We start from the raw sequence: 72,089 nt of genomic DNA, 5'->3' as shown, positions 1-72,089 counted from the left end.
CCCTCCCCTTGCCTCCAACCCCCCAACAGGCCCAGGTGTATGGTGGTTACCTTCCTTGTGTCCATGTGTTCTCATTGTTCAACATCCATTTATGAGTGAGAACATGCAGTGTTTGGTTTTCTGTTCCTCTGTTAGTTAGCTTCATCCATGACCCTGCAAATGACATGAACTCATTCTTTTTTATGTCTGCATAGTATTCCACAGTATATATGTGCCAATTTACTTTATTCAGTCTATCCTTGATAGGCATTTGGGTTGGTTCCAAGCCTTTGCTATTGTAGGTAGTGCTGCAATAAACACACATGTGCATGTGTCTTTATAGTAGAATGATTTATAATCTTTTTGGTATATACCCCATAATGGGATTGCTGGGTCAAATGGTATTTCTGGTTCTGGATCCTTGAGGAATCACCACACTGTCATCACACAATTTACACTCCCACCAACAGTGCAAAAGCATTCATATTTCTACACAGACTCACCAGCATCTGTTGTTTCCTGAATTTTTAATAATCACCATTCTAACTGGTGTGAGATGGTATCACATTGTAATTTTGATTTGCATTTCTCTAATGACCAGTGATGGTGAGCTTTTTTTCATATCTGTTGACCGCATAAATGTCTTCTTGTTGCGTTGATCCCTTTACTGTTATGTAATGCCCTTCTTTGTCATTTTTTTTTTTTTATCTTTGTTGGTTTAAAGTCTTTTTTGTCAGAGACTAGGATTGCAACCCCTGCTTTTTTTTTTTTTTCTTTCAATTTACTTGGTAAATATTCTTCCATCCCTTTATTTTGAGTCTATGTGTGTCTTTGCATGTGAGATGGGTCTCCTGCATATAGCACACTGATGGTTCTTGATTCTTTATCCAATTTGCCAGTCCATGTCTTTTGATTGGGGCATTTAGGCCTTTTACATTTAACGTTAATATTGTTATGTTTGAATTTGATCCTGCCATTTTGTTACTGGTTGGTTGTTTTGCTCATTAGTTGATGCAGTTTCTTCATTGTGTTATTGGTCTTTAGCATTTGGTCCATTTTTGCAGTGGCTGGTACCAGTTTTTTTGTTCCATATTTAGTGCTTCCTTCAGGAGCTCTTGAAAGGCAGGCCTGGTGGTGACAAAATCCCTCAGCATTTTCTTGTTGTAAAGGATTTTATTTCTCCTTTGTTTATAAAGCTTAGTTTGAGTGGATATGAAATTCTGGGTTGAAAATCCTTTTCTTTAAGAATGTTGCATATTGGTCTCCTGTCTCTTCTGGCTTATAGGGTTTCTGCAGAGAGATCCACTGTCAGTCTGATGAGCTTCCCTTGGTAGGTAACTTGACTTTTCTCTCTGGCTACCCTTAACATTTGTTCTTCATTTCGACCTTGGTGAATCTGATGATTACATGTCTTGAGGTTGCTCTTCTCAAGGAGTATTTTAGTGGTGTTCTCTATTTTCCCTGAGTTTGAATGTTGGCCTGTTGGCCCTTATTGTTAGGTTGGGGAAGTACTCCCAGATAATATCCTAAAGTGTGTTTTCCAACTTGGTTCCATTCTCCCCGTCACTTTCAGGGACTCCAATCAATTGTAGGTTTGGTCTTTTCACAGAGTCGCATATTTCTTGGAGGCTTTCTTCATTCCTTTTCATTCTTTTTTTCTCTAATCTTGTCTTCATGGGTTATTTCAGTAAGTTGATCTTCAGTCTCTGATATCCTTCTTCTGCTTGATCAATTTGGCTATTGATACTTTGTGTGCTTCATGAAGTTCTCGTGCTGTGTTTTTCAGCTCCACCAGTCATTTATGTTCCTCTTTAAACCGGTTATTCTAGTTAGCAGTTCCTGTAACCTTTTCTCAAGGTTCTTAGCTTCTTTTCATTGGGTTAGAACATACTTCTTTAGCTCAGAGGAATTTTTTATTACCCACCTTCTGAAGCCTACATCTGTCAATTGGTCAATCTCTTTCTCTGTTCAGTTTTGTGCACTTCCAGAGGAGTTGTGATCATTTGGATGAGAAGAGGGATTCTGGTTTTGGGAATTTTCGGCATTTTTGTGCTGGGTTTTCCTCATTTTCATGGATTTATCTACCTCTGATCTTTGAGGTTGATGACCTTTGGATGGTGTTTTTGTGTGTGTGGGTCCTTTATGTTGATTTTGAGGTTTTGCTTTCTGTTTGTTAGTTTTTCTTCTAATAGTCAGGCCCTTCTTCTGCAGGTCTGCTGCAGTTCGCTGGAGGTCCACTCCAGACCCAGTTGACCTTGGTATCACCAGTGGAGACTGCAGAACAGCAAAGATTGTACTGCCTGCTCCTTTCTCTGGAAAGTTCATCCCAGAGGGGCACTGGCCTGATGCCAGCTGGAGCTCTCCTGTATGAGGTGTCTGTTGACACCTGTTGGGAGATTTCTCCCAGTCAGGAAGCACGGGGATCAGGGACCCACTTGAGGTAGTCTGTCCCTTAGCATAGATGCTGCGCTGTGCTGGGAGAATCTCTCTTGTCAGGATCTCCTGCCCTCTTCATAGCTGGCAGGCAGGAATAATTAAATTCACAAAAGCTGCACCAGCAGCTGCCCCTTCCCCCAGGTGCTCTGTCCCAGGGAGGTGGGGGTTTTGCCTATAAGCCCCTGACTGGGGCTGTTACCTTTCCTTCAGAGATGCCCTGCCCAGTGAAGAGGAATCTAGAGAAGCAGTCTGGTCACAGCCACTTTGCTATGCCCAGCCCAGCCCTCCTATCCTCCATAGCACTGTCAGGGGAAAACTGCCTACTCTAGCCTCAGTAATGGTGGATGCCCCTCCCTCTACAAAGCTCGGTCATCCTGGGTTGATTTTAGACTGTTGTACTGGCAGCAAGAACTTCTAGCCAGTGTTTCTTAGCTTGGTGGGCTCCGTGGGAGAGGGAGTCACTGAGTGAGACCACTTGGTTCCCTGGCTTCAGCCCCCTTTCCAGGGGAGTGAATGGTTCTGTTTCACTTGGGTTCCAGCTGCCACTTGGGTATGAAAAAATACTCCTGCAGCTAGCTCAGTGTCTACCCAGACAGCATCCCAGTTTTGTTCTTGAAACCAAGGGCCCTTGTGGTGTAGGCACACAAGGAAATCTACTGATCTGTAGCTTCCAAAAACTGTGGGAAAAGCGTGGTAACCCAGTCAGGTAGCATAGTCCCTCATGGCTTCCCTTGGCTGGGGGATGAGGTCCCTGGCTCCTAGGACTTCCTGGGTGAAGTGACACCCCACTCTGCTTCTGTTCGCCCTCTATGGGTTGGACCCACTGCCTAACCAGTGCCAATGAGATGAACTGGGTACCTCAGTTGGAAATGCAGAAATCACCAGCCTTCTGTGTTAGTCTCGCTGGGAGCTCCAGAGCTGAGCTGTTCCTATTTGACCAGCTTGGTCCCTCCCCCTCAAAACTCTCATTTTTAAAACCATCAGATCTCTTGAAACTTATTCATTATCTCAAGAACAGCAGAGGAAAGACCTGCCCCCATGATTCAATTACCTCCCATCAGATCCCTCCCACAACACATGGGAATTGAAAATGAGATTTGAGTGGGGACACAGCCAAACCATATTATGTCCCTTGCTCATCATGTGTGTAAAAAGAAGGAAAGAAGAGCTGCGGCACTTCAGGGAACCCAGACCTGGGAGCTCCCCCAGCCAGGGCTGTGACTCCCTCTTCAGAGCACTGTGGTTCCTGGTGTCTCCAAGCTTCTGGATGCCACTGTGTTCCCTGGTGCCAGTTGTGGAAGCTGCTTGCAGTGTGACTGGTGCAGCTGCAGCCTCATGGAGAGCCAGCACCCATGCTGGCACCTGGAGTTGCCCACTCTAGCACAGAGTGGAGTGCACGGTGGCCAGACCCCGAGCTTGCTCACATACCCCTTACTGCTCTGTGCAGTCTCTCTTGTCAGGTATGGGATCCAGGCCAGTAGTATGAGTGAGCACGGCCTGCCACACCAAGTGGGTGGAATGAGGCCAGCAGGTCCAAGGAAACACTCAGGCAAGGGTGCCACCAACCGCAGAGGTTTCTGTCCAGAAAACAACACCCTGAATATCCTGTAACAGTATGAACATTATACACTGTACTTACACAAAACTAGATGGTATAGCCTACTATGCACCAAGTCTATATGCTATAGCCTATTCCTCCTAGGCTACAAACCTGTACAACATGTTACTGTGCTGAATACTTTAAGCAATGGTAACAAATCGGTAAGTATTTGTGTATCTAAACTTAGAAAAAGTACAATAAAATATGATATAAAAGATGAAAAAGTCATCTGTATAGGGCAGCTCCATTAAAATCTGAGAGAAGCACTGTCATATATGTGGTCCATCATTAACTGAAACATTGTGTGGAAAGAGAGAGGAGAGAGAGAGAGAGAGAGAGAGAGAGAGAGAGAGAGAGAGAGAGAGAAGAAAGCACTAATGCTTATTGTTAAAGAGAGAAGCAACACACGTAGGCTCATTGATTGTCTTCCCAGATAACAGAGCAGAAAAATAATGGTATTCTGTGTAATTATAGGTTTTGAGTTCCTGGACATTAATTTACATGTTTGTTTCTCCAGGGAAAGTTGCTTAACTTCTCATAACTCCAGTACACAGATCTGAATAATATCTACAAGGAATGCTAACTTGACTTATCAGCTGATAACTTGAGTTATCAGCCAGCTACCTGGGTGGTAGGTTGATTATATTGGACCTCTTCCATCATGGAAAGGGGAGAGGTTTGTCCTCACTGGAGTAGACACTTACTCTGGATATGGGTTTGCCTATCCTGCACACAATGCTTCTGCCAAGACTACCATCTGTGGACTCAAAGAATGCCTTATCCACTATCATGATATTCCACATAGCATTACCTCTGACAAAGGCACTCACTTTATGGCTAAAGAAGGGCAGCAGCAGGCTCATGCTCATGGAATTCACTGGTCTTACCATGCTCCCCATCATCTTGAAGCAGCTGGATTGACAGAACAGAGGAATGGCCCTTTGAATTCACAATTACAATGCCAACTAGGTGACAATAATTTGCAGGGCTGGGGAAAAGTTCTCCAGAAGATGGTACATGCTCTGAGTCAGCATCCAATATATGGTACTGTTTCTCCCATAGCCAAGATTCGTATGTCCAGGAATCAAGTGGTCGAAGTGGAAGTGGCACCACTCACTATCACCACTAGTGATCCACTAGCAAAGAACTAAAAGGTCTTGGTTCCAGATGGAGGAACACTGCCACCAGGAGACACAACGAATCCATTAAACTGAAAGTTAAGATTGCCACTTGGACACTTTGGGCTTCTTCAACTTTCAATTTAACAGGCTAAGAAGGGTGTAACAGTGTTGGCTGGGTGATTGACTAGGACTACCAAGATGAAATCAGTCTACTACTTCATAATGGAGGTCAGGAAGAGTATGCATGGAATACAGGGGATCCATTAGGTTGTCTCTTAGTATTATCATGCCCTATGATTAAGATCAATGGGAAACTACAACAGCCTGATCCAGGCAGGTCTACAGATGGTCCAGACCCTTCAGGAATGAAGGCTTGGGTCACTCCACCAGGTGAAAAAAAAAACAAAAAAAGAAACAACAACAACAACAACAACAACAACAACACGACCTGCTGAGATGCTTGCTGAAGGCAAAGGGAATACAGAATGGGTAGTAGAAGGTAGTTACCAATGCCAGCTATGACCACATGACCAGCTGCAGAAATGACTAACTGCCATGAGTATTTCCTTCTTTTTTCCTAAAAATATATTTGTGTATGTATACACATGTACTAGTATCTTCATTCAGCATTTAAGTATTGTTAACTTTATGTAATAGTATTTGGGTTGAAGATTGGTGCATTTCCATTTGTACAAAGGATAGTTATATTACAATAGGCATGATTATGACCTCATTACTGTCTTTATTTGAACATTGTGTATGAACCCAAGTGATGGGTATGGGTTCAAGTTGACAAGGAGTGGACTTGTGATGGTTAATACTGAGTGTCAACTTGATTGGATTCAAAGATAAAAAGTGTTAATCCTGGATGTGCCTGTGAGGGCATTGCCAAAAGAAATTACATTTGAGTCAGTGGGCTGGGCAGATTGGTAGGCACAATCTAATCAGATTCCAGCAAGTATAAAGCCAGTAGAAAAAGGTGAAAAGAGAGATGGTCCTAGCCTCCCAGCCTATATCTTTTTTCCTGTGCTGGATGCTTTCTACTCTTGAGCATCAGACTCCAGGTTCTTCTGTTTTGGGACTTAGACTGGCTCTCCTTGCTCTTCAGCTTTCAGACAGGCTATTGTGGAACCTTGTGATTGTTTAAGTTAATACTTTATATATATAATATCCCATTAGTTCTGTCTCTCTTAAAGAACCCTGACTAATACAGTTGGTTATGCTAACAGTAAAGTTGTCATGTGAACAGATTCAGAACCTCTGGTAAGCCAGGATGTTGCAGGAAGTAGAATTAGGTGTTGTTTTCTTTTTCCTAAGAGCAGGGTATTATGTCGTGAGTTGCTGTAATGGCCTGAGTTTGTTGGCCTCCAGCCAGAAGGTGTTGCTTTCTGGGCACGCGTTGCGGTAGTAAAGGGGGATATAAACTTGCTGTACTTATATCAGACAAAATAAGTTTTAAGACAAAAAGTACAAGGAGAGACAAAGAAGGTCACTATATAATGATAAAGGGGTCAATTCAGTAAGAAGACATAACAATTTTAAATATATATGCACCCAACACTAAAGCACCCAGATATATAAAGTAAATATTAGAGGTAAAGAAAAAGATAAGTTTCAATATGATAATAGCCAGAGAGTTCAATATTCCACTTTCAGCATTGGAAAGATCTTTAAGACAGATAGTCAACAAAGAAAGAGCAGACTTAAAATGCATTATAGATGAAATGGACTTAAGAGATATTTACTGAACTTTTAATCAAATGGCTGCAGAATCCTCAGCACATGGATCATTCTTAGGGATAGATGATATGTTAGGTCACAAAAAAACTCTTAAAACTTTGAAAAAAATAAAATAATATCAAGAATCTTCTCTGATCACATGGAATAAAACTAGAAATCAATAACAAGTGGAATTTTGGAAATTATACAAATACATGGAAATTAAACAATATACTCCTGAATAATCAGCGATTCAATGAAGAAATTAAGGATATTGAAAATTTTCTGAAAACAAATGATAATGCAAACATAACATGCCAAAGCTTATGGAATACAGCAAAAGCAGTACTCAGAGGGAAGTTTATAGCTTCATCATAAAAAGAGGAAAACTTCAAAAAAATAAAAGGGAAAAACTTCAAATAAACAATCTAGCGAAATGTCCTAAGGAACTAGAAAAGAAAGAGCCAAGAAAACCTCAAATCAGTGAAACAAAAGAAATAGTAAATATTAGAGCAAGAATAAATACAATTGAAATTAAAAATACAAAAATAAATGAGACAAAAGTGGGTGTTTTGAAAGTTAAACCAAATTGATACACCTTTAGCAAGGGTAACAAAAAGAGAGGGAAGATCCAAATATATAAAATCAGAAATGAAAAAGGAGACACTACAACTGACACTGGAGAACTTCGAAGGATCATTACTGGCTGCTATTGGCAACTATATGCTAATAAATTGGAAAATCTAGAAGAAATTGACAAACTTCATAGGCAGGTGTTGAACAATGAGAACACATGGATACAGGGAGGGGAGCATCACACACTGGAGTCTGTTGGCGGGGGACTAGAGGAGGGACAGTGGAGGTTGGGGAGGGATAATATGGGGAGAAATGTCAGATATAGGTGATGGGGGGTGGAAGCAGCAAACCACATTGCTATGTATGTACCCATGCAACAATGCTGCATGATCTGCACATGTACCCCAGAACTTAAAGTACAATTTAAAAAAAAGAAGAAATTGACAAATATCTAGACACAACCTACCAAGTTTGAGTCAGGAAGAAATAAAAAGCCTGAACAAAACAATGATAACAAATGATGAGATCAAAGCCGTAATAAGACATTTTCCAGTAAAGAAAAGCCTGAGACCTGATGGCTTTACTGTTGACTTCTACCAAACATTTAAGGAAGAATGAATACCAATCCTATGCAAGCTATTCTGAAAAATAAAGAAGGAAATACTTCCAAACTCATTCTATGAGGCCATATTACCCTGATACCAAACTCAGACAAAGACACAACAAGATAAAACTATAGGCCAATATCTCTGATGAATATTGATGCAAAACTCCTCAACAAAATACTAGAAAACTCAATTCAACAACACTTTAGATCATTCATAACGATCAAGTGGGATTTATCCCTGGGATGCAAAGATTTAACATATGCAAATCAATCAATGTGATAAATCATATTAATAGAATAAAGGATAGAAATCACATCATCATTTTAATTGATGCTGAAAAGCCATTTGATAAAATTCAACATCCCTTTATGATAAAAGCCTTGAAAATACTGGGTATAGAGGGAACATACCTCAACATAATAAAAGCCATATATGAAAGACCCACCACCAGTATCATATGAAAGACTTTTTCTCTAAGATGTAGAACACTGCAGGGTTTCCCAGTGTCAATGCTGTTAGTCAACATAGTACTGGAAGCCCTGGCTAGAGCAATCAGACAATATAAATATATAAAGGGCATCCAAAGTGGATAGGAAGAAGTCAAATTATCTTTGTTTTTGTGTGTGTGTTGGGGGGGATTATATCACTTATTTATTTATTTATATATTATGATTTTCTTTATTTCTTCTAAATACAAAATGGGATACATGTACAGAAATTGCAGGTTTGTTACATAGGTATACGTGTGCCATGGTGGTTTGCTGCTCCTATTGACCCATCTTCTAACTACCCTCCCCTCACCTCCCATCCCCCAAAAGACCCTGGAGTGCGTTATTCTCTTCTCCATGAGTTCATGGAGAGAGTCCATGAGTTCTCCATGTTCAGCTCCCACTTATGACTGAGAACATGCAGTGTTTGGTTTTCTGTTCCTGTATTAGTTTGCTGAGGATGATGGTTTCCAGCTTCATTCATGTCCCTGCAAAGGACATAATCTTATTCCTTTTTATGACTGCATAGAATTCCATGGTGTATATGTACCCCATTTTCTTTATGCAATCTATCATTGATGAACATTTGGGTTGGTTCCCTGTCTTTGCTATTGTAAACAGTGCTGCAATAAACATACACGTGCATGTGTCTTTATAATAGAATAATTTATATTCCTTTGGGTATATACCCAGTAATAGGATTTTGGGGCCAAATGGTATTTCTGGTTCTAGGTCCTTGAGGAATCGCCATACTGTCTTCCACAATGGTTGAACCAGTTTACACTCCCACTAATAGTGTAAAAGAATTCCTATTTCTCCACAGCCTTACCATCATCTATTGTTTCCTGACTTTTTAATAATTGTCATTCTGACTGGTGTGAGATGGTATCTCATTGTGGTTTTGATTTGCATTTATCTGATGGTCAGTGATGTTGAGCCTTTTGTCATACGTTTGTTGGTCACATAAATATCCTCTTTTTTTTTCTTTGTAGTTTCTTTTTTAATTGCATTTTAGATTTGGGGTACATGTGAAGAACATGTAAGATTGTTGCATAGGTACACATGTGGCAGTGTGGTTTACTGCCTTCCTCCCCGTCACCTATATCTGGCATTTCTCCTCATATTAGCCCTCCCCAACTCCCCACCTCCTGCTGTCCCTCTCCTATTTCTCCCCAACAGACCCCAGTGGTGTGATGCTTCCCTCTCTGTGTCCATGTGTTCTCATTGTTCAACACCTACCTATGAGTGAGAACATGTGGTGTTTGATTTTCTGTTCTTGTATCAGTTTGCTGACACTTCTTTTGTGAAGTGTCTGTTCATATCCTTTGCCCACTTTTTGATGTTTTTTTTCTTGTAAATTTGTTTAAGTTCCTTGTAAATTATGGATATTAGACCTTTGTCAGGTAGGTAAATTGCAAAAATTTTCTCCCATTCTGTAGGTGGCCTGTTCACTCCAGTTTCTTTTGCTGTGCAGAAGCTCTTTAGTTTAATTAGACTCAGTTTGTCATTTTTGGCTTTTATTACAATTGCTTTTGAAGTTTTGTCACAAAGTCTTTGCCCATGCCTTTTTCTTGAATGGTATTGCATAGGTTTTAGAAAGAAGTCAAATTATCTTTGTTTCCAGATGATATGGTTTTATATTTGGAAAAACTGAAAGATTCCACAAGACTATTAGAACTGATTAACAAATTTGGTAAAGTTGCAAGATACAAAATTAACATACAAAAATCAGTAGCATTTCTATATGCCAACAGTGAACAATCTGAAAAAGAAACTTAAAAAGTAATTTCATTTATGATAGCCACACATAAAATTAAATACTTGGAAGTTAATTTAACCAAAGAAGGAAAACATGTCTATAGTGAAAACTATAAAATGCTGATGGAAGACATTGAAGAGCACATCAAAAAATTAAAGAAAATTTCCATGTTCATGGATTGGAGGAATCAATATTGTAAAAATGTCTATACTACCCAAAGCAATCTACACATTGAAAGCAATCCCCATCCAAATACCAATAACATTCTTCACAAAAATAAAAAATCCTAAAATTCATGTGGATCCACAAAGTACATAGAGTACCTGGAGCTATCCTAAACAAAAAGAATACAACTAAAAGAATCATGTTACCTAACTTCAAATTATCCTACAGGGCGATAGTAACCAAAACAGCATAGTACTAGCATAAAACCAGATACAAGAACCAATGGAACAGAATAGAGAACCCATAAACAAATTCACACACCTATGGTGAACTCATTTTTGACAAAGGTGATGAGGACGTAACTCTGAGGATAAGACAGTCTCTTCAATAAATGGTGCTAAGAAAACTAGATATCCATATGCAGAAGAAACCCATATCCTTATGTTGCCATATACAAAAATCAAATCCAAATGGATTAAAGATGTAAATGTAAGACCTCAAACTCTGATACTACTACAAGAAAAAATTGGGGAAAATCTGCACTACATTGGTCTTGGCAAAAATTGCTTGAGCAATGTCCCACAAACATAGGCAACCAGAGAATAAATGGACAAATGATATATTATCAAGCTAAAAAGCTTCTACATAGCAAAGGAAACATTCAGCAAAGTGAAGAAACAATCCACAGAATGGGAGAAAATATTTTCAAACTACTCATCTGACAAGAGATTAATCACCAGAAGATACAAGGAGCTCAAACAACTGTATAGGAAAAAATTTAATAATCCAGTCAAAAATGGGCACAAGATTTGAATAGACATTTTCCAAAAGACATATAAATTGCAAATATGCATATGAAAGGGTGCTGAACATCATTGATCATCAGATGCTTCAAATCAAACTACAATGAGGTAACACCTTAACTCAGTTAAAATGGCTTATATCCAAAAGACATACAATAACAAATGCTAGTGAAGATGTGGAGAAAAGAAAAGCCTGTACAATGTTTGTGGGAATCTAAATTAGTACAGCCACTATGGGGAACAAATTAGAAGTTCCTCAAAAAATTGAAAATTGAGTTCCCATATGACCTAGCAATCTCACTGCTGGGTATGTACCCCAAAGAAAGGAATTTAGTTTATCGAAGAGATATTCCTGTTTGTTGCAGCACTGATTACAATAGCTAAGATTTGGAAGCAACCTAATTGTCTATCAACAGATGAATGGATAAATAAAATGTGGTACATATACATAGTGGAATACTATTCAGCCATAAAAAATGAGATCCTGTCATTTAAAACAACAAGGATGGAACTGGAGATGTTTTGTTAAGTGAAATAAGCCAAACATCACATGCTCTCACTTATTTGTGGGATCTAAAAATAAAAGCAATTGAACTCATGAACATAGAGAGTAGAAGGATAGTTACCAGAGGCTGGGAAGGGTAATGGGAGGCTGAGGAGGAGCAGGAATTGTTAATGAGTAAAAAAAAAAGAAGTAGTTAGAAAAGATGAATAAGACTTAGCATTCAATAGCACAACAGGGTGATCATAGTAAATAATAACTTAATTGTACATTTGCAAATAAATTAGAGTACAATTTGATTGTTTATAACTCAAAGGATAAATGCTTGAGGGGATGGACTAACTAACTAACTAAATAAATAAATAAAGGGGTGTTGTAAAATGTACCTACTAAATATTGCAATAATATACCTAAGATTTATATCAATATATTCATAATAAACAGAAATGTAAATATAAATGGACAAAACCTTTAGTGAGTCTGTGCTAATGATTTTATTTACAGAATATCAGATCTGTGGAGAATTGTTTTTGACCATTCCAGAATATGATGTCATTCCTACTCCCAAACATTTGTTTTTCAAGTGGCTATCTTACTTTGAAGCTCAGAGTGAAACTTTATTGTCTCCAGGTTCTACGGGGCAATTATTACATACTTACAGGTTTTTTTTTTTTTTTTAAATCCTCTTTGGACTCAATTAAAAGATTCAGGAAACTTGGATTTGTAATGAAATTATTAGGTTTCTTTTCATCTGAAGACTATTCTTTAATGACATCATGTTCTTAGTTTGCCTTTCTTAATTTTGGACACCATGGAAATGACACATGGCTTTGCTTTCCCATGATCCTGCCTCGCAGTTTGAATTTTCCCAGGCATCTATGACCAAGCCAAGCATTTCAGAGTCTGGTCAAGAGAACTTCGTAGTCTCTCCCCTTCTGTCTGTTACTTCTAGTTCTCTGTGATATCCTCCTAGTCCCTAGTGTCACACTTGGATTCTAATACAGATTTTCTGCCCACCCTTCTAGCTTCCCACTATTTTATTTTGGTAGGGGGAGTGGTATGTCACACTTTTTGAACGAGCACATTACAGTCATTTAAGACTACCGGAGACAATTCAATACAACTTTCTCTCATTTTTTTCTGCTCATAAATCCTTAATGACTTCTCTCTTAGTCTGTTTGGTGCTGCTATAGCAGAATACCTTACACTCGGTAATTTATAAAGAGTAGAAATTGATTTCTCACAGTCTGGAATCTGGGAAGCCCAAGATTAAGGAACGGGAAGATTTGGTGTTTGGTAAGGGTTCAATCTCTGCTTTCAAGAGGGTGCCTTGAATGGTGCATCCTCCAGAGGGCATGAACAATATTCCTCTCCTGGCAGAAGAGCAGAACAGAGCAAACCCACTCACATAAGCCCTTTTTATTGTGAACATAATCAATTCCTGAGCCCTTATAACCTAAGCACCTCCTATTAGGCCCCACCTCCCAGCTCTATTGCATTGGGGATTAAGTTTCAACATGAGTTTTGGAAGGGAAAAAAAAAAATTCAAACCATAGCAACTCCTGTTTTCAAACAGGCTAAGACTATAACCCTTTTTGTCAAAGTCCTCCAGGTCGGACCCTACTCTCCCTTTGCTTATTCTGTTATACACTCTCAGATTCTCAGATGGGCTGCTTCCTCTATGGGAAGTCCATTTTTGCTCCCTGTTTCCAACACCCCTGAACACACACACACACACACACACACACACACACACACACACACACACACACAAATGGAGCCTCCTGGAAACCCCTATTGCTCTTACAGTTTGGCCACAAATTATATAATCTTTGAGCCCAATCACACCAAGCCTCTTCCTACCTTTTTTCTTCCCTTAGAATGGACATAGTCCTTCCCTTTTCCCTTATTATAATAGTACTTCTCAGGTCAGATTAAGTTGTGATTTGATCAGTTACTGGTTTCGTGGCCAGCAGGAGAGATGGGGGCAGAAGGTAGGGGAGGAAAGTTGTCTTGTAAGGTAGATAGCAAAATATTATCTTCATGCAAGAAGGGGATGCTAGTCCTTAATTGGGAGAAAAGGGTTGGGTTTCCAGTTTAGCAAAAAGAAAAATAAATACAAAGACACTCAGTTAAATTTAGATTTTAGGTAATGAATTTTTAAAGTGTAAGTTTGACTAAAGTATTACATGTAACACATTTATTACAATTAGCTCTTTATCTGACATGCACATTTAACTGAGCATTCTGTATTTTATTTGATAATCCTAGAGCTCAGAGCGTTCAGGAGGAAGTGGGATAAAATGAAGAGATCAAAGTCTCTTTATATGTTACCAAGGATACCTTCTGACTTTCATATTTTGCCCTCAATTGTTCATTCATTTTCTCAGGCTTTCATATTCTTTCTACAACGTATCAATGGCATCTAAAAAGTCAGCAAATTCCATATAATTGCTATTTCCCCTAATCTTCTCAATTACTTAAGATATTACATTTGCATTTACATTCATTTCTACTAGTATCATTTGAAAGTTTTAACAACCTTCAAGTTGAAAATGTTGTTAAACTTTTTCATAGCATGCCAGAGACTACCTACTATGAGTATTTTATCTGTTACCAATGACAGAATACTCACTGCCTTCTTTGAAAATCCCATTTTGGAGGTCTATTCTCTAGGATCACTTCTGTTATCATATCTTTTGGGTAAAGTTCTAGGGGAAATTGACTATGAGATAAAAATTTGATTGTAGACAATTTATAGGGGCATGCTCAAAAGAACCCTTGTGAATTGATGAGGGAGGAAAGAATAGCAGAGAAAGAATTGAACTAATACAGTCACAATGAAGGCCTCAGCTGATCCTATGGGGAGTTTGGGAACTGAGATGGCCTTTCAAATTTGCCCAAAATTGAAGCAGGAGGTCTGGCTTTTGTCTATCTACATCTTCCCATCATTGGATGTGTGCTGCACAGCCTTAGGAGAGTCAGTTGCCTTTAGATAAGGCCAATTCTCCTGAATTTGAAGAAGTGAGTGCCCCTGAGCGGAGAAGATATGGCAAGGGGTGGAGAGTCATTCTGGGCAGCATAATACAGCCTCCATTTCAATGAATTTAATTGTATCTCTATTGGCTATCTTTTATCTCTTAGTTTTATCAATCTTTAGTATAATTTAAAAAATTATTTATCTTCATTTTCATTTTCATTTGTCTCATTGCCACAGTTTCTATCATGTATTCTTTCCAAGTTAACCTTCATTTATCATTTTTTTTCTTGTTTTCATGATTATTTCCTTAGTCCTGTTTCTGTTTCATAACCTTCTGTTGTTTATTTCTTGGTTCTTTTCCTGAATTATACTGTTTCAAAGCTTTAAATGTTTTCTTTCAGCTCATTTAGAAATACTAGGCCAGAGTTTTTATCTGCTTTGTGTTTGCATGTTTCTGGTGTGTTCACATCCTATGGGACTTGTCTCTCAAGGTATTAGGCTCACCTTTAGAAGTTTATTTTGCTGTCATCATACTTTTTGGGATTTGATTTCTCTGGATTCTTCCTTCATTTGCTACTATCTGAACTTTACTTTTCCCTTCCCCACAATATTTCTTCCCTGTTCAATTTGATTTCTGAAATAATCAGTTTTCTTTCTGTATGCGGATTTTTTTCTTCTGGAAGAAAACATATGCCGGACAGTTGTGAAATCCTTAAGGGACTAGTTCACCATCGCTCTCTTTGATCTCTTGATGATTCTGTGCAGTTTTCTTTATTTGTCTGTTATTCAGAACCTGTGATCACTTATTCCAATGTTTCAACTGCTCTCAAACCTATCTTCCCAGTTTGGTCAAGAAATAATGATATTTCAGATTAGGATGATGACAGTGAAGATGAACTGAACGTTGAGAGATATTCTGGTGATATAATCAAGGGGAATCACTTATGGTCTAATGTAGGAGAGAAGAGATGCTGAAAAATGGTTTTTGGCTTAGGCAATTATATGAAGATCTTACAGAAATAAGGGAAACTAGATGAATAATTGGTAATGGCAGAAGAAGGCATTCTATTTGTCTATATTAAGCTTGCAGCACCTATTAGATAGCCATGTAGATATATCAAATAAATCAGTCTTTGAACTGAGAGAAAACAGTGTGCTTAGATGTCGTTTGGGAAGCCTTTTCTGAATGCCCTCTTCCCATCGCATTAATCTTATTACCTTTGCTGCCCATGGCATCCTTCATCATTTTGATGGAAGCCTTTATCAAATTTATTTTGTAATTGCCTATTTATTGGTCCATTTCCTCTGTTGGATTGTGAACTTTTTGAAACAGAATCTGTGTTCATTCTTTTTTCAGGTTCCTTCCTGGAACAATGCTGACAGTCAGCTCTTACTTGTTCAATGCATGCACACAAGAATGTCAATTCTATTTTTTCTACAGCTCCAATTTTTGAAAACTGTTTTCCAAATTTGGCCAATACTTGCCTCTCTCTATCTTCTATTAACTTCAGGATTTATCTCTGAAGTTAGATATTTTTAAATTGTTTCAAATATTCTCTTACATATTTGACTTAGGCCATATGTGTATTTTATGTCTGGGTGAGCATATTAGTCTTTGAAACCAAACACATAATAAAATCCTCAACACTGTTTTCACATATATCTTAAATTATGTCTCCTCAAATAGGTTTTTGTATTGAAATACTTAAATGTAGGATTTATTATTAATATCATTAAATTTCATCTTAGTGAATTAAACACTTAATTTCAGAAGTGGAGATCATTTGGGATCCTACACATAAACATCTTGACTTATATATATTCTTACCTCTAAGTGCTCAGAGGCAGAAATTGGAAGTATAACAAAAGTGCCAATGTTGGGCTCCAGACCCTTGTCCCACTCTCAACCAAAAAATTATGTTTTTAGGTTAATGTAAAATTTGTTTTATGGTGAGGCCAATGTAAAATTTATATTTGGCATAAAGTTGTCTTAAAATTTTTGAAAGCCATTTTTCTAGAGCAAGTCACTGGTGCATGTCCCTAGACTGTAATCAATACTACATCCTTTTCTCTCTGTCTACTCATCACCCAATTTAAATGGTTTTAATTTTGTAAGTTTGCATGATTTATCCACTATAGTTTAAAAATGGGTAATTTTTATAAATCATTGCATCTACTTATTTTAAAAAGATCAGAGTAATTTGGTATCTTAGTGAATATTCTTATGATATATAGTTTTGAGTCCTCCCCAACTTTAAACACAAAATAAGCTTCTGTGAAAGAATTTGTCAATTTAACAGATGCTGGCCATTCAATTGATCTCACCTTGCACTTTGTGAAAAAATGCTGCATTTCGTGGTATGCTCAAAAAAGGTAACTGGCCAGTTTGTGCTTGGTAATTCAGTCTATGCGATCTACCCTGGTTCTTCTTTCCCTTTTTCTTTCACAAATACACCAAATGTATTTAAAAGGGGGGATGATATTGTACCATAAAATAATCTTACAACAACAGTCTCATGGAAGAGGATTTGGGAACCATCTAACTCAATTTAGGACTATTTACTCAACTAGGTATAAACCCAGTCAATGATACTATGCTTCAGCTAACACTTACTATTTTATTTAAATTGCAAAGAACAAAAACAATGATTAAATCCCTTGTCTAAATGCAGATATGTCACCAACTAAATTTGTTATTTTTAAAAAATAGACACAGGATCTCACTATGCTGCCTAGGCTGTTCTTGAACTCCTGGGCTCAAGTGACCCTTCTGTCTCAGCCTCCCAAAGTGCTGGGATTACAGGCATGAGCCACTGTGTGGAGCATAAATTTATTTTTTGATAAAATTAACACATGAAGGGCATACTAAAGCCTATTTTTTCATATTACTGGTGACTCAAGTTGGATTCTAATGGTATTCTCACAAGTTCACACAGCAACTTGATGATACAACTGAGACCAGAATCCTGGAATTTGGATTCACAGGCCATTACACTTTCTACTATCCCAAATACTTACAAGAGGGACTGCTCATAAATAAAGAGAGCACCAATGTAAAAACAACAACAACAACAACAAAAAAAACTGACAAAATCAAACAATTCAAAGGTAACATCCTCTGGCCCTTTACCACTTACAAATTCTTCCTTCTTCGGTTTCAAGTATTTAATTCGTAACATTTTCCTAACCTAAAACTGAGTTTGAGACTGAGTATCAGCTTCTACGAGGCAAGATGTAGAAAAAATAAAATTATTACAACTTCACCGTGTGATCTCCCCAGAGGTATTAAGTGCAAACTGTTTAAGTATTGCCCCTCCAACTTCCAAAATAATCGTCTCTGGATCGGAAATGATCATTTGCATAAAACAATCTGTAGAAATTAAAACACTTTAATATAAACATTTCCAGAATATAGACTGACTTTTTATATCAGCACTTTTTGAGAGCTTTTTTAAAACTATATATCATCTAAGTTTATTATAGACTTTTTCATTTTCCATGTTCAGAACTAGAAAATGCAAAAAATACACTGCAAATTAGATTGAACAAAGAAAAAAACAATCAGTTTAAGTTACTTCATACATATTCCTTTAAGAAAGTGGAGTCACATAAACACAGAAAAACAACAATACAATACCACCAACACTAAAGCAAAACCAAGCAAAGAATTGATTTTGTAATGCTTGGCAATTCTGTCCTTTAAAATAAATTATCTCCCATGAGCAAATAATTCATTATCACAGCAATTTGATGAGCAGAAGTAGACACAACTTCATTTAGGAAAACTACATTATATGTGAGATATGTGAGAAACATTTAATATATTTTTTTCTTTTTTAAGAAAATGAAGGAAAGTAACTTGAGGAAAAGGCATATTGAATACTTTTACTTCACTTGGCTTTTTTAGAGATTAAAGTAGCCATCTACCTAGAAAAATTCCAATAACATGAATTTTATGAAAGGAAATTCTTTAACTTTTTTCTTCAACTTTGAAGGAAAAAACTAAAAAGTTAAAAATCCTAGAGTAGACTCATCCCAAATCACTATCTCTTGTGTCTTTTCTTGAGTAGGTTTCTTTTTGTCTTAACTTCTTGTGTTCTCATGTTAGTGTTCAGAGGCTACGTTTAGGCTTTTTTGTTGTTGTTTCTTCTTTCAACTAAATTACAAGCTTTTTTAAAAATAGCTTTTCTGAAGTGACACTGACTGTATCTACCTATCCTTTTCTTCATCTGATCCTCTTGCGTTTGTCTAAGTCCATTTTCTTAGCTGATTTTCTCAATTAATCCTTGGGTAAACAAAACTAAAAGTTCAATACACAAGCGTAGGCTCAATCCAAAACACAGACTCTTCTCTTTTCTTTAACAGTTTTGCTTTTCTCTTCTGTTCTCCTTGAGTTCTTATGTTCTTTTTCAGATATTAAGTTTAGGATTTCTTTTCTTCTTCTTTTAATTCAATTTTAATTTTATACAAAAAAACTAAGTATCCTGAACTGACACTGACTATATCTCCCTCTTATTTATCAGATGTTGCGGTCTTTTTCTAAATTCATACTGTTTTTTCAATTCAACCTTGGGTAAACAAAACTAAACATTCAAAATCCAAGAATAGACTCATCCCAAAGCATTTCCTCTTCTGTCCTTTCTTCAACAGATTTCTTTTTCTGTTTCCTGTGCTTACGTTCTTCTTTCTCAGAAGGTACATTGTGGCTTTTTTTCTTTTTTCGATGCTTAAGCTTTCCTGAACTGACCCTGACTCTATCTCCCTCTCTTTTCCTTTGTCGGATGCTCTTGTCTTTGTCTAAATCTGTATCTTCATAAGTCTTTTTCCTTTTATGCTTGGACTGTTCTTTCTCTGGCCTTTCTTTGCCTTCTTCCAGGTGTCGTCTTCTCTTCTGATGTTTCCGTTTATGACCCGCTTGATGGTCAGTAGTATTGTTTTCTGGGGAGAGGTGCTTGTAAACTTCAGATTCCACACTGTATGAGCCAGAGTTATTTTCTTGCTGATTAAGGCTCAAGGGTACTGGTTTTTCTGGGAAATAGTCTCTGGTGAGTTGACAGTAGCTAATAGAATCTAGTCTCTGTTTGCTGTCATAAGCTGATAAACAATGAGGTAACTGGTTTTCCACTGCTTGTGAAATACTGTATGGTCCTGAATAGGCCTGGAAAGTCTCAAATGGGATCTTTTCCTCCAACATTCTATGTCTAGGTCTGACATCAACCATTTCTCTGTTCTGTGTTTCTACAGAGCTATCACCTATCTTTCTGAAACAAGTTTTTGGCTCTAGTCCTCTGGCTTTCTGCACTTTTATGTAATCTTCAAGTTCATCTTGGAAAGAATCATATGTCCTCTTTGAATGAACTGGTAACCACTGAGGTAACTGGCTTTCCACTGGCGAAATATGGTATGGTCGTTGGTAGGTCTGAGAAGCCTCACGTGAAAATCTTTGCTCACACATTCTTGGTCTGGGTCCAGAATCAACCTCTCTGTGTCCATGAGTATCCACAGAGTTCTCTCTCATATTTCTGAAACAAGTCTTTGGATCCAGTCCTCTGGCTTTCTGTACTTTGATGTAATCTTCAAGTTCATCTTGGAAAGAGTCATATGTCTTCTTTGAATGAGGCAACTGCGTTTCCACTGCCTGTGAAATATTGTATGGTATGGGGTGTGTTTGGAAAGTCTCAAATGGGAGCCTTTGCTCAAACATTCTATGTCTGGGTCTGAAATCAACCACTTCTCTGTGTCTGAGTGTTTCCAAAGAACTCTGTTCCATCTTTCTGAAACAAGTCTTGGGCTCTAGTCCTCTGGCTTTCTGCACGTTGATATAATCTGCACATTCATTTTGATAAGAGTCATGTGTCTTCCTTGAATTCTTCACTAGATTGATAACAATGGATTCTCTGTAAAGAAGACAGTAGAAAATTCTTGTTATTAGATTATTTTATACTGAATATTTTCTTTGCTCTTAAAAGTATTAGTCTGAAAAAAGAAAAAACAAATGCTCAAATTTTAAAAACCTACTTCATTATAAAAGCTATAAATCATCAATTTTTATGCCAAAAAAAGCAGCATGAACAGTGAGAACCTACTTCATTATAAAAGCCATAAATCATGACGTTTTTATGCCCCCCAAAAAGCAGTATGGACAGTGGTATATCTCTCAGGCACCTCACAATTTTTATGAAAAAAATAAAAAAATAAAAAATAAATTAAAAAAAAAAAAGAGCAAACTTCCTCAGGCCCGGGATGAAAGGGAAGATGGATATAAAGGAGCAGACTTATCCGATGTTGTTGTAGCACTAAAAATGTTAAGGCATGTTGGAATGTATGCATAGGAACTAATGATATTTAATGTCCTCACAGATGCTCTGATTTGACTGTCATATTGTTTTTAAAGTTTTCATTAGTGAGTTCCTTATATATATCTTACAAATGTGACAGGTACGTATTTATTCTGTAATCTTGAGGTTTTTTTTAAAGTCTAAATTATAAATCTAGCCAGGTGAGGTGCATGCACCTGTATTCCCAGCTACTGAAGCTGAAGCAGGAGGATTCCTTGAGCCCAGGAGTTCGAGGCTGTACTGCACTATGATGAGGCAAATAGCCACTGCACTCCAGCCTGGGCAAGACAGCAAGAACCCATCTCTAAAAAAAGGAATGTAAATGTGGGTTAATTGGGCAAGTCAGACAATTTAGCTTCTAAGTATTCAAATTCAAATAATATAAATATTTTCTACCAGAATAAAACAATGTTAACAGAAAGAAAATGTCTTGATTTTATTTTATTCATTTTATTTTATTTATTTTCTTGAGACAGGGTTTCACTCTGTTGCTCAGGCTGGAGTGCAGTGGTATGATCATGGTTCACTGCATCCTCAACATCCTGGGCTCAAGCGATCTTCCCACCTCAGCTCCCCAAGTAGCTGTGACCATGGGTGCATGCCACTAAACCTAGCTAATTTTTATTTTTTGGGGGTAGATATAAGATCTCACTATGTCGCTCAGACTTGTCTCAAACTCCTGGGCTCTGCCTCCCACGGTGCTGGGATTACAGGCATGAGCCACCAGGCCTGGCTCTATGTCTTGACTTTAAAAGCATCAAGACAAAGATGAATAGTCAAACACCTTTTGACTTGCTAACTAAACTACCCAGTCTCCAACTGTCCACTCAGTTCTCCTCTCCTTGATATAACAAAATAAAACGGACTAAATATTTATTGAATTGTTAGTATGTGCCAGGGCAGGCACCTTACACATATTATATTTCATTGTAGCAATCTTATATAAGAACTGTCCAAAGTTACACACTTGGTAGAAAAATGGATCTGGTATTCTAATCTAGGTCTATCTAACGGCAAGGCCTCTATTCTTAACCACCATATCCCACTGGAAAAATGGTGACTGGATCACTGGATCACTGAATCCCTGGAACTGAGCAAACCTTCCAGAAATTCTCTGAATTTAGGGGGTTAGTATCAGAGTGATTCTTTAGCATCTCTCCAAAGAACACTGCTCTCTAGTCAGGAAGGGTGCCAGTTAGCCAGCTTTGTCAGTACACTATCATTACTACAGAACTCCCTGAGGGACACTAGTATGCAATAAGTTACAAATACTGCCAACCATACCCAGGTTTAATTCACAAGGATATGGATGCCTAAGAAGTTTGTAAAAATACATCAAAGAGTGCTTAACTAGAAGGTCTAGTGTTTGGCACCATAGGAAAATTTTGGCAAAAATACTTACTTAATCTGATGTTCACTTCCTTGCATGTGGGAACGGAACATATCCAAAGATGTAAAAGCGATACTACAAATATGGCAAACATAAGTTCTCATACTAAATGCTGAAAAAACAGAGAGTTCAAGTTAAGAAGGTCAGTATAAATATATTTAGAATCACATAATGTTAGAACTGGAAAAGAATTTATTAAAGATCATTTACTTTACATTTTCCAATAAAGATGGGGCCCAGAGAGGTCAAATGATTTGGTCAAAGTCACAGAGCAAGTTAGCAGTAGTGTTAGCCTCTCAGAGTCCACGCCTCTTAATTGAATGGCCAGAATTCTTTATACTACACCACACTGCTTCTCTAGCTTGACTTACTCGCTAAAAATCTGCTGTCTACTTATTGTTGCTACATGGAGGTGCAACAGGCACCTGAAATTTAGCATGGCCAACCAACCTTTGCCTCTAAATATCTTAACCAACTTCTTTTTGTTTGCCCCTAATTCTGTTCCCACCCAACCAAAAGGTGAAATGTCCCAAAACGTTAAAAACAAATAAAGGCAAATTTTTACTCTCTTACCTGAAATCACTGCAGTGCATTAGTTACCAAAAGTAATTTCCACAGATTTTAGAAAGGAGAGAGGTTCAGTGAGCCCCACTCTCAGGATAAAAGCTGAAAGCAAAATTCTAAAACAAAACTACTAGTTACCACTTCAAAAGAGTCAGGAACTATTATAATTAGGAATTATATAGTAGCTAGCACACTATTCTGCTTTGTAGAATTAGAATCAAGGAATAAATTAATTTTTATTTTTCTAATCTCATCATCCTTCCACTTCATCTTTGATCAGAAGAAGCAAATTAATACGTTTCATAAGCCAAGTATAAAATCATTCTGACCCTAGGGAGAAGGAAATAAATTGGTACCTGCAAAGATTTTAAGGACAATCAAGGTCATCTTCTTGTAAACCAAAAAGCGACCTAATCATTTAAAAGAACTTAAATTAATTACTATCAAGTGTATTGGCCATGTCTGAGCAAAGACTGTTCATAGAAACAGGAGACTGCTTAACAAGGGGAAAGAAAGATGCTGACTTTGCAGAATATGAGACTGCACACTACTGACATATACTCTATTGCAGGCCTAGGAAAACTCAGCAGGTTATGTCAAAAGCTAAATGAAATGAACCCTCAAAACTGTCCTTCCCTGTGCTCTAATTTCATGCATACTAAGTCACTTTCTGATTATAATTTCATTTTTCATATTCTTTGATACCAAAAAAAGGATACCCTGGATTATATATATCAACAAAAACTAGAAAATGGAAATATGTATTTCCTCATACCATAAATCAACACCAGAATAACAATACAATAACTTAAAGTACAATGTTTCCAAGACTTCTCTGATAAAAATCACCTGGGGTGTTAGTTAAAAATATAGATTCCCAGGCTCTCCCCTGGAGAACATGACTTACTGTTTCTGGGTGAGGGACAAGAAATTTCTATTATCACAAATATGGCAAATGATTATCACAGGCCTTGTGAAAAACATATTAAAGTGATATTTTTCCAGTTTCTCAGTTATTTATCAGCCTCTTTCAAGTTTGTTTGTGGTTAGTGAGTCCCTGACTGAGGCTGATCAACTTGAGGATTTTGGACTTCCTGCAAAGCTAAAGGACTAAAACCAGGAGAGTACATATTTACAAGAAACTCTTAGGAAATTCTTACTATCTTTTATAGCTGCTGTAACTAAGGCTTAGATTAACTTTGCCAATACATTTTGAGGGTACCGAAGTGGTGCAAGGTAAGCAGGAGTCCTGGTTTCCTCTGGATTAACGGTTCTCAATGCTGGTTATACATTAGAATCACATGGAAAAATGTAAAATTATTGATGTTACAGCTGCATATCAGACCAATTAAATCAGAATCTCTAGGTGGAGAATATTGAGTCATGTTCTCCAGGGGAGAGCCTCAAAATCTATATTTTTAACTAACACCCCAGGTGATTTTTATCCTTACTTTTTGAAAGCTTTCCATATGAATTAACTGTCCAGCCACCATTGAGCACCTGCCCTAGATAAAGCTTCTCCAACCTGCAGCCCATGGGCCACATGTGGCCCAGGGTGGCTTTGAATGCAACCCAATACAAATTCACAAACTTTCTTAAAACATATGAGATTTTTATGTTTTTTTTTTTTTTTTTTTTTTTTTTGCTCATCAGCTGTTGTTAGTGTATTTTATGTGTGGCCCAAGACAATTCTTCCAAAGTGGCCTATGGAAGCCAAAAGATACCTCTACCCTAGATTATTGAGGTAATAATCTTCATTATGACTAAAAACTCAGGTTATATTTAAGTTTTTACATATTTATTTAGTGCTTATAAAGTATACTGTATATATGTTCGCCTCAGTTCCTGCTTTATTTCTCCACAAATTACATCAGAAACAATATTCTAATAGAGGTAACATAGAGGTTTAGAAGAACTGTCCATCATGTAGGAAAGTCCCAGAGGCAGTTCTAGAACTGTATGGTCTGATTACCATTACCTTAGCCCTCCCCGCCCCCTTTTTTTTCCCCACATATTGATGGTCTTTATCTTTTTCTAGGATTCAGACATCTCGGAAAATGATATATAAAAGTTGTGTAAATCCTTTCTGTGAAGATATGAAGCCTATTCATTGGCCCTAAGGTCAGAGTTCGTGATTGAATCCTCCTGGGCCTGCCTCCATTATGTTTCTTATACTCTCCACTCTTTAATTCCAGAGACTACTCTGTGGTCCTGTTCTGTTCTTGGCTGTTCTGTTATCAGGTATTCTAGGATTCCTTGTTCCTGAGTTCATCCAGAAACTCAGGCTCCTTTGCATCTTGTACCTTTCAGAATCTTCAATAACCTAATACTTGCGGGGCCTACTCTTCCCCTCATTATAGCCCTATCTTGCAAGTCTCTGAACTAAGGTCCTTGTTTTCAAAGCATGAATTGGGAAGGTGCATGTCTAACACTACTCTCAATCTTGGCTCCATATAAAAATCACGAAGGGAGTTAAAAAAGAGAAAACAAAACACAAATTATAAGTCCCAGAGATGGTAATTTAATTGATTGAAGGGATGGCCTGAGCAATGGGATTTCTAAAAGCTCCTTGTATGATTCTAATTAGTCAAGGTTGAGGACCACTGGTCTAACACCTTAAATGGGGAAAAACCAATTGACAACTGCACATAATCAAAACTGCAGCTGTCAGGAAGAATAGCTAATGGATACTGGGCTTAATCCCTAGGTGATGGGATGATCTCTGCAGCAAAATCACCATGGCATACATTTACCTATATAACAAACCTGCACATGTGCACATGTACCCATAAACTTAAAATAAAAGTTGGAAAAAAACTGCATGTGACTATGGGATTTATGCTATAAAGAAAAGTAGAAAATGTCCAATTTACCTATTTTTAAATTATGACAGGACAAAATATTTTTACAAACCTAACATTTGTTATGAACCTGTTCTTTGATGGGTACTATATATACTACTTCAGTTAATTATTATCCTGTGGAGTCACATTATTTTCATTTTATATCAGAGGAATCTGTGGTCCAATTTGGCAAGTGACTATAAGTGTATCTCCAAATCTATGTTTATCCCTCTATACAACACTGCCTCTCAATTTGCAAATATGAATTGAGAAAAAATTATGTCCTCATTACCATATAAAGCACTAGGAAGGATACTACAGAATAAAATGTTATCCTTTGTCTCAAGGATACTAATTCCCTTGAGGGGCTACAATTGATGCAATTTTCAATGAATAGTAAAGGCTATGAGAAATCAGAGAAAGGGGAGAACACCAAGAACTAGAGCAGTAAGGGAAGTTGTGATGGATCTTTGAGGACAGAAAGGATCTGAATTTGTAAGAAAGCAGGTAAGGGCATTCCAAGGGATGAAAATAATATCAGGTATGGCAGAGACAGAAATGCGCACAATGTGTTGAATCCAAATAATCTGTTTAATAAACACTGAATACCTATGTGGCACCAAGCATCAGGTTAGATGCCAGATGAATACAAAATGAATAAAACAGTCAAGTTGCTCACAAATCTAGTGTGAGAAAGACACATGAACAAAAAATTTCAGTCTCACTTGGTAAAAGTAAAAGAGGTATGTTTAAGAGGTATGCAAGCACAAAGAAGCAGAGGCACTCAGCATAATATGGGGGTCTGAAAAAGGCTATTGGAGAGATGATAAATAGTTAACTTGAAAACAGTTGAGAAGAGCATTTTAGGTACAAAAAATCATGAAAAAAGTGCTTAAAGAAACTTCTTAAAATTTGGGATTGTTGTAGAGTAAAACATAAGGGGAAGAGACAGGAAAAGGCAAAATGGGTCAGATCAAAGAGAGACTTATATGTTATGCTAAGGATCCTAGACTTTGTATTCTGTGTTTTGGGAAACCTCGAAGTGGTTTAAGTAATAAGTGACATGGTTGGTTAATTGTGTGTTTTAGATGAGTCTTTTCTGTGACTGCAATACAAAAGATTAATTTAAGAAGAGTAAGCCTAGAAGTAAGGAGATCAGGCAAGACATAATGAGGACACAGACTAGATGGGTCTCAGTAGGGGTAGAGAGAAGCAGGGAGATTGGTATAACATTCAACTTTAAAACTGGCAAAAGTTAGTAACGGGTTGAATGTCAGGGATAGCGGAGAGGAGAGAATCTAGAGAAGTCTAAAATAATTCCCAGAAATCTAATGTGGTAAGTGGGTGGGTGGCGATCCCATTAACTGAAATTGGGACTTCAGATGTATGTGTTGTTTTAATGGGTAGGAGAGTAGGCAGTGGCGAATAGTCTAAGTTTGAACACAGAGTCTAAGATATCTACCAAATTTCACGTAAAGGTGTCCAACAGGCAGTTATATACAGGAGTATGAAAGGCAGAAGATAGGTTAGAGAGATTTTGGAGATATCAGAACATGGAAGGGGGTGGGTAGTCAAAATAATCAGAGTGGATGAAATCTCCTGAAGATAATATATGGGTGGGCAAAGGAATAGCAACATACTGATAAAACCCTGGAGAATGCCATTCTTTGAAGAAAGATGGTAGAGAAGGATGAGCCTATGAAAAGTCCACCAAAGCAAAGGACAGAAAATTATAAGAATGAACAGGAGAGAGTAATGTCAAAGGAGCTAAATAAAGATGTCTATTGGATTTACAAATTTAGAAGTCACTTTGGCATTGTGAGTAGTAGTTACAGTGAAGTGGTAGACTAGTGGTGTGAAGTTTGAGGGAATGAGTGCCAACCAATGGCAGTGAGTTGAGCGAATAATAAGTGAAGACAGTAAGAGTGGACTACATTTTAAAAATATCTTGGCTAGGGAGGGAAGGGGAGAATGTAGTAATTAAATGAGAATTCAGGGTTACAGGAGTATTTGGTTAAACCAAGATACTTGGTAGTAATCCACATCTGATGGTCAAATTTTTCTTGATAAAATAACAAAGGAGGTTGTCTGAGAAGTGTGAGGAGGAGTGTAGAGTCTTGAAGAATGATATAGGTTTAAAACGGTTGCTAAGGGGAAAGTAAAGAAAAAGGAAACAGATTAAGTAGGACTAAAGGCCCAAAGAGGTTAGGTACCAAGACTCTGAAAGCTTACCTAATCCCTATACTTTATAATTTTCCATAGCATCATTCAGTAGGCTTGAATGCAGAAGTAGAAAATATAGAGGGTGGAAATGATCCAGGGTTGAAATCCTGCTAATAGGGAGTGAGAGAATAACAATGAGGTACAAATAAAGCTTTCCAGAAGGTTGTTACAGCACTATGGTGTGAGGTGATGGTAGTAGAAATGTAATGAAGGACTACAGAAAGGAGAAATAGTTCTAAGATTTGATAATAGTTGCTGATGGATAGAATATAGATAGTCAAGTAGTTAAAGATAGTCTCAAAGATTCAAATGCGGGTGACTAATAAACATTCTAGCTACTAGCAGAGATGGAAAACTCAGGAAATTCAAGTTGATTGTAGAGAAGATTATTAATTCTGTTTTAGGTATGTTGAGTTACAGGTGAAAGTGAGACATCTAAGTGCAATAACGGGGCCAAAAATTAGTAAGATAAACAAAACAAATACAATAAATAAAAAATACATACATACTTTAGTTCCATATCGTTATGGTAGCCATTCCTGTGCTAATAAGATCTGAGCTGGATGAGGGACATGAAGGAAGCAGTGAGAATGATGAAGAAAAAGAGAAACATTAGATATGGAAGAAACATATATAAACAATAGCAGATGGAGAGGAAGGTAGACAGAAGAAAATGGGTGATGAGTGAAACAGTTAAGATGGCATATGTTAAATCATTACCACTTGTTCACTTGTAATGAGGGCTTCTGCTGTTATTGTTCTTTGAAATTCTCATTAGCTAATTTAAATTATCCAGGTATTTTTAAATGTTCAAATGTTTACTGCTCTCAAAATGAAACTGCTCTCAAATGAAACCCAAGGCAGAGTTGAAAATCTTTTCCTTGAGCTCTAGCTTCAGAGGCTAATGTAAAGCAATTCCAATGACTGGATTAAATTATGCTGATGATCATCCCCTCTCCTTCATCATCAGATGAGATTTCACCAAAATCCTTTTTTCCTCATTCTAATAATGTAAAACTTCAGAGTACCAAAACGGCCCTCCCCATTTAGAAGTGACAGGAGTGCACACACTTCTCAAAGTTAACTCAGTTCAAATGTACCTAATGCTACAAAATTAGAAGCTGCTTCCTTCAGATGCCCTCAACCTAGTAACAGGAAAATACCTTAACAAGTGGAAGTTGTCATTTCTCTGAATATATACTCCTACTTTCAGAAGCCCTACCACTTCTATTTCTACACTTGCCTAAATCAACATTCTTCACAATCCTAGATAAAAACACATATCTCTATGTAACTTTCTGGGATATGTTGAATCACACTAAGTAGGAAACTGGAAGAGTAAAAGAACAGGATAAGAACTCAATAAAGAAAAAAATTAATAGTTCTCTGATTCATATATTAAGCTAATCTCCATTGAAGTGGGCCTGTTTCTGTGCCAGTTTCTATCTGCAGCACTGGAAATACAGATGAATTAGACGAAGTCCCTTGCCTCAAAGACCTTACATTCAAATGGGAGACAGACACATGGAGATATAATTAGACATGCAGGTTAAGGAAGCACAGAATATTAACCTTGAAGTAAGTGAATGAGTGGGAGTTAGCCAGGAGAATCGTGTTATGGGAATATTCCAGACAAAGTGGCAGCATGAACAAGGGCACAGAGACAAAAAAACAGGGTAATGGTTTCTGGAAACCATATATGGTTTGCAGATACTGACCCACATAGATCATGCCAGGAAATAGCAGGGGATAAGCCTGGAGAAGGTAGGCAGAAACAAGATGACGGAGAGCTATGGAGCTTAGATTTTATATTTAGAAGATGAAGGAACAATGAAGGGTTTTAAAGAACGGTAATGACACATGGAAATACTTACACTTTAAGTGAAACACTCTAGTGGTTAAATTGGGGGATGGTTTGGGGAAACAAAACTGAGACAGAAAGAGTAGTTAAGAGGTTCTGGCAATTGCTTCTCAAAACTTATTAAGTACAAATCACCACGGATCATGTTAAAATGCAGATTCTGATTCTGTAGGCCTGCAGTGGGGCCTGACAGTCTTTGTTCTAACAAAGTCTAAGTTCCCAGGTGATGCCAATGGCGTTGATCCACAACCCACACTCTGAGTAGCAAACCTCTAGGAAAGATCTTGAGGACCTGAAGAGCAGGGCTGGAGAGAAGGGGAGAGTAGTATTCAGGAGGTAAAAAAGTCACAGCTTGGTGCTTCATTAGATATACGAAGTGAAGAAGGTAGTGTTTGGGGATTCATAGTTACCTGCAGGTTTCTACTTTGAATGACTAGGTGGATTTGAAATGGCTATGAGGCATCCAGGTGAAGCAGTAGCTGCCATTTAGATATGTGAATCTAATGTTGAGAGAAAGGTCATAAGCATACAGATGAGAAATGAAACCAGGGAAATAGAAATCGTGTTTGTAGAGTAAGGTCAAGGATGAAACCATGGGAATACCTACATCTAGGTAATGAATAAAAAAAGAGCCCACAGAGAAAACAAAAAAGAAACAGAAATACAGGAGAAGAACCAGTGCATAAAGAGTTACATATGACAAAGAATAGAGCTTTAAGAAGGAGAGAATAATGAACATTTTCACATGAAGCAGAAAGGTTGGGTAAAGAAAGAACTGAAAAATAATAGTGAGTGGAAGAAAAGAAGTGGGTGGAAGAGAGAATATGAAAGGGGAATAAAATACACTAGTAGTGAGAAGGTGCCTGTGGGGGGAAAAATGAAAAAAAAAATATGGTTAGAAGAGCAAGTGGATCACTCCAGTCAGGATCAGTCTCTTTATTGTGCCTGAATTCTTGCCATTCTTTCTTAGCTCCAAGCCCTTTGGTTCATCCTTTCTTCTTCCCACTTCTATCAATTGAAAATCATCTAAATATATGAATATTTTTCTGGAACATTATGCTTCACTCCTATAGTTACCAAAAATATGTACACAAAAATGCATGTCTGTCAGCTCTTGCAATGAAGTATTATTAACCTAACTAGTTTACACACTTGCTCCTTTAGGGAACTGTATTCCCAGGAATGACTAGTCTAGCACCAAAGAGACACTTAAACAATGCTTAGTAAAAAAATGATATAACCACATGATACTAATTTAAAATGCTTTCTTATGTATGTCCTTAAGGAACCTCATTTACCTAAAATAACATGAAACCATGAGAATTCCTATATTTGATTCTAAAATTAATACAGATCATCTGAACATTCAGGGTCTCATTTCTTAGAAAATGAACAGATCAAGCTACATGGACTTGAAAGTCCTTACTTATCTAAAATTCTATGATTCCATGAATACTATCAACCTCTCACTCAATAAGAGTAAAATGGTATGTAAATAAGCTAGTATGTTTTATAAAATACAAACTTCCTATGAAAAAGTTTTGTGAAAACTTTACTGTTTACCATTTGCATTTGGTTTTTCTGGAATAGCTTTCTCTCTTATTTTGCCTACAAATGTCTTCCTAGCTTCATTTCTTTTGTGTTTTTTTTCCCCAACATAATGTTGTTGGGCCATTACTGGACTATTGAAGGAAGCAGGATAGAGCTTGCAAAATTTGTTTGGATTATTCAAACCCAAATCCCTGCTGGAAGAGGAAGGCATAGTCTTGTCTTTAATCCCACCTGGAGGAGGCTTGACAGCAAGGGGCTTCAGGAAGGTTGACGCTGCAGAAGTAGTAAGAGGCACTCCTGCTGAAATAGTTGTAATAAGAAGTGATAAACACATGTTCAGATATTAAAACTGCATTTATTGTAAAGTACTAGGGAAGTTTAGAATTCTCTAAAAACCTACTCTCTGGATTTTTTTTTTTTTTCAACAGACAGCTGCTGGATAAAGTTTCTAAAGTAAAAAAGAATTTCCTTCTGTGAGAATGAAAATGTGAATACGAATCTGTCACCAAGTTTGATATGAGAAGGATGAAATGTTCTGTATTAGGAATTGCCTAATTATATCCACATAAAAAATCAGTGAAAGCATGATAACCATCTTAAGATGATTCTTTGAAATTAGTGAGGATAAAACATGATACTAACTTCTAAGTTAGTCTTTCTTGAGTAAGATAGCAAGGCATCCATTCATTCTACATTTGTGATTTCTGCATCAGAATAAAATGTATACAGTTAAACGTTTAAGACTATAAAACTGTACATGTTCCCAGAATTCCAGTATTTCATACCTCTTTTATTTATTCTCCTCTCTGAGCTCAAGATGATAAATTTGGGGACTGAAGATAAAGCTTTTACAAAATATTTTTTCTTGTAGGGCATAGTGATTTTATCTATCTTTTCAATGACAGGCTGAAAAAATATACAAAAATTAAAGACTAAATTTAAAAATAATTCTGGTTTTATTTATTAATAAAATGAAAGTTTTAATAACATATCTCACAGCATTGATTTTTCTGGGTGACATTTACACTATGAGTTCAAAATTAATGATAGTGAATTTTCCATGCCAGGCATGCCTTAGTCCTAAAGTGTTGAAGTTACAAAGATTTTGTGGTAAATTTTTTACTACAGAGGATTAATCATCATTTTTTGTTCTAGTACATGTACTTAGAAAAATAGAAGTTGGGTTTTCCAGGGTATTCTCTGCCATCTCAGGCAACTTTGGGTCAGTTTTCTCATATGCATTGTTGACCCAACATCACTGGAAGAAGGAAAGACATAATGTTTTATGCTTCCCTGTATCTTTAGGGTTTAACATAAAATAAGTACTCAGTAACTAATTGATGATGCTGGTAGTACTTTATATTCATAGGGAGAAAGAAATAGGCTGTTATGATAGAAGAAATTCAGTAATTTTTTTTTTTTTTTTTTTTTTTTTTTTTTGCCTATAGTTAGTAGGAAACATATCACTACATTCTGGTGAAGACATTGACTTGAACACTCATATGAGATAATGTTTTGGAAAATAGTAAAGCAAAAAAGATGCCAAGGGGAAGAAACAAAAAGTGAAGATTTTATTATTTGATTAGAAACTGACAGCGCTCCAGCTGCTTACTGTTGTTTCTTTATAGCAGTACAGCAAATCACTTTCTATTGTTTGGATTTGGTGAACAGAAAAGGAGAGTTCGTAACGTTTCTTAAAAATCAGCTAGCAATTAAAATCTTCATATTAAATGACAAAGACAGAGACAGAGATTAACTGGGCAGAAGAATAATGATCAAGTTATTTCAACTGGGGTGAAAGTCTCCCCAATAAAAAGTGTATGGAAGAGTTAAACAAAACATGACAGGTAGATCCTGCACTGAAGATAAAGAAGTGAACAGAACCTTACCCATCTCTGGCTGAAATCCTGATGGAGATGCCTGATCATGTTTCTCCATTAATTGCTTCAGTTTTTTAGCATGGACGTTTCCCACATAGTGAGACTGAGCAATAAGTGGGGAGCTAAACATTATGTTGCAGACATCACAAAATTTGTTTTTGTCTACTCCTTCATTCCTATGCACCTGAAACAGGCACAATCTTGTTAGAAAGATTCAATAACTAAAGTTTAGAATTGCAATATCAACATACATTACTCACCTGAAAATTTTCAACATGCATCTTCATTTTCTTATCAGGCACTTCATTTTGCTCCCCATGCATTTGAAAATAAAAACTAACATTTTGAGCATGTTTCTCACCCTGAAAAAAGATACAATATGACTTCGTTTATTCAATAAAAGAGTCATTCAAAATTTATACCTTTCTGAATTTGAGGATGGCACTCTTGTGTTAATATATTTTGGAGGATGTGGAGAAATAGGAACACTTTTATGCTGTTGGTGGGAGTGTAAATTAATTCAACCATTGTGGAAGACAGTGTGGCAATTCCTCAAGGATCTAGAAATAGAAATACCATTTGACCCAGCAATCCCATTACTGGGTATATACCCAAAGGGTAACAAATCATTCTATTATAAAGACATATGCACACGTATGTTAAATTGTGACACTGTTTACAATAGCAAAGACTTGGAACCAACCCAAATGCCCATCAGTGTTAGACTGGATAAAGAAAATGTGGCACAAATACACCATGAAATACTATGCAGCCATAAAAAGCATGAGTTCATGCCCTTTGCAGGGACATGGATGAAGCTGGAAACCATCATTCTCAGCAAATTGACACAAGGACAGAAAACCACACCCCTCATATTCTCATTCACAAGTGAGTGCTGAACAATGACAACACATGGACACAGGGAAGGGAACATCACACACAGGGTCCTGTTGGTGGGGGCGTGGAGGGGTTAGGGGTGGGATAGCAGAGGGTGGAGGGATTGGGGAAGAGTAACATTAGGAGAAATACCTAATGTAGATGATGGGGGAATGGATGCAGCAAGCCACCATGGCATGTGTATATCTATGTAACAATCCTGCACAAACTGCACATATACCCCAGGACTTAAAGTATAATAAAACAAAACAAAACAAAGAAACCCCAAACCCCAAAACCTTATTAAAGCTATTATTAAAAAAAATTTAAAAATTTAAAAAAAACGTATTGATATTGATACATGTAGCTCTGGTTCATTCATGCTACATACTGTGTAATATTCTAGTCCATATGCTACCTATCCAGTTTCCTGTTTAGGACAATTATGTTTCAGTTTATTTTGCTAATAGAGGCATTGCTGCAATTAACATATGTAAATGGATCTCCCAATGTACATGTTCAAGAGTTCCTTGAGAATAGATACCTAGAAGTGGAATTCTTGGCCTATAGAGTGTGGATTTTCAACTTTACCAGGTATTAGAAAATTTTGATGCAGTTTACATCTCCAAATGCAGCAATGAGAGTGTTTGTTTCACTATATTATCTTGAAGTGTTAAGTGTTATTAGATTTTAATTTTTGCCAGTATTATGGTTCTTATATGATAGTTTGTTATCATTTTAACTTCCATATCCTGTATAATCATTAGTGAAGTTGAGTATCTATTCTATGGCCTGTTCACATCACTTTCCCATTTTCCTATTTGTTTCTTGTTCTAACTGATGTGTGATCCCTTACATATTCTAGACACAAATCTTTCATTAGCTATATGGGTTATAACTATCATCTAATGTGCAGCATATATTTTTAACTTAATTTATGATTTTTAAAATTTTTAAGATCTTATAAATTTCTTCTCCAGATATTGTGACTTATTTGAAAGCTGTGACTTATTCTAAAGGTGAAATTGTTGCAGATATAGGAAACCAGGCCAATACAACAAAACAGGATAAAAGCCTCAAAACAAACTTATATATATGTAGAAATTAGCATATGATAGAAGTGCCACTACAAATCAATGGGGTAAGGATGGACTATACAATAAATAGTGCTGGAACAACTGGCTATCCATATGAAAAAAATGTTATCACACTCCATACATGAAAATCAATACCAGATGGATTATAACATAAGAAGTAAAACTTCAAAGTTTTAGAAGAATATAGAGGAAAGTATCTATATGACAAAACTGTATAGAATGGTTTCTTAAAACACATACACACAGACACAAAAGAAATATTAATAAATGCAACCTCATTAAACTGCAATACTGCTGTATTTTACAATACTATACTGAGAGAGTCTGTATATCTTTTTTGTAAAAATGTATGTGTATATGTGTATGTGTGTTTAGAAATCATATTGGAATCACAGAAGCAAAAGAGGAATTCAATAATGGTTAACTACGAGTTATAGAATTATACTTATTTTCTCGTATTTTTGCTTATTTTCTAGAGTGAATAGTACTTTATGATTTCACAAAAAGCTGTTTTTCACATGTAAATTAAAACGGTTCAAACGGATAAATTGTAGTTATCTCAGAGTCTCCTGAATGTCTGTCTCTGTTACTAATTCTAAACCTGATCTATGGAGTTTAAAGATGTGCTAGGCACTCTCATACATTTGATTTCACTTAATTCTCACAAGTATAGTAAGATATTTTACCACTCTCATTTTATAGGCCCAAGAAATATGTTCAGAAAGGTAAAGTGACTTGCCAAAGCTTATATAACTAGTCAACTCATCAATGGTGGAGTCAAGACTTAAACCTAGCTCCTCTCAATCCAGTCAACACAATTTCCCTATCTGTAATTATAGTAATTTAATTTCAGCCAAGATTAGGACTAAAATATAATTACCAATATGAGTAGCAATGGGAAGAACAAGATGAGGTGTTTAAAAAAGGAGAACTGGCATTACATTAGTTTTAATTGAATGTATCTTGTATTTTTGGTAACCTAGATACCAGATATGAAAGAAATCCAACAGCTCATCAGATGATGTACAAATATGAAGCAACACCAAATGAAGGGAAAGAACACTGGATATGAAATCAGAATAAACCATTTTTAGGCTTAGTCGTACCAGTGACTAGCCATGGAGAATTATTAACCCTCTGGGTCTCAGTTTTCTAATCTATAAACTAAGAGAGCAAGGACATTAAACATTCTCTGCTTTAGCTCTAGGAGTCTATGGTCCTGTGTCTAAAAACATGTGGTTCAATCAACTAGTTAGTTTTGTTTTTGCAGTCTTCATTCACTGTAAACAAAGACTCTGCGAGTTCTAGATAATATCCCTTTATTCACATTTAGTTTCCTATGCAAGCTTCATAATGCCTCTCATATATATATATATATATATATATATATATATATATATATATATATATTTTTTTTGATGCGGAGTTTCACTCTTGTTACCCGGGCTGGAGTGCAATGGTGTGATCTCAGCTCACCGCAACCTCCGCCTCCTGGGTTCAGGCAATTCTCCTGCCTCAGCCTCCTCTTGATGGATACAAAGGGAGGCAGAGTGGTGTGAAAAAAGAAAAAAAATCTTTGGAGTAAAAAGACTGAGTTTAACCTGAATTCCCCAAACTTCAAGTAGTATATTACCATCCCTTTCTGAGCCAGTCTCCTCATCCATTAAAGGAAAATAATACTACCTTTTTCACAGGATTCTTGTAAGAATCAAGTAAAACGACTTACAGGAAGTTTACTTGCTACATTTAAAAACCTGCTTTAGACCCTATTACCATTATTTTTAACCTACCTCATAATGTGAAATTCTCTGTGATTCAAACTGTAGCATCACTCCACATACTTGACAAAACTTATCTGTAAAAAGTTCAGCCTTTTTCTGTTTATTCCAAATGGCATCTGTGAATAAAAAAGGAAAGACAAATATATCACATTAATAAATACTTAGAGATATCATTTTCATTCCTCAACTATATATGATTTTATATGCCACTTCAAATTTGAGTGCTTGTGAGACCAGAGTAACAGCTTTTTGTTTGAATATGCAATTTAAATTTAATATACACATACTAAGTATCCCTCTAATGTCAGATATAGCAAGAGTTTATTTAGTATGGTAAGTCTAGGCTATGGCATTCTAAGGAATCACTATGGGGGCATCAGTAATTTCATGAACTTCATGGAATGATTTTGGACACCAGTAATTAAAGGTTGGATTTCTAAATGCAGCCTTGGCCAGGTGCAGTGGCTGATTCCTGTAATACCAGCACTTTGGGAGGCTGAGGTAGGAGAATCACTTGAGGCCAGGAGTTTGAGACCAGCCTGGGCAAAAGAGCAAGACACCATCTCTACAAAAAAATAGAAATAAAAATTAGCTGGGCATCATGGCACATGCCTGTGGTCCTAGCTACTCCAGAGGCTAGGATGATCACTTGAGCCCAGGAGGTTGAGGCAGTTGAGGCTGCAGTAAGGTATGATTTAGCCTTTCAGCCTGGGTGACAGCATGACACTATTTCAAACAAACGAACAAAGAAACAACCAACCAAAAAACAAACCAGAAAACCAACCAACCAAAGAAAAAACAGCCTTGATATTTTGTGTTTTATAGCAGACAACCCTAAGAAATGCTTTGCTTTAGGACTGTCACTTGTCACAGAATTCTCTTAAGAATCAAGTAAGAGATTTTTACCACTCTCATTTTACAGGTCCAAGAAACATGAAGCTATGCCTTCAATGTTATCTAGAAATTACAAGGAACCACAAATTATCATTGCCCATAGTAGGCAAACATCCTTCATAACTGTACAAACATTAGCACACTCATGTGGCCAAACAAGTCTCATACAAGCCCCTCAAAACTATAATGTAATGTTCATATACTAAGATCTAGAAATGTATGCTATAGTGTTTATCGCTGTAATAAATAATACATACCAAAACTTTCTGCATTTATACTTGAGGTCTATACTGTCATCTAAAATTCTTAAGAGCTACAGTGTAGTCTGCCAAAGTTTATCCATGTTTCTATACAGTGTGAGTCATAAACATCAAAATTCTCATTGTTATTTGGCTATCAAAGTGAGTAAGTTGGTACCAAATGCATTCACAAAAAGATGCCAATTGCATATTAAATGAATAAAAAGTTGTAGAACAAACACAATATATCCAACTCCCAATAATAACAAAAATTAAATATATGCACAGAAAAATCTGGAATAAAATAAACCATATTTACAAATGGTTAACTCTGGTAAGTGGGGCTAGAAAAGAAACAAGGAGAGACAACTTAATGTTCAACTCTCTGTACAACTGTCTTAATTTTTGCAGAAAAGCATGCAGGATTTTCTAATTAAAAAACCATTAGGAAGAACATTATCAAGATGGTGGAATGGGACTTTTCAGCACTCATCTCTCTACAGAAACATCAATTAAAACAACTATCCACACATGAAAATAACTTCACAAGAGCCAAAAAACTAAAGAACAAAACAAATAGGCAGGAGATTATAGCAGCATCTGGGTGTAGCACAGACATAAGGTACATTCAAGAAGGTAGGAAAGATAGTTTCACACTATCAGCATCAGCCCTCTACCAACTCCAGTATAGAGTGGAGAGAGATACCCTATGTGTGAGAGAAATAGAGGGAAGGGAGCACTGAACTTTCATTCAACTCTAAAACTGGACCCACACCAATAATACCCAGTGCTAAGAAGGCCCCCACAGCCTCCAGATCAGTGGACTCAGCCTCCAGGCCTGCCTTAGTCACAAGCTGAATCATTCAACCCCAACCTCCAGGCCTGTACAGTGAAGTTGGTTTTCAGGTTACCTCAACATCAGGCTAACCTCAGCAGCACCAAGCCCTCAACCACCCTGGGCATTGGACTAGCTCCCAAGGCTCCTGGCTTCAGGCCAGGGTCAGCCCCAGCACCTGGCCCCAGTCACAAGATGAATCATTCAACCCCAACTTCCAGGTCTGTACAGTGAAGTTGGTCTTCAGGTTACCTCAACATCAGGCTAACCTCAGCAGTACCAAGCCCTCAACCACCCCCAGCATTGGACTAGCTCCCAAGGCTCCTGGCTTCAGGCCAGGGCCAGCCCCAGCACCTGGCCGACCCCTACAGCCCTAGTCATAAGGCAGGCACCTGCAGACTCAGCCTCGAGACCAGCCCCTGGAGGAGGCTGATATAAGCCCCAAGAGACTGGTACCCACAGACTGAGCCTCCAGGCCCACCTCAGCACCAGGCAGGATTCCATAGCCCCACCTTCTAGGCTGGCTCCGGTAGCCCTTGCTGGATCTCCTGCAGCTCAGTGTTGCAGAGACCCAGGGCCCAGGCCAGTTCCAGTAGACCACAGTGCTGGACTGACCACTATGGACCTAGGTGCCAGGACCACCCTTGTGTTACCAAGTTCCAGGCTGGGCCCTGCAGTTCCAAGACCCATGTTAGCCCCAAGGGACCTGACCTCTAAGCTAGCCCTTGCACATCAAGTCTCTGGGCTTCCTTCTACAGACTCAGGCTCCAGGCCACCCTCAGTAGTTCCAGGCATAGGGCTAGCACTCACAGTTCTGGGCTCCAGACCAGACTGTGGTTCCAGGCTCCACAATGGTCTCAGCACCAGACCCCAGGCTCCAGAGGTCCCAGGCTCCAGAGGCCCCAGGCTCCAGGCTTATTCTAGAAGACTCAGGGTCCATGCCTACTCCCATATATCCCAGTACCAGGCAGGACCCCTTGGACTGAGGCTCCAGGACCACCCATGCAGACTTGGGCTCCAGTTCTTTCTCAGTGATCCCAGGAATCAGGTATCTCAGTGATCATTTCAATAATCCAAGACACCCCAGTGCTAGGCTGGCCTCCATGAACTCAGGCTCCAGGCCCATGCCAGTGGTCCCAGGTGTCAGGCCTATCCAGTGTTCAGCCATCTCCTACAGACTGAGGTTCAAGCCCTACCCCAGCACCAGGTGAGCCCCTGTGAACCAGGCTTCAGGCTGGTTCTTGTGGATGATACAGGCTCCAGGCTCACCCTCGTGGACACAGGCTCCAGGCTCATCCCTCAACGCCCAATCAACAGGTCCACTGCAGTGGATTTGGGCTTCAGGCCCAACCCTGAGGACCCAGGTACGAGGCCCACCCATCTGTAACCCAGGTAGTAGGCCAGCCTGCCCAAGGATTCCAGCAACAAGCACATCAAGGATCATACTAGATGGCCTGCCAAGAATCTCTGGATGGGCTGACTGGTGAAGGGCTGACTGACTGAAATCAGATTTAATTTTTCCCAGAAAAATAAAAGATTCAAAATAATTGTTTTCAGGAATCTCAGTAAACTTAAAAAAAGAGAGAGAGAGAATTTAATAAAATCAAGAAAAAAACAAATGACCAAAATTAGACATTAACAAGAGACTGAAATTATATTTTTAAAAGGTCAAATTCTGGAGCTTAAAAATACTATGAATGAAATGAAAAATGTAATAGCATCAGCCTCAGAATTGATCAGGTAAAAGAAATAATCTACAAACTCAAAGATAAGCTATTTGAAAATATACAGTAAAAGGAGAAAAAAGAAAAAAAGAATGAAAAGGAATGAAGAAAGCTTACAGGATATATGAACAGCATCAAAATAGCAAATGTTTGGGTTATAAGAGCTCATAAAGGAGAAAAGAAAAACAATGGGATAGAAAGCTTATAAAGAAATAATAGCTAAAACCTTTCCAAATTTGGAGAAAGATATACATATCCAGGTATAGGAAGGTCAAAGGTCTCCAATGAGATTCAATCCAAAAAAGACTACTCCAAGATAAACTATAATCAAATTGCCAACAGTTAAGGACAAAGAGGATCCTGAAAGCTGAAAGAGAAAAGAAGCAAAAAACATAACATATAAAGGAGTTTCCATAAGCCTAGTAGCAGATTTCTCAACAGAGGTCTTACAGGCCAGGAGAGAGTAGGATCATACATTCAACACGTTGAAGGAAAAAAACCCTGCCAATCTAAATTACTGAACCCAGCAAAACCTTTCTTTAGAAATAAAAGAGAAAGACTCTCAAACAAACAAAAGCTGAGGGAGTTTATTCTCACCCAGGCTGTCTTACATGAAATGCTAAAGGGAGTTCTTCAAGATGAAAGAAAAATATAAAAATTATTAACATGAAAACATATGAAAGTATAAAACTCACTGGTAAAAATCAAATTCAGAATACTTTAATACTGTAATGGTGGTATGTAAATCACTTATATATTTAGAGAAGGTAAAAGATAAAACTATTGAGAATAATAATAGGTACAGTAATTTATTAAGAGATATACAACATAAAAATGTAAATTGTGACAAAAATATAAAATGTGCTGCGGTGGCAAAAGTGTAGAGTTTTTTATATGATCAAAATTAAGTTGTTAGCAGCTTGAAATAGCCTGCTAAAACATAAGATGTTTTTATAAATCTCATGGTAACCACAAAGCAAAAACCTATAGTAGATACCCAAAAGATAAAAAGTAAGGAATCAAAGCATACCACTAGAGAAAATCACTTATCACAGAGAAAAACAGCATGACATGAAGGAACAAAAGATCTATAAACAACCAGGAAACAATAAAATGACAGTAATAAATTCTTACATATCAATGTCAAATGTGAATATGTTAGATTTTCCAATTAAAAGATGTGGGGGAGAGGCAGGAGGGTTGCTTGAGTCCAGGAATTAGAGACTAGACTGAGCAACATAGCGAGACCCCATCTCAAGAAAAAGAAAAAGATACAGAGTGGCTAAGTGGATAAAAAACAATAGCAACTATATGCTGCCTACAAGAAAGACTTATTTTATCTTGTGGGAACACATACAAACTGAAAGTGAAGGGATAAAAAAAGATATGCCATGCAAATGAAAACTAAAATAGAGCAAGAGTACCTATACTTAAATTAGATAGAAACCATTGAGGATAATTATTTTAAAAGTTATGTTAGATATCTTCACCTAAGCTTAATTTTAATATTATTACATGGACTAAAAATGCTTACTTTAAAAAGTGCATACTCAAGATAAGAATAAATGTACTTAGAAACGTGTAAGAAACAACACAATGAATTGTTACAAATTTATCTCCATAAAATATAGTATCACCTCTGAATTATTTTTGAGATTGTTTTAGAATATATGATTTATCTAACTTTGACCCTAACATCAGCAATGCAGAGAAGCTAACTAAAATGCACTTTAGGACTTCTCTTGTTTCAGGATTAACTACTATGTGCAAACTAAGCATAGTGGTAGAATCTTGAACTTCCCATCCATTAAAATCTTTAAGAAGTAAATATAGGAAGCAGAGCAAGACAGCAGAATAGAAAGCTCCACCGATTATCCCCCCACCCAACAAGGACAGCAAGTTAACAACTATCTACACAGAAAAAAAATACCTTCACAAGAACCATAAATCAGATGACCACTCAAAGTACCCAATTCTAACTTCAGATCACTGAAAGCAGTACTTAAGACATAGGGAAAAAAAAGGTCCTGAATAGCTGATGCCACCCATCCCCCACCCCTGCAGCTGCAGCCTGCTGCAGAGAGCATTTCTGGGTGCTGGAAGGGAGAACACAACAATTGTGAGGCAATGAACTCGGTGCTGTCCTGTTAGATCAGAAAGGAAAACCAGAACAAACTCAGCTGATGCCCAACCAGGGAAGGAGCATTAAAACCAGCCCTAGCCAGAAAGGAGTTGCTGATCCCAGTGGTTCCAACTTGAGTGCCTGCAAACCTTACCTCTGAGGGCCAAAGTGCTCTCAGTCTCTAAGTCAACTTCAAAGGCTGTCTAGGCCATAAATACTGCAACTCATAGGTGACTCCTAGGGCTGAATTAGGCCCAGAAATAGTGGACTGGGGTGGGGGGCACAGGACATAATGAGACACCAGCTGGGGCAGCCAAGGAAGGACTGAAATCACCCTTCCCTTAATCCCAAGCTGTATAGTTTGAGGCTCCAAAAGAGATCTCTTCCTTCTGCTTGAGGAGAGGAGAGGAGAGGGAAGGGAGGGGAGGACTTTGTCTTGCATCTTGGTTACCAGCTCAGCCACAGCAGGATAGGGCACCAGTCAGAGCAGTGAGGCTCTGTTCCAGGCCATAGCTCCCAGATGACATTTCAAGACATACCCTGAGCCAGAAGAGTATTCCCTGCCTTGAAGAAAAGGGCTCAATCCTTACAGCATTCATCATCTGCTAACTGAAGAGCCCTTGGACTCTAAATAACCAGCAGTGACGCCCAGGAAACACCTCGGGGGTCTTGCTGAGCCTCTGAGACTTGCTGGCTGCAGGTGAGCCTCAGCAAATTTTCGCTGTGGTGCCATGGGGCAAAACTCCTGCTTTAGAAAAGCAGAGGTAAAAGTAAAGGGGACTTTGTCTTGGCCCTTAGGTACCAACACCACCACAGGGAGGTAGAGCATAAAGTGGGCTCCTGGGATCCCTGATTCTAGAGCTGACCATTGGATAGCACTTATGGAACTGCCCTGGGCCAGAGGGGTGCTCACGGCACTGAAAAGTGAGTCCTACACCAGTCAACATTCACCACAAGTGGACTTAAGAGCCCCTGTACCTTAAGGGTACTCCAGTAGTATTCTGGCAGTACACCTTGCCTTGTAGCCAGGGGAGGCAGTGGCTAAGAGGTGAGGCTACTCTGACTTTGGAAAGTGAAGAGAAGGATAAGAAGGGCTGAGACTTGTGGTTTGAGTATCAGCTCAGCTGCAATGCAATAGAATACCAGGTACACTTCTAAGGTTTTTTTAACTCTAATCTCTGACCACCAGACAGCACTTCTAGACTCACCCAGAGATTGGGGGACCTCGCCATCCTGAAGGGAAGAACACAGGCCTTGCTGGCTTTTGCTACCTGTGGATTGTAGAATCCCAGGACCTTGAGAAAACATAGGCAGTAGTAAGGGAGTGGTTACAATGGGCCTTAGGCAAGACTCAGCACTGCTCTGGCTTCAGGTGTAACCCGGCACAGTCACAGTGGTGGTGCCACAGGGATGCCTGTGTCATTCCATCCCCAGATTTAGATGATTCAGAACAGAGAGAGACTCTTTGTGTTTTGGAGAGAGTAAGGGAAGAGAAAAAGAGTCTCTGCCTGGACATATATAGAATTCTCCCAAATCATGTTCAAGACCATCAGGGCAGCACCTCTACGAGTCTGGGAGAATCACAGCATTATTGGGCCTGCGGTGCCCCATACAGAAGACACAGTTTAGATCACAACACCCAGGTCCTTTCAAATAGCTGGAAAGCCTTCCCAAGGAGGACAGCTACAAATAAGCCTAGACAGTGAAGATTACATTAAATACTTAACTCTTCAATACCCAGACACCAAAGAATATCTACTAGCATCAATACCATCCAGAAAAACATGAACTCACCAAATAAACTTGAAAAGGCACCAGGGACCAACAGAGACATGTACTTTCACAGAGATAATTCAAAATAGCTGTGTTGAGGAAACTCAAAGAAATTCAACATAACAGGGAGGAGGACTTCAGAATTGTATCAGATAAATTTAACAAAGAGATTGAAATAATTTAAAAGGACCAGGCGGAAATACTGGAGCTGAAAAATGCAACTGGCATACTGAAAAATGAATCAGAGTCATTTAATATCAGAATAGACAAAACAAAAGAATTAGTGAGCTTGAAGATAGGCCACTTGAAAATACACAGAGAAGACAAAAGAAAAAAGAATAAAAAATAATGATGCACACCTACGGGATCTAGAAAATAGATTGAAAAAGGAATCTAAGAGTTGTTGGCCTCAAAGAGGAGGTAAAGAAAGAAATAAGGGTAAAAAGTTAAGAGATAATAATGAGAATTTCTGAAACCTAGAGAAACATATTAATATCCAAGTACAAGAACATTATAGAACACCAAGCAGATTTAACTCAAAGAAGACTACCCCAAGGCATTTAATAATCAAGTCTCCAAATGTCAAGAATAAAACATCCTGAAAGCAGCAAGAAAAAAGAAACAAATAACATACAATGGAGCAGAAACACGCTGGGCAGCAGACTTTTCACTGCAAACCACTTTACAGGATAGAAAGGAGTATTTAAAGTGCTAAAGAAAAAAATACCGTTACCTTAGAATGGTATATTCAGTGAAAATATCCTTTAAACATGAAGGAGAAGTACTTTCCAAGACAAACAAAAGCTGAGGAATATCATCAACACCAGACCTGTGCTAGAAAAAATGCTAAAGGGAGTACTTCAACCAGAAAGAAAGGGACATTAATGAGCAATAAATAATCACCTGAAGGTACAAAACTCACTAGTAATAGTACACAGAAAAACACAGAATATTATAATACTGTAACTGAGGTGTATAAACTACTTTCATCCTAAGTAGAAAGACTAAATAATGAACTAATCAAAAAGAAGAACTACAGCTTTTTTTTGAGACGGAGTTTCGCTCTTGTTACCCAGGCTGGAGTGCAATGGCACGATCTCGGCTCACTGCAACCTCCACCTCCTGGGTTCAGGCAATTCTCCTGCCTCAGCCTCCTGAGTAGCTGGGATTACAGGCACGTGCCACCATGCCCAGCTAATTTTTTTTGGTATTTTTAGTAGAGACGGGGTTTCACCATGTTGACCAGGATGGTCTTGATCTCTTGACCTCGTGATCCATCCGCCTTGGCCTCCCAAAGTGCTGGGATTACAGGCTTGAGCCACAGTGCCCGGCCAGAACTAGAGCTTTTTAAGACATAGTACAACAGTAAGACGTAAGTAGAAACAATAAAAAGTTAAAAAGTGGGGGGGATGAAGTTAGGGCAAGTTTTTATTACTTTTCTTTTTGCTTGTTTATGTAAATAGTGTTAAGTTGTTATCAGGTTAAAATAATGGGTTATAAGAAGGTATCTGCAAGCCTCATGGGAACCTCAAACCAAGAAACATACAATGGACACACTAAAAATAAAATGCAAAAAACTAAATCATATTATCAGAGAAAAATCATCTTCACTAGAGGAAGACAGAAATGAAAGAAAGAAGGAAGAGAAAGCCACAAAACCACCAGGAAACAAAAAAATCAAAATAGAAGTACTAAGTCCTTACTTATCAATAACACTGAATGTAAACTTCCCAATCCAAAGACACTGACTAACTGAATAGATGAAAAACCAAGACCCATTGATCTGTTGCCTAGAAGAAACATACTTCACCTATAAAGACACACAGACTGAAAATGAAAGGATAGAAATAGACATTCCATGCCAATGAAACCAAAACAGAACAGGAGTCACTATCCTTATATCAAACAAAATAGATTTAAAGACCAAAACTGTAAAAAGAGACAAAGAAGGTCACTATGTGATGATAAAGGGGTCAGTTCAGCCAGAGGACATAATAATTTTAATAGATATGTACCGAACACTGCAGTGCCCAGATATATAAAGCAAATATTACTCAAGTAAAAGAGAGATGTAGACCCCGTAACAACTGGAGACTTCAACACTGCACTTTCAGCATTGGAAATATCTTACAGACAGAAAGTCAACAAAGAAACAGCACTTAATCTGCACTACAGACAAAATGGATCTAATAGACCTTTACAGAACATGTCATGAAACAACTGCATAATATACATTCTTTTCCCCAGCACATAGGTCTTTCTCAAGAATAGGCCATATTTTAGGTCACAAAACAACTCTGAAAACATTAAAAAAAAACCTGAAATAATATCAAGCATCTTCTAGAACCACAATGGAATAAAACTAGAAATCAGTAGGAATTTTGAAAACTACAATTACATGGAAATTAAACAATATGCTCCTGAATAACTGGTGGTTCAATGAAAAAATTAAAAAGGATATTGAAAAATTTCTTGAAACAAGTGATAATAGAAATAAAACATGCTAAAACCTGTGGAATACAGCAAAAGCAGTACTCAGAGGGAAGTTGATAGCTGTTAAGTATCTACATCAAAAAAGAGGAAAAACTTCAAATAAATAATTGAATGATGACCTAGAAAAGAAAGAGCAAACCAAACCCATAATTAGAACAAAAGAAATAATAAATATCAAGCAAAAATAAATGAAATTGAAATAAAAAATACAATACAAAAGATCAATGAAACAAAAAGCTGTTTTTTTTTTTGAAAAGTTAAAAAAAAAATTGACAAACTGTTAGCCAGACTGACTAAGGAAAAAAGCAAGAAGATCCAAATATATCAAATCAGAAATGAAAAAGGAGGCATTACAACTGATACTGCAGAAATTCAAAGGATCATTAGTGGCTACTATGAGCAACTATTTGCCAGTAATTTGGAAAATCTAGAAGAAATGGACAAATTCCTAAAGAGATACAGCCTACTGACATTAAACCAGGAAGAAATCCAAAACCTGAACAGGCCAATAACAAGTAATGAATTTGAAGCCATAATAAAAAACATTCCCAGTAAAGAAAAGCCCAGGACCTAATGGCTTCATTGCTGAATTCTAACAAACTTTTAAAGAACTAATACCAATCCTACTAAAACTATTCTGAAAAATAGAGGAGGAACGAGTACTTCCAAACTCATTCTATGAGGCCAGTACTACCCTGATACCAAAACCAGACAAAGACACATCCAAAACAGAAAACTACAGGCCAAAATCTCTGATGAATATTGATGCAAAAATCCTCAACAAAATGCTAGGAAACAGAATTCAACACTAAAGTAGATCATTCATCGTGACCTATTAGGATTTTTTCCCTGGGATGCAAGGATGATTCAACATATATAAATCAAACAATGGGATATATCACATTAATAGAATAAAGGATAAAAACTATATGATCATTTCATTTGATGCTGACAAAGCATTTGATATAATTCAACATTCTTTCATGATAAAAATCCTCACAAAACTGGGAATAGAAGGAACATACTTCAACATAATAAAAGCCATACACAACAGACCCACAGCTAGTATCACAATGAATGGAGAAACACTGAAAGCTTTTCCTCTAACATCTAGAACATGACAAGGATGCCCAGTGTCAAAAGTGTTATTCAACATAGTATCAGAAGTCCTAACTAGAGCAATCAGACAAAAACAAAAATAAACAACAACAACAAAAAGATATAAAGGCATCCAAATTGGAAAGGAAGAAGTCAAATTATCCTTGTTTGCAGATGATGATATGATCTTATGTTTGGGAAAACCTATAAACTCCACAAAAAAACTATTAGAACTGATAAAAATCAGTAAATTTTCAGGAAACGAAACCAACACACAAAAAGGACTAGCATTTCTATGTGCCAACAATGAACAATCTGAAAAAGAAATAAAGTAATTCAAGTTCTCGCTTTGGCAGCACATATACTAAAATTGGAATGATACAGAGAAGATAGCATGGCCCCTGAACAAGGATGATATGCAAATTCATGAAGCATTTCATAGTTTTCATCCTATGCCAGTCAGAATGGTGATTATTAAAAAGTCAGGAAACAATAAATGCTGGCGAGGCTGTGGAGAAATTCGAATGCTATTACACTGTTGGTGGGAATGTAAATTAGTTCAACCATTGTGGAAGACAGTGTAGTGATTCCTCAAGGAACTAGAATGAGAAATACCATTTGACCCAGAAATTCCATTACTGGGTATATACTGAAAGGTTTACAAATCATTCTATTGCAAAGACACATGCGTGTATATATTTATTGGAGCACTATTTACAATAACAAAGATGGAACCAACCCAAATGCCCATCAATGATAAACTGGATAAAGAAAATGTGGTACATACACACCGTGGAATACTATACAGCCATAAAAAGGAATGAAATCATGTTCTTTGCTGGGACATGGATGAAGCTGGAAGCCATCATCCTCAGCAAACTAATACAGGAACAGAAAACCAAACACCACATGTTCTCAGTCATAAGTGGGAGTTGAATAATGCGAATATATGGACACAGGGAGGGGAACAATGCACACTGGGGCCTGTTGGGGGGTAGGGACAAAAGAAGGAAGAGCATTAGGGTAAATAGCTAATGCATGCAGGGCTTAAAACTTAGATGATGCGTTGACAAGTCCAGCACACCACCATGGCACACATATATCTATGTGACAAACTTACATGTTCTGTACTTGTATTCAGGAACTTAAAGTAAAATAAAAAAATTTTAAAAAGTAATCCAATTTACAATAGCCTCACATAAAATTAAATATCTATGCATTAACTTAAGCAAACAAATGCAAGATCTCTATAATGAAAACCGTAAAACACTGATGAATGATATTAAAAAGGACACCAAAAAATAGAAAAATCTTCCATGTTCATGGATTGGAAGAATAAACATTGTTAAAATGTCCACAGGACCCAAAGCACTCTACAGATTAAAAGCAATCCCTATCAAAATGCCAATGACATTCTTCACAGAAATAGAAAAAAAAATCCCCAAATTTATATGAAATCACAAAAGACCCAGAATAGCCAAAGTTCTCCTAAGTAAAAAGAAAAAAAAAAAAAAACAAACTGGAGGAACTGTTCCTTCATTACCTGACTTCAAATTATACTACAGAGCTATAGTAACTGAAACAGCATGGTACTGGCATAAAAGCAGACATATAGATCAATGGACAGAATAGAGAACCCAGAAACAAATCCACATACCTACAATGACCTCATTATTGAGAAAGGTGCCAAGAACATAATCTGGGGAAAAGACAATCTCATCAATAAATGGTGCTGGGAAAATTGGATGTCCATATGCAGAAAGATGCAGCTAGACCCCTATCTCCTCTATATACAAAAATCAAATCAAAATACATTAAAGACTTAAATGTAAAACCTCAAACCATAAAAATACTACAACAAAACATTGAGGAAAATCTCCAGGACACTGGTCATGGCAAAAATTTCTTGAGCAACACCCCACAAGCAATGTAAAATGGACAAATGGGATCATATCAAGTTAAAAAGCTTCTGCACAGCAATGGATAGAATCAACAAAGTAAAGAGACAGTTCACAGAATGGGGGAAAATATTTTCAAACCACCCATCTGACAAAAGATTAATAGCCAGAATATATAAGGAACTCAACTCCACCAGAAAAAAATATCCAATAATCCAATCAAAACATCAGCAAAAGATTTGCATAGACAGTACTCAAAAGAAGCCATACAAATGGCAAACATGCATCTGAAAAGGTGTTCAACATGATTAATCATCAGTGAAATGCAAATCAAAATTACAATGAAATAACATCTCACCCCCAGTTAAAATGGCTTATATCTAAAAGATAGGCAATAGCAAATGCTAACAAGGATGTGGAGAAAAGGGAATCCTCATATACTGTTGGTAGGAATGTAGGTTAGTACAACTACTAAGGAGACCAGTTTAGAGGTTCCTCAAAAAAACTAAAAATTGAGATACCATATAATTCAGCAATCCCACTGCTGATTATTACCCCAAAGAAAGGAAATCAGTATATCAAAGAGATATCTGCACAACTATATTTGTTGCAGCACTGTTTACAATAGCTCAGATTTGGAAGCAACCTAAGTGTCCACCAATAGATGAATGGATAAAGAAAATGTGGTACATATACACAATGTAGTGCTATTCAGCCATAAAAAGGATGAGATTCATTCATTTGCAACATCATGAGTGGAACTGGAGAATTATGTTAAGTGAAAGAAACCAGGCACAGAAAGACAAACATCGTATATTCTCACTTATTTGTGGGATCTAAAACTCAAAACAACTGAACTCATGGACATAGAGAGTAGATGGATGATTACCAGAGGCTGGGAATGGTAGTGGGGGGTTGGCAGGGAAGTAGAGATGGTTAATGGTACAAAATAAATAGAATGAATAAGCCCTAGTATTTGATAGCACAACGAGGTGCCTATAGTCAGTAATAACCATATATTTTTAAATTACATAAAGATTAGATTGCTTAAAACTCAATGGATAAATTAGGGGATGGATAACCCATTCTTCATGTTGTGGTTATTTCACACTGCATGCCTGTAACAAAACATTTCATGTACCCTACAAATATATACACATACTATGTACCCACAAAAAGTAAAAATTAAAATGAATAGGTGAATATTCATTTGATTACAATATAACTTATTACAGAAGAACCATTTCTTTTAAAGAAACAAAAGGAAATTGTTAATTTAAAGGTTCAAGAATTCCTAAAATTTAACACTTATTTCTCTCACAGATCAACAACACTTATTTCTCTCCCTTAATTCCAGACTTCTCCACTATTAACCGTCAAAGTTTGAAACTCACACTCAAGTTAGTAACTACCAGTGCTGTTTTTAAAAAACACACCCTTTCATGACTGGTACTTTAGATCATTTCCATGAAGCCTATGAAGTTACTAGTGTTCCTGTAACTTTTTCTTTAGAATGGCATTGCCTAGACTTAACTTCCTTTGACTCGTTTCCTCAAACACGTTCTTGGTCTCTCTCTCTCTCTCTCTCTCTCTCTCTCTCTCTCTTAATCAAGTGGCATAATATTTCCAGGATTAAAATCTCAGTCATTCTTCTCCCCAGAAAATTATTGACTCATATAAATTCTAGCTTATAATATTTTTCAGTATTTATCTTTTCCTTTTCATTCATAACACTACCTAGTTCAGGCCCTCAGTGTCTTGGGTATCATATAGATTTACGTATTGAGCTTAGTTTCAAAGTATTATGGTAGATGTTTTTGAGAAGTAAGAAAGAAGAGTTAATGAGGACCTCTGTATGTCAAAATCATCGATTATCCCTTTAGCACTTAAGACAAATGTGTAAGGTAAGTGGCACATTTGTCTGAATGGAAAATTTTGAAGGATCCAGTGAAATCAAAGTAACTTGTCACATGTCATTTGGTTTAGCTGGAACTTAACTTTGCATTATCTTGACTCTTTTCATTATGCATACATAGCTGTTCCACATGTTGGAGATGGCAAACTAAGTGATGCAATTCCTAATGTCATGAAATTGACAATTTAGTAAGGAGTATGAGATGTGTATATTAAGAACTATGATCCTAAGAGCAAAATGGTCTAAGTCTTTGAGAAATTTGGGAAAAACAGTTTCTAGAGTAGAACAGATTTTGAGCTAAGCTTTAAAAGATGTGTAAAATTCAAATAAAAATAGTGGAATAAAAGTATTTTAGGGGAGGCAAGAGTATGAAGAACAATAATGGAAAGCTCAGAATAAAAACAAATCATGATGGGCTTCACAAGGGTATATGGACTTAATTCTGAATTCAACAGGGGGAAAGGAATGACTGAAAACGAATATATCAGGAGTAAGTTTCAGGCTTCAGGCTTGAACCAAAAAAGGGGCAGTGGGAACTGAATGGAAGAAAAGAAAATGAGAGGTGTATCAAAACTAGAAGGGTATTAAAGCTTGAGTTTAGAAGGTGCTACGAATATAATAATCCTTTAGATCTATTACATCTTTTTTTTGAGACAGTCTTTACCTGGGTTGGAGCAAAGTGGTGGAATCATGGCTCACTGCAGCCTCCACCTCCAGGGTTAAGTGATTCTCCAACCTCAGCCTCCCAAGCAGCTGGGACTAAAGATACACACCACCATGCTCAGCTAATTTTTGTATTTTTTGTAGAGAAGGGGTTTCACCATGTTGCCCAGGCTGGTCTCAAACTCCTAGACTGAAGGGATCTGCCTGCTTCTGTCTCTGTCTCCCAATGTACTGGGTTTAAAGGTGTGAGCCACTCTACCCGGCCTAGATTTATTACATTTAAGCTTAAGTAATGTCGCTCCTGATACAAGAGATGGGCCTTTGACTTTAGATCCAATAAATTCATCTACAATCGTCAATGACAAATTCTCTTCGTGGGTGTAAGAAAATAAATGTGTTGATATTCTGATTTCAGTGAATTGAAGATTAAAATACATGAAAACATGAAATTATTAAAGAAGATACTGGAGTAATGATTCATATTTAAAAATGTACTTAAAGACACACTGAGTTCTGCAAGGAGAAAATAAAGAAAAAAAGAAAAATTAAAATGTACTTAAAAGGATTTATCCCCATTTCTTCTAAATAGCATGCTTTTTTTCTAATTCAGTCAAATGGTTTATATCTACTCAAATATTCAGGAACAAATCCTGATGTGAAAATAATTCTTAATCCGGGTTTCATATCAAATTCACACATGCAGCTTTTCAAAATCATATATGCTAAATTAAAATCAGAGTATCTGTGGATGCTTCAATTCAACCATAAGTGATTCTGATGATCAGTTATGATGAGAATCGTTGTCTTATGGGACAGGCTCAGAATCCTACACACAATGGCTGTCCAATATCTATTTGGTGACTAAGTTGATTGATATAAAACTCTTGTCATCTAGAATGGGACTTATCAAGCTAAATTATGCTTTAGTCTAACCTGAAGTGATTTTTTAATAAAAGAAAGGAAGGCTATATAAATGTACATCCTTTTGCACTACTTTAAATCTACTTAAATCTCCAAAGTTCAGGCTGAATAATGTCTGCTTTTAGCCTATATTTGGCTGTAATCTCTTAGCCAATCTGGTCATTTGGTTCAACCTTCCACCATGGTTGTTATCAAGCCTGGCTGCACATCAGAATCACCAATTAAAACATACCAGTGCCCAGGATCCACTCCAGACTAACTAATCAGAATCTCTGAAAGTGGTTCCCAGTCATATTTTACTATTTGTTTGTTTTGTTTATTAAAGCTTCCCAGGTGATTCTGTTGCATAGAGAGGGTTATAGCCTCTCTTTGGTTCTGGGAGTCAAAAAATCATGTCTCAAATGATGGGGGTTGAGGGTCAGGTGGATCTAAAGAAACATTTAACATCTCTTGTGAATCAGACATGTTTCTTACATATGTCAAGCCTGGAGATGAAGTCTCTTTTTAAGACTAGCCTTGCCTGTAATCCCAGCACTGTGGGAGGCCGAGGCAGGCAGATCACCTGAGGTCAAGAGTTTAAGACCAGCTTGGCCAACATAATGAAACCCCATCTCTACTAAAAATACAAAAATTAGCTGGGTGTGGTGGTGCACGCTTGTAGTCTCATCTACTTGGGAGGCTGAGGCAGGAGAATCACTTGAACCCAGGAGGCGGAGGTTGCAGTGAGCCAAGGTCATGCCACTGCACTCCAGCCTGGGTGACAGAGCAAGACTCTGTCTCAAAAAAAAAAAAAGAAAAAAGAAAGAAAAAAGAAAAAAAAGAAGAAGAAGAAGAAGACTAGCCTTGCCTTTTTAAGAGAGCGCTCTCAGGGAAATCTTGGGCAGACTTAGATCTGAATCCTGGCTCTGACACTTACCAGCTTTGTGACTTCGGGCAAACTGCTTAACCTCTCCAAGCCTTAGGTATCACTTTTGGAAAGTAGAGATCATCAAATTCATGTACAATTTAGGGTAAATGCAACCTGAGGAGAATTTGGCAGTATACAGTAGCCTCTGGAAAACAACACCCATTTTACAATTTTGTTCTCAGTAGAAACCTACCTTCCATGAGCCTCCTGGTGGCAGATTCTAGAAGATCCAAAAAGATCTTGAAAGGCTGGCAATAGCTGGTTGAGTCTAACAAGGTAAAACTTAAATTCAAAAGTATAAGTATATATTGGATCTGTTTTGGGATCCAGAAAAAATTCTATCTGTATAACCGTATCCAAGAGGGACATAGTTTAACCAGTTCCAGATCAAAAGGAACCATGTATTTTAATCAAAAGTTAGCTGAGCATGAGTCAACAGTATGATATAACCACCAAAAAATGGTGAAGCTATTGTAGGCTACATTAATAGAGGATAAATATTCAAAATAAGGAGTTAAATATACTTAATACTACTGAACTGTGCACTTAAAATGGTTGAGATAGTAAATTTTACATGGTTTTTTAGCACAATTTAAAAAACAAGGTGGTCCCATTCTACTTGTTTGTTATTATTAGAGTATTAAAGTAATAGTGTTTAGGTTATATGTTATGAGTGGCAGGGATTTAAACAAACTAATAAAAGTATTAGAAATTATGACATACTGGGATTAATTCACAAAACAGGCAAAGAGGGAAGGAAGAAGGCCTCTCACAGTGCTAGGATTACAGGCAAGGCTTGTCTTTAAAAGAGATTTCATCTCCAGGCTTGACATATGTAAGAAACATGTGTCTGATTCACAAGAGATCCTAAATGTTTCTTTATATCCACCTGGCCCCCAACCCCCACCATTTGAGACATGATTTTTTGACTCCCAGAAAAAAATGACCAATAGCCAATTCTGAAAGGGGGAGAGGAAACTGGTGACAATACAGATGTTTTTCAGCCTCTTTCAGGGTGACAGCTTAGAGGGAAGGCTGGCCTTTGGGAACAGATGTTAAATTAGAGGATGCATGAGCAGATGATGTTGATTGTGAGGAAGATGACTGGGACAGGAATTGTTTACTGAAAACTCACTATCTGCCAGGAATAAAAGTGTTCTGGCAAAGAACTGGGACTTAGGAGCTGATTCTAGTAGAAATGGTAACCAAGGGATAGCTGAAGAAACTTAGGGGCATCTTCCTCTCTTTTCTTTTCTTCTTTATACTCTTAACATGTCTTTTTTTCTTCCTTAACTGATTAGAATATGAAATAAATATATTTTTATTGGTTGGTTCTTAAGTGTGGGTTTATACTGATTCTTAATTCCAAAAGTAGTAAGTTGTAAAAAGCATTAGGATGAGAGAGAGTGCATTGGTTTTCACCTTGCTATTAACTAGCTGTATGACTAAGAACATATCACAGCTTTTCAGATTTCTGTTTCTGAAGTATCTTTTCTACCTGACTTTATATGGGTTGATGATAAGCAATGAAAAAATGTATTTTAGATTGGAATATATACAGAAGCAAAATTTTGGTGGAGTATTTATAGAGGACCCAAATAGCTTAGCTACTTCCAAATACGAAGACTGTCAGGAAGCACAGATGATTATTTAAGGTGTCAAGCAGCTATACAGTTAATGCAAACATTTAAGGGCCTACAAAAATCAAAGGGTCCCAATATTTCTTCTCCTGCTCCTCCATTATCTTAATTTTCTTGTCTATGTCCTAGCCCTAAAGTTCGTTCCCTCCAAAATATTACTTTGCAAAAATCCATGAGACATTTCTATTACCAAATGTAATATTTTAACAATTGCAGGTAGAGTTAAAAAAAATTTTTGCAAAATTAATATATTGGTTATGACTTAGGTATAATAATTCAGTTTTCCCTAATGATAAATGTACAAAATTCATGACAGATAGTCTTTTATCTTTTAATCTAATTAAGTAAGAAATAGGAAAGCTAGGGTTAAAAATATAAACAGATTACACATTAGAATATCAAATGACAATACACTGAATGTGGTGAACATGATTTCAAGTCTCACCTGGAACAAATACACTTCTTTGAATATGGTATGGTAAATACTTCCTGGTTAATTTTAGGCATATCATTTCAATATTTCTAGCCTAGAATTTTTCAACTGTTCTTCATTCCGTGGCACATTTGAATTTTTTATGCTACTATAAACTTGGAAAATAGATATGGATAGAGAAGCAAGATTTTTTTTTTTTTTTTTTTGAGATGAAGTCTCACTCTGTCACCTAGGCTAGAGAGCAGTGGTGCAATCTTGGCCCACTGCAACCTCTGCCTCCCAAGTTCAAGTGATTCTCCTGCCTCAGCCTCTTGAGTAGCTGGGATTACAAGCATGTGCCATTGTGCCTGACTAATTTTTTTTTTTTTTTTTTTTTTTTGAGACGGAGTTTCACTCTTGTTACCCAGGCTGGAGTGCAATGGTGCGATCTCGGCTCACCACAACCTTCGCCTCCTGGGTTCAAGCAATTCTCCTGCCTCAGCCTCCTGAGTAGCTGGGATTACAGGCACGTGCTACCATGCCCAGCTAATTTTTTGTATTTTTAGTAGAGACGGGGTTTCACCATGTTGACCAGGATGGTCTCGATCTCTTGACCTCGTGATCCACCCACCTCAGCCTCCCAAAGTGCTGGGATTACAGGCTTGAGTCACTGCACCTGGCCTCTAATTTTTATATTTTTAGTAGATATGGGTTTTCACCATGTTGGCCAGGCTAGTCTCAAACTCCTGACCTCAAGTGATCTGCCCACCTTGGCCTCCTAAAGTGCTGGGATTACAGGTGTGAGCCACCGCACTTGGCCAAGGAGCAAGATTTTGAAATCAGAGTCAAAGCCTAGTTTAGTGAAACTTGGTATTGAGATCTTAATGACACAAAGGCATGCTCTCAAATATGAACTGAAATATACTGCCTTTAAAATATACAGGAATTTCCAAATAAATATATGATATCATTTATTTCCATTTTAATATGAAAAAAAAGCAATGGGGAGTAAGAAAATACTATCCAGAACTAGGTTCAAAATGGGAAGACAACCTAAATCTGATAATGAAGTAATGGCTTAAAAATAATATTATGTGGAAAAAAATAAGATAAAACCAATGTTTACTAGATGGTCCCCTTTATACTCAGGGTATATGAGGGTAAAATTGCTTTGCAGTGCTGTGCTTTGTGGTAATAAGAAACTATTTCGTCAAGTTGCCAACTGTTAACAAATTCAGCATAACTTTAAATACATATTACTTTCCAGAAATTAAATACATCACAAAGTTCTTCAGAGTGGAGAAATGTGGTCATATAACAAAACTATGACCTACATGTACAGAGTTTCAATTTGGGATGATGAAAAAGTTCTGGAGATGGACAGTGGTGAAGCTTGCTTGACAATGTTAATGCACTTCATGTCACTGAATTTCACACTTAAAATGGCAAAGTTTATGGCGTGCATATTTTACCACAGTAAAACATAAAATAAAATTTTGAAAAAAATAAAAGATAAAAGCATCTGAATCACCGCATGAAGGACAGGTGCCCTGTGGAGTCAACTTGTTGCTCAGAGGAATATGCATGAGCAAGTGATAGTCGTTTTGCTACCATGACATAAGCAATTCACTTTTGAGTAATATTTATGATGATTATTTGAAATGAAAGAGTAGTTTTGTGACAAATTATAAATGAGATCTGATCTGAGAGTTCATGTATTCCATGCAATGTATTCAATTACACTGAAGTGTGGCTTCAGCATTTGGTGGGAGAATGAATAAACTGCAATTTTCTGTAAATAAGAGTGTTTTACCGCTTCATTTCCCTCTTACAAGAAATACTTTCATGACCTAAGAAAATAAAACTTTTATAATAATTAGTAATGGGGAGAAAATCTATGACCTATAGCATTGGCATGTAGGAAAACATATTTAAAATTCTGAGTTGGTCAAATAGATTTAAGTCCCATCTTTACCCACAACTATATAGCCTTGAGCAAATTAATCGCTATGGACCTTTTTTCATTTCACCTAAAAGGTACAGAAATGCAATGTGTAATTTTTAATTCTACGGTTTGTGAATATTAAATAATTTCTAAAATGTTCAATACATGTAGGCACTTGATAAAGTATGCTTGTTCACCAATCCAGAAGCTTTGAACTTTTTACTTAATATTATACATACTCATTTTATTTAGACCAGAGTTATTTTAAAGATCATCTAGTTCAGGGTTTCTCAAACTCGGCACTATTGTCACTTTGGGCTGGATAATTCGTTGTTCTGAGAAGCCTTTCCTATGAATTGTAGGATATTTGGCAGCATCTCCGGCCTCTGCCAATCAAACTAGCATTCCGTAGTTTGACAACCAAAAATATCTCCAGACAATGTCAAGTGTCTCCTGTGAGGTAAAACTGGCTCCAATTTAGAACCAATCTAGTCTAATGTCCTCATTTCCTAAATGAGGAAGCTAAGGCCCAGAGAGGTAAGAGGAATTAAATAATTGAGGGAGGTAAAATGTAAATCATATGATTCTAGACTCAGGAGGATTTGGTCTATTGAAAAATTCTAGTAGTCTAGGAAGAGACAACAGTAATAGCAGAGGGATGTTCTTAGGTCAGTAAAATACAACTAAGAGTACTAATAGCTCACATTCTATGGACTTTGGCATTGCCAAAATCCCTTATGTTGATATAAAATACTCAATTCAGTTTGTACCAGAATATCTGCCTTCAGTGATATAAAAAGCAAAGAGATTGACTTGACAGAACCCTACATTTTAGCTACTTTTGTTGGCTTGGGCCTACTCCAAATAGCACCACTATTATGTGAAAGTAAAGTAACATTAAGTTCTGCATTCAAAAGTGCAGCTAAGTGTGAAATCCAATTGTCATATTTGAAACTTACTCCTAAATTAATGCTACTACATAACAACAGGCAATTTAAGATGAAATGCATTTTTATGACAAAAATGTAACATTTACGGCTTGAGTCAGGGTAATGAATTTGGTTCACCCTTACTTACGGAATTATAAACCATTCAGGATCTCAGAGGAAAGGAACCAGAAAATTACTCTATTTCTTCAGTTCCAGGCAAGATAATTTTCTGTTCATTCCAATTAAATGTTTTTGTTAACTCCCAAGTTTAAGCTATTTAAATTAGATGACTCAATTTTATATATAACTGGCTATATTTAATAAAATGAATCTCACTTGCATTTGTTAAATGACAATTAGGCTGAGTTGTACAAACCCCCAAATTTCCTTCTCAGGATAACCCATCAATGTTTATGGGAAAAACTTGTTCTTAGATGTTTTAATGCTTTGCTGAAGTGGGAAGTTCATAGTCTGATTGATCTTGATACAAAACCATCTACCATTGTAAAGGATTCTTTGTATATCCCATTTTAATAAAGTGACAAAAATGGAGCAAACTTCAGGACTGGATCCAATACTATAAACATAAATCTCATTTTCAGTCATAGAATTAAAGTCTGGCATTAAAAAATCTGAGAAATAATCATTTTAATTGTGCAAACAGCACATGTGCTATATTCTCCATAATTACACTTTTAGACATAAATTCCCTCAACAATTCTTCATTAAGTAGAATTTTTTTTTAAACTGACTTGACCTTTGCAACCTCTTAATACCATCAGAATCTTAAAAAAGAATGAGCAGAGGACAGCACTGAGTTATAGGAGACTGGGGAACTGAGTAAACCTACATAAGATGTTTTAACTCTTTTTGTCCCCTACAGGTCATACACTGTTTAAGGAGTTTTCATGAATAATAGCTGTGGTAGAAGTGAAGATCTGTACCTACCAGCATGATGAATACCCACAGCTGTAATGTTACCTAGTGCCCTTAGTTTTTCAGTTTATAAAATTAATACCTGACTTATGAGTTTAGCCAGTGTTAACAATGACAAATTACAACAGAATTAACAAAATAATTGGGAGTACTAGTTATATGTTTAACATTTACATTTTCTTTATTTACACTAAGTCCTTGACCTTCATAATCATAAGCACTTTGTGGCTAGCCAGCTCAGGGGTCATACTTGTGAAATCAGAAACTGAATTAAGGCACTGTGTAAATCCATTAATACATTTGATCCCATGACAGCTACTTTGCATCAGAAAGCCACCAAATACACGGCATTCACTACAACAGGTTAGTAAATGTGAATCAATCTGCAAGACTGGTTTCAGATGGGAAAGAGTAAAAGTTTTTATCCCAATCCATATGTAATAAATATAGTAGGGGGTATGCTTAAGTTAGTCTTTAAAACAAGCTTAGTTAGTGTTTTCACACACTGAAATCTATAGAGAGGGTCAGAAACGAACAAATAGTAATTTACCTCTCTCCAGACATCTCAACTTGCCAAATGCAGAGAATCAAAAAACTAATTCTGTAATAGTTTACTAACTATTCTTCCCTGACACCAACATTAGATTTGTAGTATAATTTGCTTCACTGTGCCTGTAGTATATAATATACTATGAGCTACAGATTACAGATTTATAATAAACAATGGAATGGTCCTGTGGCTCAGGAGTCTGAATAGCAACATTTAAAACTGCCTTCCCTACCTTATTTATTTATTTTATAATTTTACTATCAATCACTATTATTGAGTTGTTTAGTATAGCTGTGTCTAACTTTTATTTATAACTTTAACACTAAGCATAGTCCCTGGCACACACACATAGAGGTTTTCAATAAATGATTCCTGAATACATGAAAGATTACCCACTGTATTTTCTTATGGTGGACTTACTATCATTTGACTTGAAACTTCACTGAATAATATAGAGACAAAGGACAGTCTTGTTACGTAATTGCTACACAAATGGATTAATAGCTAAAACAAAAAAAAAGCCAGAAGGTTTTCCAATCTAAAACAGGATACATTTGATACATTTTTTAAAAGGAATGTGTAAATAAGCAAGAATTTTTAATTTTCTTTTTTACTATGAATATACCAGAACATTGTTCCTGGGTGAAAATTCACTTTTGAGCCATTAAACATTTTTGAAAAATGAAATATGAAGTGTCCCACAAAATCTCATAATTCCCTTTACCATGAATTCTGAGTGTATATGTGTCTTTTCATATGGCATTTCTTTTCTTTCTTTGTTCTATTTCTATGTTTACTGCTCAATGTCCCATTTGTAATCATTGAAAGCTTCTAATATTCCCTGTTTGCTAGTTTCTAATTTCCACTGACATTGGTTCATTATCCACCCTAAGACAGATGAAATCCTCAAGAATACCAGCTACAGTTCAAAATGGATCAGCAAATACTTTTCCAAACCACTTTTAATGATTCTATAAGGAGTGGACTTGCAATAATTGAATCTTGACAATTCTTTGACATCTTTCAGAACAATCTCTTAACTAGGACTTATACAAACAAGCAAAAGATACTGGCACACCACCAAGTAACATTTTCCTTTCTTCTCCTTTATCTGCTATAATAACTGACAATCATTTATGGCCTTCATAAATATCTAAACAAAAATTTTTGAGGCGTAATAGTGTTTTGAACAGTGCAATACATAAAATATTTGCCATTTGTTAAGTGAAAAGGTGAGAGAGTTTTAGTTTGGACTGAACAGTGAATGAAGGATATTTAGCTAAAATGAAATGGTAAGAGAGAATTTTCAGGTTAACAATTATATTTGGTTTTTCATATGCTAGTAAATTGTCTCAACACTAACTCAACATAGACCTCATTACTCACTGAATGTCAGGTGATAACTATCAGACAAGGTTTGTTATGATTTATGAGTTATTGTACGAGCACACAACCATGGAAATGTCATTGAAAGAATATCAATCCAGAACTGCAAAATCATGATTGATACTTTCAGATCTGAAATCAACCCTCGGAGTGTGGGTAGTTCTATTCCCTTATTTCAAAAATGTCAAAACCCAAATCGAGGGGGCGGGGTCTGTTCAGGGCCACAAAGTCTAGTGAATTAATTTGCAGCTGAACCTATGTTAACTGCATCAGACTCCTATGCCAGGGTGCTCCTCATTTTACTGTCTAGCAATAATATAGATAAGGCATTGCTGCTACTTTATAAAATTAGCTCTCTGAAAGCCTTAAATATTTGCATATATTTAAAGATACTGCAAACAAACCAGTTACACCACCAGGAAAAAAGCCATTTTTTCCCCATGAGATACTGGTCTTAAACCTTACTCTGAACAGACAATAAGAGCCAAACTGAACGGTGATATTGATGCCTATAAAACTGTTCTTGCTTACTAGCTGGTTATGGACATAAAGTTTCATATAAAAATTAAAAATCCAGATTTCATGTTTTCATCCACTGAGGCTGACTGAAGACACTAGACTAAGTCTTTCAAAGGTTGCCTTTAGTAAGAGAGTTGATAGATAAAACATTACAGTGTATTTCTAACTTCCATATTTAATAAGTGGCATTTATGTAATGTGCCTATACAAATATTGTAAGGGATTTTTTTTCTACTTTGCCATTCCTCCAAAGTGAAAGGTGTGAAAGGTTATGGGATCGCACACAGGGATATATCATGATTATTTTTATGGGAAATTTTTAACGGGGCATCTTTCTAAGAGAAAGGAACTTATTTTTCACTATTTTGATGTCCACAATCTTTTACTTTGGAGGCAAATTAGCAACATAAGGTAACACAGCAAATACTGGAAATGAAGAAATTTACGATGGCAAAATGCTTTACTGGGATGCTCTGTTGTGGAATGGTCTCCATCAGCTAAGAACATTTCCCAAATTGCTTTAAAACACATTTCAATGGCAAATTTTACAGTTTGCTATTAGTAGGCTGTTTACAAGTATACAGAACTTTGTGTGAACACCGCTTATATTGATATAGTCAAGAAATATATTTCATGTTAGGAGTAATATGTGTTGGTAGGTACAACAGAACTTATTAAAACCCAAACCACCTTAAAGATGGGCCTGTAAACCTTGCTTTAGTAGGTTACATCCTCAAATAGCCAAAGAAAACTCTCCAAAGTGATTCCTGAAATCTGTGCTTTTGCCACACTCTCTTCCTCTCTTCTTTCCCCAGTAGAGTCCCTTCCATTAGACCTTACCTTCCTAAATCCTGCATATCTTACTTTGAAGCTCAAGTATACACTTCTAACCTGCCCAAATTTCTAACATCATCTCTCTGTAAATATTCGACTTCAAGTTTCTACACTGCAGGATGTTGAATTTCACCAAAGGGGTTTTACTCCTTTATTTCTTTGGCCTTTGCTCTTTTATCTCCCCCCCGCCTTTCTCCATCGGTCCCCCTTCCCTTATCCTTGACTCTTTTGGTCCACAGCAGTTTTACCTTGCCTCCTCTCTCTTCAAAATCACAGCTCAGCTTCCTATAGCACACTAAGGTGTCCTGGCTGGGAAAGAAATTATGTGGTATTTTTTTTTTCCCTTCAACTCCTGCCTCTTGAGTACCTGCAATTCTTTGGCCTTGGGACCCCCCATCCTTTACGGGTGGGAGACGTAGGGAAGGCCCTCTCGGCTTCAGTCCATCTTGCACACTAAGGGCCAACACGGCGGGGCGGGGCGGGGCGAGCTTGGCCTTTACTGCGCCATGGCAGGTGGGGGGTGGGGCAGTGGCGAACCGCGCCCAGCCCGATCTCGGAGGGGTTGAAGAGAGGCAGCGAAGGAGATGGGGCCGCCCCCGCACCCCGGGTCGGGAACTCACCTTCTCTGAGGCAAGGGCGGGTGTCTACTTTAAAACTACTGCCCCCCCTCCCCGCCGCCGCCATTGTGGAGCCGCCAAAGCCGCCGCCGCCGCCGTCGCCAAAGCCACCGGCAGGCGGGCAGGCAGGGGTGGAGGTGGCGGAGGAGGCAGGAACAATTACTGCCGCCGCCGCCGCCGCCGCCGCCGCCGCGCAGGCGGTGTAGGAGGAGGAGGAGGCGGCAGAGACGGTAGCTTCCTGAGGGGAAGACTCCGCCGCCGGCGGGGTGACTGTGTTCGGCGCCGCCGCCATCGCAGCGAGGCGCGCGGACAATTGCACTTGCGTCTGGATTCCGTTAAGCTTCTTCTTTAGCCCCGCCTTCCGTTAGCCCCACCCCTTTACCCCTCTTTTTGACGCTTCAGCTGGAGCCTCGTTCTGGGTCTTCGGCCCACCAATCGGAGAGCTTTAGAGCCACAGGCCGTTTTCCCCTCCCCCACTGCTTGGCGTCACCCCACCTCCCTTTGGAGGGGAAGCAATGACAGCCAAGGGCAAAGGGCAAAAAGCGCGGGATGTAAAAGCACGTGGGCCTCGCACAGTGATGCTGCTTTGGAGAGCTAATCTAAAACCAATTTAAGAGTAAAAGAAAATGTCTGGAAACCTATTGACCCCTCCTCCAAAATATCTCTGAAATATATCTTCACCTGGTTTTCTTAAAGCATTTAGTACAGATAATAGAATAGAATCTTTCATCCTGACACATTGTTTTCTTGGCCTCTTTTTTTTTTTTTTTGAGACGGAGTTTAGCTCTTGTTACCCAGGCTGGAGTGCAATGGCACGATCTCGGCTCACCGCAACCTCCGCCTCCTGGGTTCAGGCAATTCTCCTGCCTCAGCCTCCTGAGTAGCTGGGATTACAGGCACGCGCCACCATGCCCAGCTAATTTTTTTGTATTTTTAGTAGAGACGGGGTTTCACCGTGTTGACCTGGATGGTCTCGATCTCTTGACCTCGTGATCCACCTGCCTCGGCCTCCCAAAGTGCTGGGATTACAGGCTTGAGCCACTGTGCCCGGCTTTCTTGGCCTCTTAAAGGACAGCTTACCTAGCGATCTGTCCATCTTAATTACAATAAATTCCTGTGAATTCAGCACCCAATAGAAGAACTGGAGTATTACTGGTAATTTAAATCTCATTTTGTCCCCCAACCTCCCCTCTCAAAGAAACCAATACCATTATTTATATTTATTATTTATTTGCACTTTAACATATGTTCTTATCACATAGATATGTGCCTAAATAGTATTGTTTAGCTTTGTTTTCAATTTTCACAGAATTTTACATCTTTTTCTAGGTAGCATTCTGGGACTTGTTTCTGCTTTTTTTTTCCCCCTCAAGCAGTACTCCTACCTCACCCTCTGAAGTAGCTGGGATTGGAGGAAGGAGCCATTACACTTGGCCTGGGACTTGTTTCTTTCACTCAACATTTTGTTTCTAAGATTCATCCATGTTGTTGCTTGTAGCTGTAGTTATTCACTGCCAATGCTGTACAATAGATCACTCTTTTCCTTATTGATGGGCACAACTCCTGGTGCATTTGTGCAAGTCTCCCTTAAGTATTCTCTCCCTTCCAGTCTTACTTCCATTGCTGTATTTCAAGTCCTCATTATGTTTGGTGAGAAGTGTGGCACCTACCCCACTGGTCTTGTTTCCTTTTATCTCAGTCCCTCCAAACTATTACCATATTGCTGCCAGTCATAATTGGCTGTCCAGCGCTTATTGAATAAAGTCAAAAGACACAGTTTTGCACTATTAGTTTTCCCACTCACCTCTTTGACCTAATCTCTTTCCACTGTCCCCATCTCTCCTCTCTGCTTTTACCTTGATTCAACAAAGACCTGGGCCTAAAAATCTTCTTCATGGTGCAATGTTATTGTATATGTTCTTCCCTCTTCCGGAAACACCTTTTTCCCCACGTTAGGCACTTGCCTAATGAAATCCTATACTGTACACCCCTAGAAACCCAGACAACACATCGCCTCACCAGGTTACCTGTTCTGTCCTTCCTTAGAGTTAATTTCACCATCTTCTGTGCTAAACCTATATCTGGTGCATATTTTTATTGTAATGAATTATATACTTTGTACTTCTCAATAACCTGGAACTATTTGAGACAAAAGTCCTATTTTCGATGACTCATGCTCCAGCCCAGTAGAGTCCTGGGACAGAAGTTGAAAGGTAGGCATCCCTAGGCCCAGGTCTCTAATTTCCTAGATCTGGCTTATGATGTTTTCTTCTACATACACAATTGTATATTCATGTCCTCATCAATATTTGAAAAGGGTATTTCATGCAAAAAAAAAATCTCTTAACAACATGAAGATTTGGCAGTACTGGCTGTGCATTCCTGAATGGCAACAGTTGGCTAGCGCTAATAACCAATTAGAGAGACATGGAGTGCTGGCCTCTTAAGCACTTACCTTTATGTTGTTTTTGTGGTTCAATGGGTAGTTTCTCTATTCTTCTATCTTGTCCTTCTGTAAGTTAGATCAACTTTTAGTCATCAAGGAGATTACTGGATAGACGTGACACAATAAATAGTCTAGTAGGACAAGGCAAGCATAAAAATGGGGTTTGATTTTATTCCTTCTGATATGGTGGGGGGTGCTCAAAAACATTGTTTTTCAAAATATGAATCACAGTCCACTTATGTAAGAAATATTCAATCGGAATCTATTGGGGAGTGGGCATCACTCAAGATTCAGTCAGAAAAAAAGAAATTACACTAGGTATTTCAACCAGAAAATATTTAATGTAGAATATCAGGTACTTAAAATAATTAGATAGGTTAAAGAAGTAGAATCCAGGAGACTTGCAGGTATGGTCATCTGCCACTTGGAAACTTTTCCGTTCTCTTCTATGTTCTCTCCCTTGTTGCAGAAGCTGGAATCCTATGAATTACATTTCCTAAACTTCTTGTCCAGCAGGATTCTGAATATGGTTTAGGTATCACCAGTGTAAGGTATTCATATAGTATTTTTTAAATAGAAAGGAAATAAAAGCTGTTCTTTATGTGGAATCCAACAGACATAAAAAGTAAATTTCTTCATGGCCCTAGTGTTCTTCTGTAAGTCCTGTACTCAAAGGTTTTGGAGGATCTGTGGGATTACCTGTGGTTTTCTGCAGTTTCCGGACCTGTCTGACAGTAACAACTCTATCAGTCAACACATATATATTAAATTGTGAAATTCTTCCTTCTTGGGATCCATGAAAAATTCTGTCTCTGCTATTTTAACAGTAAAAAGAAGTGGTAGGATAATGTACAGAATAAAATAATTAGTTAATTTTCTCCCCATCCTTCAACTACATTTGCTGACATGCTATAACATGAAAATGCCACCAAACCTCAGTCATGCACTATGACAATAAGCATACACTTCCTTTTTTTTTTTGTCTTATACTTATCATTGCTCTCTAAGACAGTGATGTTATTAAGTGAATCCCAAGATAATTTATCTCACAGGAAAGAGGAGGTAGAATATAGCGGAGAGTAGCAATTAAGGAAAGCCTGCTATGAGCCAGATGTTTCCTAGAATTTCTCAGTCTTCTCACAACAGTGATGTTATATTGAACTCATTAATTCCATTTAAAAATGCAAAACTCAGTCTCATGAGTGTAAATAACTTCTCCATGGTTCTTTACTTACTGATTAAAATGGTCTGTTTATATCATTGACCCACAGGGAGGAGTCTGTATTAATTGCAATGAATTTCAACTACCAATCCCCCAAATCATAGAAAGAAAACAAGGGTGGAAGTAGGGGAGGGAAGCTGGGTCTAAGGTAGAGGCAGAGGTGCTAAAAAAAAATAAAGGAGAATATTTTTGCATATGTGAGAAACTAGCAAAAAACAAAAGCATACCAGAGGTCATTTCACTATATTTACAGTGAAATATAATATATCTCATTTGGAATAATATGGGGAAATTGAAAAGCCATTATCAACAAACACAATACCTTTAAAGGCATCAGAAAATGGGAGAAATAATCCAAACATAATTTAATATCATATAACTAATATGATTGACATAGGAATGAATATGACTAGATAGAACAGTAATGTTTAATTTTATTAACAAATGATTCAAAAGTGAGAAGCAATGGCAAACCTCCAAAGATGTTCAGAAATACTACAATTAAAGACAAATGAATAAACACATTGAGATATACAGATAATTACAAAGGCATTGCCACTTAATACTACTACATTGACAATTAAGTTTCAACATATGAATTTTGGGAAACATACAGACAATAGCAGTATGTATAATATGAATCAATTTTGAACAAAAATGTATTTGCACATATGAACATATGAACATATAGTTTTTGAATTATATATAGACACACATAAAATATATACAGAAAGTATATACAAAAATACTATGAGTAGACAGCCTGTGGTAAGTCAGGCTTAAGATTAAACTATAAGTTAATTAATGCATGTATTTATTAATAGATAAAATTACAGTAGTACAGATATTGATCGACTTACGACCTATGCAACTTACGACCATTCGACTTTATGACCACAATCGCTCACCACGACTGCTCCACATCTGGCAGCGCAAATATTGCCCAGCTGGGCATACGACAGTGCAGACCAGCTTCTGGCAGCACTACCATCTCTGTGTGCACCATTTCAACTATACATATAGCCTACTCAACTTACGACGAAATCGTGTTATGACTGTTCCGTGGTCCCAACCGTGGTGGTAAGTTGGGCACTACCTGTATAAGATGTACCTGGTTGGGAATGGAAGTTACATAAATGTATCTTTATTGATATGAAATATTGTCAAATATGTACATACATTTAAATGAAAAGGAAGTTATACAGAACTTTTATAAAAATAGATCTGCGTATGCCTAATGTATTTGTATCATAGTATACACTTTCATATATTCTCATTCTTGTTCTCTTTTCCTTACTCCCATCACAGACACACACACATCTTATCAGCCTAGAGAGGATCTGAAGGAAATATCCTACCTTGTGATTTAGTATCCAGATCTATGTCAGAATCATTCTTAATGCTTCCTTTCCTATGTAAACATCTAGAGATTTCCATAATGTTCTTACTATTAGATTTTGACCACGGGGAAGTGTTTTCCTTTAATCTAAGCTTCTCCTTTGTAATTGGTTAAAGGACCAACGTGGTCAGGCATTGGTCACTTAATCACTCAATGGAATATGGAGTCAGTGAACAATTTATGACTCTATTTTCTTATGTTTCATGTGCCTTCTTGACCACTGATTTTTGTATTTTATATATTTCCTTCTTTTTTTATTGTACTTTAGGTTCTGTGGCACATGTGCAGATCATGCAGGATTGTTGCATAGGTACATACATGGCAATGTGGTTTGTTGCCTCCATCCGCCCATCACCTTTATCTGGCATTGTATTTCCTCCTATTTACATCGCCTTGCAGATCTTGCTTTAAAAGACATCAGCTTTCCTTCCAGGTAGTGTCTAGAGTTGTTCTTGTGGACAGAAACTGTTCTCTGCATTGAAGTGACAATGAAGTTAAATAAAAGTAATTTCACACGCAATAGTGTGTATTAGATTTTTTAAATTTAATACTAATCCTAAACCTAGCTAATAATCGTCTTCTGAATGTGAAGAGCATCAGACTAAATGTCATTGCAGCCATTTTTTGTTGTTGTTGCTAAAGGGTGCATTTCAGGTGGGCATACTGAAAGTATTTAATGCAATTATAGAATGTGAAATTTTGTGCTACAGGGAGAAGCTGAGAATTTAGCTTGATGATATACAGTGTGTGTGTGTGTGTGTGTGTGTGTGTGTGTGTGTGTGTACTTAATAAACCAAATCTGGGTCTTTGAACTCTTCTTCAACAGAGCCACTGACAAGTCTTTTCTTCAGAAAAGAATGATTTTAAAATAACCATTCCAGGAGTGTTTGGATGAGGATCTGAACATTTTTACAGGGTCTTGTATTCTAAAACTACTCAAGATAACCACAGTATACTTAACTAATTATAATAATAAGAGTTGGCATTTATTGAGTAATGAGTATGGTAAGAGAGAGAGTGACCTAATTCAAGTATTGCAAAGACTGATTTCTCTGACTGTGGGATACACATCTGCGGACTCTCACTTTAGTGTTCAACCCAATAGACCTACTCCCCTGAGTATTGTGTCTTTTCAACTTCCAGGGATAGCACAAATATGAGGTTCCAGGAAGGGAAAACCCTGCAACTTTATAGTACATTTATATAGTAATGGTTCTCATAGTCCTTCCCCAAAGGGACCTATGACCATTTACTTAACTGTACACTGGGGAAAACTACTTAAACATTTTTTGTCCTTGGGACACAGAATTCTAGCTAGCTCTGTGTCAACTAGATGCCTGAAGACCTGAAGCATCATCATGAAGCTCTATTGGAGGTCTTCACTGTGTTTCTACTGAGTCTGCCCAGGTCTGGTTCACTGTCATTCTAATGAATCCATAAACTAATCTGTCATTTCCTTGATCCACAAATATATAATTAAAATGAATGCACATGGCAGATGATAAAACCTCCATATTTGTTCCTTAGCCTGTGAGGAGAAAACTATAATTATGAGGAAATTCAGTAGTAGCAGCTTCAGAGCTGCTACTATTTCAACCAAAACAATAAATAAAAAACCATATGAAATCCTATGAAGACCAGGTGTGGTGGCTCATGCCTTTAATCCCAACATTTTGGGAGTCCAAGGTGGGCAGATCACCTGAGGTCAGGAGTTCAAGACCAGCCTGGCCAACTGGCCAATATGGTAAAACCCCATCTCTACTAAATCTATGAAAAAAAAATTAATTACTTTGGAGGCTGAGGCAGGAGAAGCACTTGAACTAGGGAACTGGAGGTTGCAGTGAGTGAAGATTGCACCACTATGCTCCAGGCTGAGGGACAGAGCAAGACTCCATGTCAAAATAAATAAAAATCCTATGAGGAGTGGCAGAAATCTGTGCCACTCTTAAAGAATTAAAGAATGTGGAGGGTTCAAAGATGGCCAATTGGGAGTAGTTCAGGATTGCAGCTCCCAGTGAAAGTGTGGAGGGTAAGTGGATGCCACATTTCCAGACAGATTTTTATTGCCCACAGACCAGGAGGTTCCCAGGCGGAGGAGCACCACAGGTCACCAGCATGGCTGGTTTGGCCCCCATGGCTGTTTTGGCCAGTGTGGCTGTTTTGGCCAGTGCGGCTGTTTCGCTGGCACCCCAGCACAGTGGTTCTCCATACAAAATACATGGGTCTGGGTGCCATTTTAGCTGGTGATTGGAGCGCCTGGGAGACAGAGTCATCCATTCATCTGTTTAAAAAGCGGACTGAAACAGGGAGCCAGGCCAGGAGATTCCCAGACTAAAAAGTGCCAGGAATCTCAGCACGACTGTTTCAGCCAGAGCAGTGGGTCGCCACATGGGAAATCACACAGATCCCAATGCCTTTTCAACAGGCGACTGGAATACCTGGGTGACAGAGTCGACCGTTGAACTAAGAGAAGGAAAAAAGGGGGGGACCTGAGGCAGGGAGCCAGGTTATCAGGCTTGGCTGGTCCCACCCCCACAAAAAAACAGCAATTGGAAAAGCTCTGGATTGAGAGTTTCACAGCAAGCACAGCTGAACCCGGGCAGTCCAGCCCTGTGGGGGAGGGGCATCCACC

At 37.5% G+C, this 72,089-nt stretch overlaps 1 protein-coding gene and 1 non-coding gene across 5 annotated transcripts; one reads left to right on the top strand and one right to left on the bottom strand.

The window, feature by feature from the left end:
• Positions 1–18,107: 18,107 nt before the first annotated feature.
• ZMAT1 (zinc finger matrin-type 1) lies at positions 18,108–64,720 on the bottom strand. Of its 4 annotated transcripts, none has more exons than XM_074392309.1 (7): positions 64,394–64,720; positions 37,150–37,256; positions 33,647–33,748; positions 33,396–33,570; positions 31,738–31,806; positions 22,477–22,576; positions 18,108–20,633 (listed from the first exon to the last, which is right to left on the bottom strand). In XM_074392309.1, exons 1-7 carry the CDS (start codon positions 64,680–64,682, stop codon positions 19,328–19,330), a joined length of 2,148 nt encoding a protein of 715 aa, XP_074248410.1. In that variant the 5' UTR covers positions 64,683–64,720; the 3' UTR covers positions 18,108–19,327. The 4 variants fall into 4 exon arrangements, with proteins under 4 accessions (XP_074248410.1, XP_074248411.1, XP_039320113.2 ...); XM_074392310.1 differs by having other exon boundaries at positions 31,738–31,803; XM_039464179.2 differs by lacking the exon at positions 64,394–64,720 and adding an exon at positions 64,141–64,209.
• Positions 48,659–48,764, top strand: LOC120362010 (U6 spliceosomal RNA). The gene has a single exon (XR_005578017.1). It is a non-coding gene; the product is annotated as a U6 spliceosomal RNA (small nuclear RNA).
• Positions 64,721–72,089: the final 7,369 nt, after the last annotated feature.

Source organism: Saimiri boliviensis, chromosome X (assembly GCF_048565385.1).
Source record: "Saimiri boliviensis isolate mSaiBol1 chromosome X, mSaiBol1.pri, whole genome shotgun sequence".
In the NCBI taxonomy this organism is placed as follows: Eukaryota; Metazoa; Chordata; class Mammalia; order Primates; family Cebidae; genus Saimiri; species Saimiri boliviensis.
Note: the sequence above shows the minus strand (reverse complement) of the source record. Positions and strands in the feature narration are given on the sequence as shown.

Bases quoted from the DNA above. Each gene is read 5' to 3' on its own strand.
- ZMAT1 (XM_074392309.1), bottom strand. From the start codon at position 64,682: ATGGCGGCGGCGCCGAACACAGTCACCCCGCCGGCGGCGGAGTCTTCC. The intron at 33,571-33,646 runs GTGAGTAATGTA...TGCCTGTTTCAG, and splicing joins TGCATGTTGAAAATTTTCAG to GTGCATAGGAATGAAGGAGT. The intron at 22,577-31,737 runs GTGGGATTAAAG...CTGTTTTTTCAG, and splicing joins TGCTGTCAAGCCTCCTCCAG to CATTTAGTATGAGAACTTAT.